We start from the raw sequence: 72,089 nt of genomic DNA, 5'->3' as shown, positions 1-72,089 counted from the left end.
TATTCATATCAATAAAAGGGGTCTCAGAACACTTCTATTTTCAATTTTTATTCCAAGCACTCATAGCTCGACCGTGATATGTTACGAGTTCTCCCTTTCTGTTAATAAGTTATTTATATCATACTTCCACATTATTAAACATATGTGTAAATCCATTCTCAACATAACATTGTGGATTAATCTTTATTACCATGTAGTTTTACATGCCTCTTATGCATCAAATGTTTTGTGTCTACCACTAGCAATTATTACACACATTTTTTCTTTGAGCTTGAACATGCATGTATCTACATTTTCCACTCACACACACACAGATATATATATCTATATATATATATATATATATATATATATATATATATATATATATATATATATATATATATATATATATATATATATATATATATATATATATATATATATATATATATATATATATATATATATATATATATATATATATATATATATATATATATATATAACAGATTCCCACAGAGATGTTCCACATATACAAGCATAATCAACATAATGCAGTTATGAAATCCATAACCATTACCTATAACATATAAACATGATTCAATAGAAGATAAAAAACATAAACATATACTTATCTTTGAACTTGCAAGGAAAATGAGTCTAGGAAAAGGACTCTCCACCTAACTCTAGACAATTGCAGCCACACTTACTTGTAGTTGGCACCCCCAAGCTAGATTCCATATTTTACGGAGATTTCTTGCTTCTCGTACTAGCATACCACATGCCACTGATTCAGGGACTCCATAGGACTTCCTTCCTCAATCTCACTAGATGGAAGCTTATTTCTTGACCAACATAGGGATTCCAGAGGCTCCCAACCTCATCCTTCAGTGTGCACAATGATTCAACCCATTTTAGGAAGTCCAGAATCCGTAGCACCATTCAGGATGTAACCACAAGTATTCATTCTAGTCTTCCTCTACTATTGCTCTAGGATGGTCTCTTACCAAGTTATTATAGGGATCCAAAGTCTGCTACCTCAACCCACAGCTTCCATGGGACCTAAGTTGTTACAAGGCTCCATAGATTCTATCCAAACCCACAGCCTCCAGGAACCTAAGCTATTAGAGGGCTCCTGAGACCTTTGTCTCAACCCATAGCCTCCATGGATCCAAGTTGTTACAGGGCTCCAGAGATTCTATCTCAACCGACAACCTCACGGGATCCCAAGTTGTTAGAGGGCTCTAGAGACTGGCAACTCAACGCATAGCCTCCATGGATCTACAACCAATCACCTTCTCCTATCCCTAACACTGCCTATTGGAAGCTCATTTTGAATCCTCCTCCTATTACCACCCTTCGTCTATCTCTATATATTCTTCTCTCCTCTCCCTCGGTGTATCCTCTCATTCTGAATCCCCCTTTGATCCTCTGTCTCTTTATTTTTCTTGGCCACCATTAATGTTGCATACTTTCTGGCCTATAACACACAATCCCTCCATAAATTTCTTGTTCCTTTTTTGTGGCTACTTCTCCAACAACATGGGACTGCATACCTCCTTTTGCATATTGTTTAATTTCAAGAGTTGTTTCCTCAATTCATGCACTATTCAGCCTTTAATGAATGTATTTCATTTCAGGTTTCATATTTGCACAAGAAACCATAATGTCCCAAAGAAGCGACCTCCTCCCCAGCTCTGGAATCTGTCCCTTGACTCAGTCCCCTTTTTTATTTCAAATTTTGCAAAATATTTACCATACATTTACAATTCATCTTGTATGAGGACTTTGGGTGAGGTTGTCATGCTTCCTTCCCCCTTGATGGAATGTTTCCCCCAGTGTTCAATTTCCAATATGTAACATAGAATCTAAATACAACACATTATTTTACGAAGATTTATATACAAGACTCTATATATTATTTACAATTATACATGCTTTCTTTAACCTTCAAACAAGAAGGATAAACAACTTTCATGGCATCAACCATTCCCCATGTGTCCTCCTCTAGTCCAAAATGCTTTTGTTGTACCTTGACTTGCTCTACGTCTCGATTTCAAAGCATGAGACTCCTTTGGTCCGTAAGGAACATTGGCTCTAGTTGGAACTGTACTTCTAGTTCCATTTACATCACAAACTAATCAGTTACATGATTAGAACCTTATACGTACTTTTTTCAGTAAAGAAACATGGAAAACATCATGAATTCTAACTAATGCAGGTAAATTTAGTCTATATGCTACTAGCCATATCATTTCAAGTATTTCAAATGGCCCATAATATCGTGCTGCCAACTTGGCACACACCCGCATCCTTAGGTAACTCTTCTTGGGCTTGATTTTCAAGTAAACGTGTTATCCAAATTGGAATTATTTTTGAACTCTATGCTTGTCTGCATATCTTTTTTGTCTACCCTATTCCATTTTCAAATTTTACCTTATAATTTGAACTTTATGTTCCATCTCTTTAAGAATGTCAGGTCCTACATGGACCCTATTAACTGGATCACTCCAGCTAATAGGAGTATTACATATCTTTCCATATAATGCTTCAAAGGGGCTCATATTTATGGATTCTCGATGCCCATTGTTGTATGAAAATTTCACAAGTGGATGATATTCTTCCCATTTCTTGGAATGATGCATCACATATATCCTCAAAATGTCCTCAAGGATCTAGTTGGTCCTCTCTGTTTTCCTGTCTTTTTTTGGATGATATGCAGTGTTGAATGCTAATTATGTTCCCGAACCTTCAAACAGTTCCTTCCAAAATATGGAATTAAATCTAGCATCTCTATTTGACACAATTTTCTTGGGGATGCCATGTAGCTTCAAAATCTCTTTATGAAAATTAATGCTATATCAGTAGAAAAATTGGTGGATTTAACTCCCACAAAGTGAGCTACCTTGATAAGATTATCCACCACTACCATGATTGCATCACGTTACTTAACTATTTTGGGCAATCCGGTAATGAAATCCATGGAGATTACTTCCCACTTCCATTCTGGAATAGTGATATGTTGTAACAATCCTTCCAAGAGCTTTCATTCAACCTTTACTTCTTGGTATTCCATGCATTTATCCATGAATTATGCTACTTCCTTCTTAATATTTAGCCAGTGGTAGTATCTTTTAATGGCCGTAAGGGTCTTTTGATACCCCAGATGTCCTAAATAAGGATTAGCATGGAAATCTCTCATTATCAGTATTTTCACATCATCACTGTTAGGAATATAGATTCTTCCATTGTATCTAACTAAGTCGTCATCAACAAGGTGGTATTATCCATCCTCAATGCCTTACTGCAACCTTTCCTTTACTTGCTGGTATGTTTCATCCTATTATCCTGAACTTTTGATTCTTTCTGTGAAATTGTTGTATATCAACTTACGCTTGCCAACTGATTAACTTGGATTCTCTTGCTCAAGGCATCGAAAATATTGTTTTCCTTACCCTTTATATACTTAATCTCAAAGTCAAATTCATTGAGTGTGGCTAGCCACTTAGCTTGTCTAGAATTCAACTTTAGTTGTTGAAACAAATATTTGAGCCCATTATGGTCTGACATGAGTGTGAAATTCTGACTAAGGAGGTAGTTCGTCCATATTTTTAAAGCATGAATGATAGAAACCAATTGTAAATCATTTGTCACATAATTTTCCTCATGTTTATTTAATTTTTTGGACTCGTAGCACACAACTTTCCCTTCCTGCATTAAGACACCACCAAGTCCCTCCTTGTAGGAATAAGTTCACATTATGAAATCCTTGCCAGGATTTGTGATTCTCGACACTGGTGCACTAGTGAGCAATTTCTTCAACTGCTTAAAGATTTCTACACATTTTGTGGTTCATTCAAATCTTTTCCCTTTTCTCTATAAGGTTGTAACGGGATGTCCTATTTTGGAGAAATTTAAAATAAACCTCTTGTAATATCCTTCCAATCCCATGAATGATTTTATTTCATCCATGTTCTTTGGAGTTGGCCATTCCCTTATGGATTTGATCTTATCAGGATCAACCAATAAACCTTCCTTGGAGATGATGTGACATAAGTAGTGTACCTATGACTGGAAGAAGTCAGACTTACAAAGATTTCCATATAGATTATGTTCTCTCAACATTTTTAACACAACCGCCATGTATACTCTGGGCTACTTCACCCACCATGATTTCCTCCTAAGCGTTGTAGATCATAGGTCCAACCTTAGCTGATGTGGGAAATCCCTTCTCCTATGGTTCCCACCATAGGTCCAACACTTGAGTAGTTAATGGCCTTTAATATTGAGTTGTGCTTATGCCAGTTGTTGTACATTTCCTTTAACGACAACATTAGTCTTCTACTGAGACTGTCTTGTTTGGGTTGGGTGGTTTCCCTATTTTCTTTCTAGATTTTTCTTGGACCAATTCCTGTTCCACCTGATGGTTCTTTTGGTTGTCTAGTTTCTTTTAATCTCAGGGCTATACCTTTATTTCTCATAGCAACCTTCTAACTTCTTTATCACATCCTTTAGGTTTTAGGGTTCCAGCAATTCAATTTTGTCTCTAAATACGATAGGAAGCCCATTGATGAACCTCTGAATTTTACCCTTCTTGTCCTTGAGATATGGTACATACCTCAATAGTCCTAAAAACATGGTGACATATTCATTGTTGGTCATATGACCCATTTTTATTTTATAGAATTCATTTTCCTTATTGACATAGTAGAATTCAGAAAGGTATTGTTCTCTAAAGAGCTTCTCAAATTTCTACCATGTCAATTTCTTCTCAGTAATGGCTCTAGTATTCTTTAGGTCCTCCCATCAGATTTCATATTTTCCTTTTAAGTTGTAAGAGGTGACTTTGGCTTTCATATTCTTAGAATAATCATGTATTCTAAAGAAATTCTTCATCCCTAGCAGCCATGCTTCAACATCCTTTGTCATTTTCACATCCCCATTGAATCCGGGCATCTTTTCCTTTAAAATTATTCAATAAAATGCTCCCTTTCCCTTCTCTCTGAGTGATGGTGATGGTGAGAGTGATGGTGTCTCCTGGTAGCAAAACTACATGGTTTTTTTGAGTGAGGCACCTGCGTTCTATCACTTATGCTTGGAGTACTCAAAGGTTCTCCCCCTGACATAGTGTCCTCACTTTCCTGCTTGGGCCTCTTTCTAGATCCACCACCATCTGATTTGTTGGTGTTTTCTTCTGACTCGCAGAGGCTTTTCCTTTCTCTATGACTGGTCCTCATTTCAGATTGTCTTTTTCTTTGCTAGTCTGAGAGACTTTGCCAGATGACTACATTGATCTCAGCCTACCTTTCTTGGGCTCTTACGAGCCTATCATTATCAGCCTTAAAGCTCCTCACCTCATCTCGAAGGCTTCTCACAGTGTCAAACCAATCCGGGGAGTGATTCCCTTCCCCTTGCCTAACTAAACTCTCTTCTTCATTGGTTCTCATTCCATCGATTTCATGATAGGATTGATGAAAAATACATTCAACCATTCTGGACCTAATCATTGTATCTCTTCTATGTAATGGTTCTTGTGATGTGTTGTCACTCACACATGTTGTCAGACATTTTAAAATAGAAATAAAACACAAAATCAGGATCAAGAGCTTGCATTCATGGATTTTTCATGGGAGTTCTTGTGGTGACAAGCAACCATGTTGACATACAAGAATTTACAAATCATATGCAGAAGTCATCCAATTGTGTAATTGATACGTTATTAATGATAAGAACATATTCACATCCATAATACTTCTCCCATCAAGTTGTTATTCATCGCTAACTTACCTTGGTACAATTTCATTAACTAACCGCAACCACAGTCCACACTCACTGAGTACTTTATAATTAATCAATAAAATTTCCACACTTTCCCATGACGAAACCCATCCAATCCAAGTATTGAACTCTTATGCTCTGATACCACTGTATAACCTACCCAAACCTTGCTTTCTCAATTGAGGAATTGGGTAATAGAAATAATTACACACACACACACACACACACACATATATATTTTCTAACTAGATTATTGTGACTTTGGGACTTCCTTTTCACTTCCTTTCTCAACTGTCTATTTTCTAATTTTAGAGCTTGAATGGTTGTGTTATATAGGAGTGGAAAACCTCTATATATAGAGGATTGTCCCTTCATTTAGGCCAACTTATAGGCTGACTTGTGGAGTGGACTTCAGATGGCTATTTGGTGGAGTTGTATGCTTGAATGAGCTTCTTGATGGTGCCATTTCTTGGAGGTATTCTCTTGACCATGATACATATACATACAAGGTATAACATGCCCTTATGGTATTCAAATTATTCTTTTGACTATTTGACTCACCTATAGCACTTTAAATAGTGCTAGACCTATTTGAATGTGAAAGAAACTCATTGACATATATAATAAAAATAATATTTCTTTTCTTGAATAAATACAAATATCAAAAGTACACTTATGAAGACCAAACCTAGTTACATTTCCTTAACACTCCCTCTTAACTAGGGAGGTATTCATACAACATTACAAGGTGTTTGGCTATTATCAATCTTAAAGAATTCACATAAGAGAAACTGGATTAGCAATCCATCTGTTATAGCATCATATCCTTCAACATTGTCGTAGTGCAAGGCCTTGACTAACAACTCCATATCTTTACAAGACCATAAGCTACAATGTTGGAAAGACCAATGATTTATAAACACCTTCATCATTGTCTCTCAAGGTACATACCCACCCGGGAGTTCTCCAATTATGACCTTCTAGGACTATAATTATCTTGGGTTCCCAGACCTCAAAGAATATCGGTCCTCTTGCCTACTCTTGTATTGGATGCCCTACACATCCTCAAAGAGTATCGGATGCTGATTATTACCTAATCTTCCCATTCTTTCTTCCCAATTGAAGACAACAATGTAGTGTGTATCTTGTGTCTACATTTCCATTCACAGCCTTCATCTAGACTTAAGGCTGTTAGTCATGGTCTAGTGCATGACCCATGAAATGGAAAACATAATTGTCACTCCTTTGAAATCAGGGGTGATCCAAAACTCCCTCTTGATTAGGGACCTGACAGAGCTCCCTCTTAACTGGGCACTCTTCCCTTCATTAACAACTTCTTCTTTCGGTGTCCTTCAGTTGCTTGATCTTCTTCCTTTCTTTGATTTGATGAAGTCTTTGTTCGGACTTCTTCTAGGTAGGGAACCATCCATCGATCACTTTCCTCCCTGGTTTGTCATGTAATTTCTTCCTTCGACGAAAGTGGTTACATTAGGTTTTCTTGTCATCTTGGCTACTTCCTTTTCATCTTATACATGCTTCGGAATATTCTTCTCATGGTTGCTTCATTGTACTTTCCTGTTTACATGCTTCGACCTAGCAGCGCATCATGACTTCATCCTAATATTGCTTCAACATTGATTTTTTTTTATGGTCTCTACATCACGACATCTTCGTATAGTAGAATCAACTATCCACATATTTTATATCTACAAGGCATTCATAGGTTTCAAGGGTCCTTTCTTCCTTTATCAGATTTGTCTTGGTTTATTTCGGGAGATATCTTCAAAGTATCTTGTCAGGTAGCGATTCTTAGTGATCATGGTGTTCTTCCACATGCTTGATCTTTTTTTTAATTTTATTCTTATTATATAGATAGGTCAACCATCTAATGCTTCTTGTGAGAGCAGTCCTTCATTGCTTGCTTTCTGGACTTGTCAGCATTTCTTCTTACATCTTAGTCAGCAATCTTATACTCCTTATGTGAGCATATTCTTTTTTTTACCTTGATTGCATTGTGGTACATTCCTTCAAGCATGTTCTTGGTAAAAGAGATTCTTTCATGCTTGATCATGTTATATAACTATCCCATGAATCAACAATATACAAATGATAACATGAAGAAACTTTAATGCATACATACCTCATATTGATTCTCCTTGATCATCCTTTGGTGTGACCCTTCTTGGTTCATCTTAGCTTCCCTGCATATCATTGTTTTCTTGAATCCCTTGAATGGGATTCCCAATAAGACATTTGCTTTCGTCCATGAACCTTATTTTGAAGATTCCATCACAGGATCTTAAATATCCTTTCCTTGCAAAATTTTCCTTTCTTTTGATGATGGAGGTCTTCTAAGATGCTTAATCATGATCAATTTTTCTTTCATCATGGATGAGGTTTTATACTAGGTATGCCTCTTCTACAAGAATATATAGAGCTATATCTACCATGCTCCTATATTCTAGAAGATATTTCTATGCATTTTTGTTCTTATCATAAATGCTACATCTTCATGAGTATCTAGAACTTCTATGTACATCATGTTTCTATATTCTAGAGGATGTTTCTAGCCATGCAATTTTATTCTATTCCTACATGCTACTATACTACTAAAAACTTTAAAAGAAGTCTAGAAGTAAAGAGTTTGACCTAGTCATAGTCTTCTTCATTTTTCTTCTTTCCATCTTCTTTCACTTGTTGAGCTATGTGCGTTTCTTCCCTCTTCCTTTTGTTGTTGTTGTCCTTCTTAATCTTAGGACAATTCCTTTTGTAGTGTCCATATTCTTGGCATCCAAAACATTGGATTTTGGACTTATATTGTTGCTTGTTCTTCACAGACCAAACATGCCAAATTTACGCTTTCTCTTGACCATGGTAGCAAATGCTTGTTCCTTTGATCCTACATCTTCCTTTTCCTTAAGTCTAGTTTCCTCTATTCTGCATACAGACCACATTTCACTGAGAGTGGTTGCTTCCTTCTTGGCATATATGCTTGATGTGAAGTTTCCCCACTCCTCAGGTAGAGCATTGAGTACTAAAGTTGTCATCTCTCTGTCAGACATGACTTCCCCAAGATCTTGAAGTTGATCTCTCATTTCAGATATTTTCATGAAGTAGGGAGTTATTCCTTCCTTTGTTATCTTCATCTTGTATAATTCATTCCTAAGAGATATTACTTCATCAGTTGTGGATACCGAGAATAGCTCTACTAGCTTATCATAAATTTCTTTTGATGTCTCAAACTTGGAGAAATAAGGAATGAGAGATTCTTTGATTGATTCTATCAAAATCCTTTGAGTTCTTGTCTCATCCTTATTGTACTTGGCTAAGGCTTGAGTCTGTCCCTTAGCAGGGATAGCGATATTCCCTTTGAGATGCTCTAGGAGTTCATTCTCCTTTAGTAGTAGATCAATCCTCTTCTTCCATGCAAGAAATTTATTGCTACCTACCAATCTATTTCTTTCCTTGCAAAAATGCATTGATGTATATTCAAAAGGGGATATGTAATTACTTGATAGATTTTGAGATGTAATGGATTTTCTTCCTCCTTGGAGGCTGATGGCGTGTCTTCCATGGATCTTGATGTTCTTCAAGTTTCCTTCTCCAAGTGGACTTGCTTGGTGATGAGGTTTTCTTGAAGACTTGTAGCTTGGTGTAGGTCCCACTTCAACCTGCTCTTCTTTGTAGGTGCCTTTATGTAAGGCTTTTCCTCTAGCTTTGTAAACCTCCTTGATGAATGATGGATTGTATATCCTTTTTGACCTTGAAGTGATGGAGACTTCTACATTTGATGCTTCAACTTTTTATATTCTTCTCCTTGATGAGTGTTCTTGAGTTGACCTTTCCTTGACGTGTTACCTTAGCTCTAATACCATGTTGAAGAATCTAGGGCGAAGCAGTGTAGTGTGATTCTTCATTACTTGATAAAAATTTGTGTAGTATTTTTACTTTTCCTTATTATCTTATTATTCTTCTTATTATTATTATAGCATATGTGTGTACATCATCAAACTGCTACCAAAACATAAAATAAGAACACAAGATGTTGGCTCTTTGCTAGGGCCAAAACCTCTCTACTCTTGAGAGGAAAACCCTTTCGTGAATTTCTCTTATTGAAGCTTATATTGATCAATGCCAAACCCTAGACACCTAACAAAGAGTATCCTCCAAGAAAAAGTCAAGTCTTCACTCCATTTTGCACCATATACCCCAGCACTTCTTCAGGCACTTTGTTTTTCAGCACTTCGTCCTCCTTCTTCCGGCAGTTCATTCTTCTTACAACTTGTTAGTAAACTTTTTTGAACTTCTAGAGAAGAGAACTTTGATGAGACCCTATTCCTATGATGGTTCCTTTCTCTTCTTCACCAATCAAATAACTTGGATGATTGTAATGTAGGTTTGTTTTGATAGCAGAGGCATCCTCCTTTTTCCCCACACGTGTGACTATAATGGGCGTTAGAAAAACCCTCTTATCTTCGCTTTTCCTCCTTGATCCTTCACTTGAGAGAGGCTTGGATTGAGCCCTAAACAATGAGATATGGTGAGCTGTTAGTGACTGTTGTCATAACCATAGGAAGCCTTCCTTAACCTTGCACGTGTATCTGTAGCTACTCCAGAAATGATCTCCTTAACTTCGGTTTTGTAACCTTATTTCTCGCTATCCTTGAAGACCTTATATACTTCGCTTTCACTTCCTTTCTTAGTTGTCTCTTCACTAATTTCAAATATTGAATGATTGTGTTATAGAGGAGTGGAAAACCTCTATATATAGAGGATTGTCCCTCCATTTAGGCTAACTTGTGGGACGACTTGGTTGATTTCTTGTAGGCCGACTTGTAGAGTGGACTTTGGATGGTTCTTTGCTGGAGTTGTATGCTTGAATGAGCTTCTTGATGGTGCCATTGCTTTAAGGATACTTGTGAATTTTCTTGGAGGTATTCTCTTGACCATAATACATATACATACAAGGCATATCATGCCCTTAAGGTCTTCAACTTATTATTTTTTATGTTTGACTCACCTATAACACTTTAAATAGTGATAGGTCTATTTCAATGAGGAAGAAACTCATTGAAATATATTATAAAAATAATATTTCTTTTCTTGAATAAATAAAAATATCAAAAGTACAGTTATGAAGACCCAACCTAGTTACATTTCCTTCAATAGGTATCCCCATAAGACCTTGAAATTACAATGTGGAACTGCCCCTCTGGAAGTCATATCATTCAGCTGATGCACCACAATTCCCTCACCCTCATTATGCCTCAACTCTCAAATTGAGAAACCCCCTGGAATCTGACCATCTAGCTAATGTGTCATGACTTTGGGGCCCTCAGAATGTCTTGCAATTTCAAGTGAGGCGTCCCCCTAGAACTAACCTTCTAATAGTTCTTTCCATAATAGTTATGGGCTTCTAGTACTCCAAGATGTCACATGACCATCCTCGCACCATCCATCGATGTTATCGTGGGACCCACAACCTGGGCGCATGTATCTGACTGCTTCCAAGTTAATGACCAAGTGATAGAGAATTTCTTCGTCAACCTATGCGTCTTAAATTGAAAATCCTTAGTGCCTAAGATTCCCCAAGACATTTAATCATTCATGTTTATGGGGTTTCCAACCTCTAGGGTCTATGCATCTTCTGGGTGACATTAGCTGACATCATCCACACCACATGTCGACCTGTGAGAGGTCCACATGTCACTCATATGTTGCTCCTCTAGGTACCCTGAGACTCTAAACTTACTTTCCAGGTGTCCCCCAAGAGGTCATGTTGATGTCATCTCCACTTGACGATAAGTCGCCATCTATCTAATTGAAGGAGAGTGAGGGATTCCTCAGCAATTAGGTTCATGTTTGGTTTCACTTGGTAAACAAGAACCCTAAAATTCGGAACCCTTTAAGAATCATTAACACAATTCTCCAGGGTTTTTACCTTTTGGGCTTCCAGGGTTGCTACCTCTGATAGTTTCCCCACCTGAAGGATCTTGGTAATAGAAGAAGTTCCCGTTGTCATCTCTTGATAGAACCCTAATGCCCTTCCCACTAATTCACTGACTCAAATTCAAATTAACCTTTGGGATCCAGGCTCTATGGCATGTTTTCCCTCTCATTCTGACCAATCACATGAAGGGAACCTAGTTCCACCAATTAGAATCCTTCCTTGACTAGGGTTTTTATAGGCCATTTTGTCACATACGATCAGTGAGCTTCCTAATGGGATCAATCAACATCATATTCCCCCTTGTCACCATATCGCACAAATCCCTAAGCATGTTCCATTCATCCCCTAGAAGTTCATCCCTAAATTACATCATATGAGCCATTTTTAGGACCAATGCTCCCTGTATGCCTACTGGGGTCTGATCACCTATAGTTTTCTCCACTGTGGCCTGCATTGGTCACCAACAGGTTACTCCCCTTTGCACCTGTGTTGGTTCTAGAAATATGGGAGAATGATTGGAATTCTGGAAGCTTCCCCTTCTAGGAGTTTCCAGAAGTTGTTTCAAATACTTACCTTAGATAAAACATTGGATCCTATCCTTCCCTACATTGGAGTTTTCACCATTTATCATTTGATCATATACCTCCATCAAAGGTGGATCTCTTACCCTAGATTGGTAATTGGATAAGAACTCCCAACTTACCATACTTATCTATATATTTCCAGCCTTATATGTGGTTGGGAGTTGGATTTTGGAGAGTAATTATTCCCTTATGATACTACAGTGAGTGGTCATCATTCCATGCATTTAGGGTGATTGGAATTTCATATTGAGATAAGGAAAGGACAAGTCAACAACTTGGAGGAGCTCTTCTACAAGATCAACTACTACTTATGGTCGTAATCTCCTTCCATTTATAGTAATGAAAATAATTCATTTTTTTCTTATATGTGAGGATGTTTCACCTATTTCAATACCATATTTATCTATTTAATAAATTACATAGATGATATGGCATAGATCTCGTAGTTTCTTGGCTTGTATTACCTAACTGTGAAGGTTCTAATTTTGGCATTCGGAGTTGGGATTGGAGCTTCCAAAGGAAAGGAGTGAAGTGTGTGAAAGATTCCAGGTAGGTCTCACTCTGTCATCTATTTACCTTAAGGAAACAAATTGTGTTCCTTGTCTCTCTATTGTTCTAGGTTAGCCACCGACCTAGGAGAGATACTTTTTTCTGCAATCGTAAATCTCGTATAACAAGGGTTTTTGATCATTCAAAGGATAAGGTTACCAAAATTTTTCCTATAAGTTCCAGTCCTCGCTCCTTTACATTGCATAAAGGGCCTTCCTCCTCATTCCCACCATGGATTGGTTAAAGGACCCTGACTCTACATTACAAAATGTTTTAGATGAAAATTTCTACAACCTCCCCAACTATAAGCTCTACCACCACACATGCTCCTTCGAGCTAGTCTTGAAAACTATGGCTCTTTCTGGAATTTGGTATACTTCCATATGTGCTTCATGGTTTCATAATGATTCCCTCATTTTCTTAAGATGACCTATGGAATCATTCCTCTTGAGCTTGAGTGATAAATTCTCTAATGATTTCTTGGCTTGCAAGTCTTCCCTTCCCACGGGAAAGAATGCCACCTAAGGAGGCATAGGTTATCTTGCTTGGTTTACCTACCACAGGCTTGGTGAAAACTCCTAAGGGGTTCCTACCTTTTTTGCCATATGATGACAATAGAATACCTCATTTCGAGCCTTTTAGGAGCTTCACGATGCTACACGAAGCCTTCAGGTGTCTCAGGAACCACCCTAAGACACCAACAACAAGTATCCATCCTACTAAGAATGCAAGGTTGGAGAACATTCAGGAAAAGTTGGAGGCTCTACTGGTTCTAAGGGAAAACCTCCCTTGACATTAAAATATTTTTGGTCATGCAACATAACAACTTGTAACTTGACAATAAATGACATATAGGTGAACGCGGACCCTACTATGTCGAGGGTCATCCATGTAATCTTGATATCAATGAAAGGGGTCTCAAAACCTTCTTATTTTCAAGTGTTATTCCAAGCTCTCGTAGCTAGATCATGATATGTGACGAGTTCAGCCTTTTTCCTAATAAGTTATCTATGTGCTACTTCCGCACTATTAAACATATGTATAAATCCATGCTCATCATAGAATTGTGGCTTAATATTTATTACCATGCAGCTTGACATGCCTCTTATGCTTCAGGTGTTTTGTGTCTACCACTAGCAATTATTACACATTTTTTCTTTTAGTTTGCACACACATGTATCTACATTTTCCACACAGACACACACAGACACACAGACACACACATATATATATATATATATATATATATATATATATATATATATATAACATATTCCCACATATATGTGCCACATATGAAAGCATAATCAACACAATGTAGTTCTAGAATCTGAAACCATTATCTACAACACAATGACATGATTCAATAGAAGATAAACACCATAAATAGATACTTAACTTTGAACTTGCAGGGAAGTTGATTCTGAGACAAGGACTCTCCACCCAACCATAGATATTTGTAGCCACACTTACTTGTAGTTGTCACCCCCTAGCGAAATTCCATAGTCTTCAGAGATTGCTTGCTTCTAGGACTAGCATTACACTTTCCCCTGATTCAGGGACTCCAGAGGACTTCATTCCTTAATCTCCTTAGCTGGAAGCTCCTTTCTTGCCTAACACCAGGAGTCTAGAGGTGCCCAACCTCACCTCTAAGTGCAGACACAGTGATTCACCCCCTTCTAGGAAGTCCATAATCCATTGCACCATCTAGGCGGTAACCACAAGTATTCATTCTATTTTTCCTATGTTGTTGCTTTGGGATGGTCTCTTCCCAAACTGTTACAGGGCTCTAGAGTCTTCTAGCTCAGTACAAAACCTTTAGGGGATCCAATATGTTATAGGGCTCCATAGATTCCATCCTAACCCACAACCACTATGGACCTAGCTTGTTACAGGGCTTCAGAGACCTTTGTCTCAACCCACAACCTTTAGCAACACAAGTTGTTATAGGGCTTTCGATACTAGAAACTCAACCCACATCCTCTAAGGATTGAGAACCAATCCCCTTCTTTTCTCTTCAATGTCGCTTGTTGGAAGCTTGAGTTGAATCCTCCTCTCGTTACCACTCTCCATTTGTCTCTATATCTTATTCTCTCCTCTCCCTCTATGTCTCCTCTCCTTCTGAATCCTCCTTTGAACCTTTGTCTCTTGCTTTTTCTTGGCCTCTTCCTTGGACACCATTACTATTGTGCCCTTCCTGGCTTGCAACGTGCAGTCCCTTCATAAATTTCTTGTCCCTTTTTTTTTTCTTCTCCAGCAACATGGGCTTGCATACTTTATTTTGCAACTCATTTAATTTCAAGAGCTACTTTCACAATTCATGCACCATCCAACCTTTAATGGTTTTCCTACATTTCAGGTTTCTTCTCTGCATAAGAAACCACAACATCCCAATAAAACGACCTCCTCCCCAACTATGGAATGTGTGTCCCTTGAATGAGTCCCCTTTTTTATTTGAAATGTTGAAAATATTTACCATACATTTACAATGCAACTTGTACAAGGACTTTGGGCTCTAAAGATTCCAATCCAACCCACAATCCACAGGGACCAAGCTCTTATAGGTTTCCAAAGACCTTTGTCTCAACGCACAACCTTTAGGTACCGAAGTTGTTAGAGGGATCCATGAATTCTATCTCAAACGATAGCCTCCAGGGACCCCAAGTTGTTACAGGGATCCAAAGACTAGAACATCAACCCATAGCCTTGAGGGATCGAGAACCAATCCCCTTCTCTTCTCTTCGACGATTCCTGCTAGAATCTTGTGATAAATCCTCCTCCCATTAAAACTCTTCATCTCGTGTATCTTCTTCTTTCCTCTCCCTTTGTGTTTCCTCTCTTTCGGAATCCCCCTTTGATCCTGTGTCTCTCGCTTTTTCTTGGCCTCTTCCCTAACCATAATTACTATTGCGTCCTTCCTAGCTTGCAACATACAGTCCCTTCATACATTTATTATTCCTTTTTTTTGTGGTTGCTTCTACATCAACATGGGCCTCCATAATTCCTTTTGCAAAATCATTTAATTTCAAGAGTTGCTTCCTCAATTCGTGAAATGGCCAAGCTTTAATGGTTGTCCTACATTTTAGGTTTCTTCTCTGCACAAAAAACCACAACGTTCCAAGCAAGAAACCTCCTTCGCAGTGTTAGAATCTGTGTCCCTTGACTCAGTGCCATTTTTTATTTCAAATGTTGAAAAATATTTACCATACATTTACAGTGCATCTTGTACGAGGAATTTGGGTGGGGCTGTCACATTCCCATTTTAATCTCTGCCCTCACATGTTGATTTAATAATTTCTTTTTGATCTCCATCGCCTCTTCTTGTAATTGAGTAGTTAACACATTTTTCCTGTCATTAATACTGACAAAGCCAACCAACCATTTTCCAATTTCTTTTGGAGTAAAATTAGTTATAACATCAAATTGTTCTACCATTCACTACGTTTTCTTATCCAATTCAAATGTTACCATATGTTTTGTAATCAATTCAGAATTTTGTATAATGCATGGGCCATCTAGATCTTGAAAAATTTGCATCACCTTTATAAATGTGTCACTTATATTCTGTATGATCTAGAATTCAGAAATAATATTTTCTAGTGTGCTGATTCTTCTTGACCATGTAGCTTTGATTTTCCTCATTCGATTAGCATTTGGAAGTTCTCAATTTTTCCTTTTTCAAATCATACAACAATTCAATCCTTTAACTAAAATCAAGTAAGTCATTGTTTTTTTTTTTTTTTGGTCTAGTAAGAATGGAGCCTTCTATTAACTGTACAAGTACATTACATATGTTACACATCTTTGCAAGTGAAAAGACCCAAACAAGCACCAGCTTGTTGTGGGATTGCCAACAATAGGAAAAACAAAGCCAGGATCAAACCAATACTCATGGATTTCCAAAAACTTGTAAACAGGAAGGAGTGTTAAACTAACAAGGGCTCTTTGTCATCCACTGAAAACTTTAGAGCTTCCGCTAAGCTAACACACCCCTCCAAAAGTCATAGAGTTCCGCTAAACTTCCACTAATCCAAACCCGATGGTAACACAAGCCACCGTTTAAAAAATTGAAATCCACCCCTCTAAAGAAAAGATGGCACTTCTACACTGTTGATCTATCCAAGATCCAATGGTCACAACATTTCCCAACTTCAAAATATGCTCCTCATCTATCAACCATTGATCTCGCTCCACCAGATCTAATGGCTCACACGTATTTTGGCCAGTTAACTTGCGCACTTCAAATCTGCTAGAAAAGTGGTTTCCCTCTCTCACCTCGTTGATACGTGTCATTGAGTGAATGGAATTAGAGCCAACCGAGAAATACCATTTATGGATTTTCCTCCACTCGAAATCCACTTGTGGGTTTCCTAACCCATTTCTACTACTCTGGACTCGACGGTAGCTCAAACCAAAATTTTTAAAAGTTTGAAATTTTCCCTTCTAAAGAATCGTCGACCATTCTGCACCGTTGATCTATTCAAGATCCAATGGTCAAAACACTTTCCGAATTCAAAACAAGCTCCTCGTCTGTCAACCATGCATCTCTCTCCACCAGATCTAATGGCTCACACCTATTTCGACCGGTTAACTTGCGCACTCCAAATCTACCCGAAAAGTGGTTTCCCTCTCTCACCTTGCTGTTATGTGTCACTATGGAATCGGAGCCAATGGGGAATTACCGCTTACAGCCTTTCCTCCGCCCGCAATCCACTTGTGGGTTTCTCCAACCCACTTCTTCTTGTTAACTTTTGGGTAACTCCCTCGCCCAAACACCAAATATTAGACTCAACTGAGATCTGTTGGTCCAAAAATCAAGCTCGATGCCACTATGTCCTTGGTCTTCCTCTTCTGATCTCAACCAACCGCTCAAATCTGTTGGAATACTGATGCCAATACTATCTGTGAACTGTTGCCACTCAACAAGAAAATAGTATAAGAATCCATGCATTCTCACCTGTCTCTTGAGCCTCATCGATCCAACCTGTCAATCCAAAAATCCCCGTCTTTGGCAGCCTGGTAGAGGCAATCCTCTAATAGTTTGCTTGGGGGTATCAGCTCCAAAATGTTCCAAGTGTCCCTTTCCTTATAGATCACTCCTTCATTCACCAGATGATTAGCTAACATATTAGCGTTTCTTTTCACATGGACAAAGTGTACAGTTTTTAAGGTTTGTAGGTGAGTATAAATATGGAGAAAGACCTGTGATAGCCTCCAATGTTTCGACACTTTATCCAATGCCGTCCCATTGCATATTTTCTTGGTTGCTCTAATAATCAATTTTGAATCTACTTCAAAGATGACATTGTGTGAATTTGAGTCCACCAAGGTTTCCAGGCATTGCTCTAAGGCCATGAGTTCTGCCATGTTATTCATGGCCTTCCCCAAGTGGCCATGAAATATCACCTTTATTCATCCCTGTTCATCTCTTATAACACCCCCAAAACCAGCTAACCCTGGGTTTCCCTTAGACACTCCATCTATATTGTCTTTTAGGAAAACATGTGGAGGAGGCTTCCAAATATTTATATCTGCATTTATTTGGCTCACACCCTTAATTATGCCTTGTGGGCCTATGGAATGGAGACCCAAATGCAGTAGTATACACGCATCTTGGGGCAGAGGAAGGTCCTTGGGAAGTTTCCACAACAAGCTTCTGACTGTGTCTTTGAGCTGCCTTAAAATTTGATCAATTATATGTTGGGGCTTGCTTGCTTTGTTCTTGAAGATTCTACTATTTCTTTCCAAACATCCCAAATAATAAATCCTGGAACCAGAGTCCAGGCTTTATTGATGATTTCATTCCCTAAGAAGTTTTTCCTCCAATTCTTCAAAGTGTTGGAGATGTTGATTCTATCCCTATCAGTGTGCTTAAAGATTGAAGCCACCCATTCCCACACGGTAGAGGTGAAAGGGCAAAGATTGAGAAGGTGTTCCACCATTTCCTCTTGAAAGCCACATAGGTAACATTTGGATGGGCCAGTGAAGCCTTTTCTCTAGAGATTCTCCCAAGTTAAAATTTTCCTTTGATGAGATAGCCAAATGAATAACTTTATTTTCATCCAGTGGGGGCTGTGCCAAAGAGTCTTCCATACTTGATCAGGGTTTTGGTAGTTAAACCCTATTATTACTTGTTTAGCTTCTTTGAGGTTGAAGTTTCCTTCGGTGTTCCTTCCCCATCTTAGTTGGTCAGGCAAGGAGGATACCAAAATCCTCCTATGTTCTAGCTCCTGAGCAAGAGAGTTTGCCTGGGCCTTCAGAGTGCTCTCTTCATTGTGGCCTAGATCCTTCCAAATTCTCCATTTTCCATTGTTCCTTACATGGTCCCAGAAGTCATTTACCATGAGTAGACCTTTGTTATTGGTATCATGCTTGAGAGCTGCTAATTCATCCTTATACACGTTGGGTTCCTGTTGCCAGTTATCCTCCCAAAATCGAGCCAGGTTCCCATTTTGGATCTCCCAGAAACTGTGTTGCTGAACAATACCTTTATTTTCCTAGGCAAGGTTCCAAATGTGGAAGCCCTTAATATGCCCTGACATTCGAATGTGATCCTTCTCCTACCAATTCTTGGCATATTTTGTTTCCAAATCTTGACCCAGGGGGTTGTCGATTCCTTAATTCACCCCCACTAGAGTTTAGCTCCCAAAGCTCTACTTGGGGTTTCAGGGACATGAAGCCCCAAACCACCATGTCTCTTGGGTTTGCAGTTATTTTCCCATGCCACTAGAGCCCATTTGTTTTTCTCTTCTCTTCTGCCTCATAGAAAATCCCTTTTTATGCTCCTAATCTGCTGCTGAACCCCTTTAGGAGTAGGAAGAGCCGAGAAAATGAAAATGGGAATTGCTTGCAAGACAGCCTCTGTGAGCACAAGGCGTCTCGCCAAATTTAAAGACCTGCATGTGCATCTTCTGATCTTGTCCTGAAGTTTATTTATTATTGGCTCCCAAAATCCCTTGCTTAGAGGCTTGTCTGTGAGAGTTATGCCTAGATAATTGGAAGGTAACCGGTCCCTTTGAAATCTAAGAATCCTGGTGATGTTTCTCTAAATAGCAATGTCAGTGTTAAAGAAAAAAAACTTTTGATTTGTTGAGGCTTACCTCTATGCCAGCTGCCAAAGCAAAGTCATTTAAGATTCATTTGATCGCTCTAGCTTCCCTAACTGTGGGTATGCCTTTCAACATTGTGTCATCCACAAATTGTTGATGTGTATTTGCCTCTCCATCCGAGCTAAGTTTGATACCTTGGATTCTTCCTTCAGCATTTTCCATTTTAATCGCTCTACATAGCCCTTCCATCATGAGGACAAAGATGAAGGGTGAGAGCAGATCCCCTTGTTTGAGACCTTTGCAGTGTGTGAAGGTTCTTGAAGGAGCGCCATTGAGCAGGATGGAAAAACTGGTCATGGTAACTAGTGCCATAACCCATCTTATCCAGTTTTGTTCTAAGCCATATGCTCTTAGAACTACCCTTATATAAGACCAACTTAGCTTGTCGTAAGCTTTCGCTAGGTCTAGCTGAATGATCATACTAGCTTGTTTGTTGCTTTTGAGAGACTGTACCACCTTGTGAGCTTGGATGATGTTATTAAGGATTTGTCTTCCTTCCACATAGCCCGTTTGCCCCTATGAGATGAGAGATGGTAAGAGGGGCTTGAGTCTATTGACGATCACCTTGGAAATAATTTTGTACACCACATTACATAAAGCTATGGATCTGAAGCCATCCAAAGTCATGGCTTTTTCCTGTTTTGGGATCATAGCTATGAAGGAAACATTAAGAGCCTTCAGAACCTTTTTGGATCTTTTTGAGTCTTCCACAACCTCAAGGATATCCTATTTAACTGTTTCCCAGTAGGCTTTGAAGAAGTCTAAATTGAACCCATCTGGGCCTAAAGCTTTTCCATTTTGCATTTCATTAATCACTTCACTAACCTCCTCTTCTGACACTGGCTTGTTAATATTGTGGTTGTGTTCTCTGGTAACCAGTTGAGGGATGCACTGAGTGAAGTTGTTGATGAACCTGGATCTATCCACTAGAGGCTCCTCTGCTATACTAAGGAAGTGTTGAGCAAGGACAGATTCCATATCTTTGTGAGAGACAAGTTCTATCCCTTGGGAATCTTTGAGCTTTGTGATTCTGTTGTGTGCCCTGTGATCCATGGTGTATTTATGAAAGAAATTCGTGTTTCTTTCTCCATATGTAATCCATTGCACCCTCAATTTTTGTCTCCAGAAACTTTCCTCTTGCCTGCACCAATCTTCCCATTCTTCCTGTAGAGAGTTAGCTAGCTTTTTCTGCTTCTTGGTAAAGCCATCTGTGATGCTAATCTGATTGATCTCTTGGAGTTTCTGCTCAGCTTCTCTTTTGGCTTTGAATATATTTCCAAATTCCTTTTTGTTCCAATCTTTAAGCCTAGATTTGATATGTTTAAGTTTCTGTTGGAGCAAGAACATTCTAGTGCCCTGAATGTTCATATCCTCTCTCCACCATTTGTTAATATTGCTGGTGAATTCAGGGTGAGAGAGCCATGCATTTTCAAATATAAAGGTTCTATTCTTGGTGTACCCATAAAAGTGGCTTCTAGTTGTATAGGCCGATGGTCTAAACCTCCAAAGGGAAGAATAGAATCTGACATGGCAGGGCTTGAAAGAAAGAGGTCCTCTAAAATAATAAATCTATCGAGTTTAGAGGTGACTTGTGAAGCCCCTCCCCTCTTATTTTTCTAGGTGAAGGTCCCATTGATTTCAATGTGCACTAACCCCATGTTCCTTAAGAAGTTCTGGAAGGCCATGGAGTCTCTACCTAGCTGTCTGATCCTGTCTAGTTTCTCTGTAAGAGATCCTATCATATTGAAATCTCTTGCAACGATCTAGGGAATATTAGGGTGTCTTGCTCTTAGTTCCTCAAGGGAGGTGAGAAGCCTAAGTTTATCTTCTAGCTTTTGAGGTCCATAGACATTTGTGATCATGTATATCTTCTGATCACCTAACCGTTGACATACCAAAGAAAGATAGTTCCTGAACGCTTCAACATCCAGGATTCCAAATTTCTAGGGATCCTAGAGCGTAAGAATCCCCCCTGCTGAGTTATTTGCTTTCACCTCTAGATACTCATACTTGATTAGCCATTTATTATGAATTTCTCTAATCTTATCCATTGAACATTTTGTCTCCTGAATAAAAACCATATCTGGTTTTTCTTCTTTTATTCTATTACTGAGATTTCTTTCCTTCCTTCTATTTCTTATGCCTCTAATATTCCAGGTTGTGAGCTTCATTAAGAAATGTTGGTAAAGGAATAACTGGTGAGATCTTTCATCTTACCTGAGTTGATCAAGAGTTTCCCACATTCGTTCAACAACTCCTTCTATATTTTTCTTCCTCTTTTCCTACCTGGGTTCTTTGGAGATTGGGCCTATATCTCCTCCATCATTTCGACCCCTCTATGCTCCTGGCTTTCATAATTTCTTTTGACTCCAGAGGCCTTCAATTCTGATCTCCATAGGAAAAGTTGTTGAACCCTATCATATTCCACTTTTGGTAAGGAGTCCACTCCTTTGGTCATCCCCTGTTCCAGAAATTTCTCTAGATCTAGATTTTCCCTTTACAGAATCTCCTGTAGTTCATCGTCCTCTGTTCCCGCCTCACTTGGAGTCATCTCATGGTCCCTAATTATCTCCATATTTCTTGGCAAATCCTCCTTTTGATAGTTGTTTTCTATGATATCTTCCATGCTAGCATCTCTTTCCTTCTCAGTGATAATGTTCTCCGCTTCCTAGTTTGTTTCTTTATTTCCATCTTCTTCTTCTAGGATCTTAAATCCATTGTGGCTCAACTGTCTTTCCTCATTGATATTTTTTTCTGGCCACTTCCCACCTTTCCCTTTGCCCCCAACCTTAGTGAAACCCTCATGATTTTTATCCACCATTGTTTTCACATTTATCTCCATATTGTTTGTTCAGGAGTCTCTGTATAGATGCCCATGTTCATGGCATTTGCTTCACCTAAATGGGAGTTCTCATAGTCCACCGCCTGCACCCATTATTCATCATATACCTCTAAAATTATTGCATCTGGAAGTTCTCTAGATAAGTCCATTTCCATACATATCCGGGCGAAGGAGGTATATTTTCCTTTCAGAGTCACATCTAAGATCTTTAGGAACTGCCCCAGTTTGTTTCCCATTGTTTTCAAAGATTCCGGTAGCTAATAATCTAGAGGAAGGTAATATAGTCTGATCCATACCGGTACCTGTTGGGAAACAGATCCCCCCATAGCATGTTTTTGGGGCTTAAAGCCCAAGTTTGGTCAATGTAAAGAAAAGACCCTGCAAAATACGGACACGGAGCATGAGAGTCTAGGGTTTTCCACCATAAAATAATGTAATTTAATATAGAATGTGTCGGCCTACCCATGGTCCGTGGACCATGGGAATGTATAAATAGAGCGAGAATCTAAGGGTAAAAGAAAGTATTAGTCTTAGCTTTGGGAAGTATTATGGGTTTTTAAATAAGGAATTCACTTTGAGTCCGTAAGTCCGAGTCTTGGGTCATAGGGGTAGTAAGAGGCTCTGCAGCTGAGTGCGCAGAGGCCTGGTAGAGTCTGCAACTGTGTGCGCAGACCCATGTAGCTGAGTGTGCAGGCCAGAGTTGGGATTGTACTGGAACAGAATATTAATAGAAGATAAGTTTATTTTGGAATACTATGTGTTGTTGTTTCTGTGATATTTATGCTTCTCTTTACAGTTTATGATTGCGCGCACTAGTTATAAATATTGAATGATTAATAAGAATATTGGGCCCACATGATTAAGTAAGATCTATAATAAAGGCACGGTAAGGATAAAGTATCTAGATAGCATAGCTTCGTGCCCTTTACCAAGCTACGTAGAATAGTTGCATAAGGCGCGAGGGATAGACGACTGCATGGATCAGTGCAAGCGCGTATATTGGTTCACAAACTTCCTAGACTTCATCCAAACATCCCTAGGGTGCAGAAACCTGGTTCTAGCACCCTCCCATACTACCTTGGGTGAGACCTCATTCTGCACACCGCGAACTGTTTCCGAAAGGGCCGGTAGTACTGGGATTTGCTTGGCTAAACTCACTGTTGAACCTAGGTCAGGCCCCAAGTAGCCAAAAAATGGTTCCATTGCTGGGACCAGGATCTACCTAAGGGATGTCTGATGTCATGCTATTAGAACCCTACTGTTAATGTCAGTTTTTGCAGCCTTCCTCCAATGATCAAACATGCTCTTACAAAGTGATTTTAAGGTGTCAAGGTCAAATTTTGTCATTTTAGTGAGTCTTCAAGCAAAATTTGATCACTAGGAATTAGGTCTAGGGTTTTCTTTTACTCCTTTCAAAGTCATCCAAATGTCGGTCCATGTCACCATTCAGCTGAGTGCACCATCATTTAGAGGGTTGTCATCATCATGTCAAGGTCCAATGGGTCATTTTACACCTTGTTCATGCTTCAGTCGCGCCTAGGTAAAGTTCATTTCCCTCTCCTAGGGTTTTGAAGGTAATTTCTCTTGGATGATCAAATCATTAGAAAAATTGTATCCAGATGTTCATACACCTTCCCCTATCCTTAATGTACCTTATTAAACACTTCCCATCACTGAGCGCATAGAGCTGGAAGCCTGATTTCACTCACAAACTCTTCCAAATTGAAAAATTTGTTCAATATTCTTGTGTTCAAGTAAGTTAACTCCTCCATATTTCTAATGTATGAGTTTCCATCAGTGTTTCTGGTGTTTCAATCAGTTAAAAACAAAACCCTAGTTCCTTGCAAAGTTGTGTTGAGAAAATTGCCTAGGGTTTGCAAAATCGCAGTTTTGCCGTTGTATCCCCATTTTCATTTTTCTTTCACTACACTTCACTCATATTACTTTCCCTCTCCCCTTTCATTCACACTCACCTATCCCCTTATCCCTAAAACTAAAAACCCTAATACCTAATCCCACTATTCTCCAAAACCCTACTGCTAGCCTCAAATCCTTCCCTCATCAGTCCCACTCATCCATGGAGCTCAAAAACATGCAAGCAACTGGCAAGTTGCTAAGAGAAGGAAAACCAAGTCGACAACACTTGAAAGGGAAATTCAAGCTGAGCATGAATGTTGGATTGAGAGGAAAAGCTTGCACTTGGGAAAGGATGATAGAGAAGGCCAACAAAGAGAAGACATTGTTGAGGCACATGGCCTACCATTACTTGGCAAAAAATAAAAGTTGCAAGGCAAGAATCAGGAGCTTGAAAGCAAAGTTGAAAAGGGCATCGAGGCGGCGAAAGGAGCATGATAGACTTTAGATATTGGGTGAGGCTTCCTTGGCCCAACACAATGCATGATGGAGGAGACTCAGCCCAAATTTCAAAAAAATTGGGGCACTTTTTTCATTTTTGGAAATTTTGGCACTAAAACGCATAAATTTCTGCTCTATGCACTGTGCCAGCCGGCGCTCGCTTTTGATGGAGGCATCATTTTGAGAAAAATCAACGTATTTGGATTTTTCATGAAAAAATATGCATGCTCACAAATGGAAAAGAAATTTTGACAGGTTTTGAGCCCCCAGAAAGGTCAAAAACACCCTAAAAATGGTCTTTCTGCCCCTATTTTGACACACAGGAAGCAGTGTTGGGAGAACTGTGTTTTGGAGGGGAAAATGGAGGCCAAATTGAAAAATTAAACTTGGGATGGAAATTAGACAGGAGAAAATTTCCAACAAACACACTTGAAGTGAATTTTAACATTAGGAAGGCCTCCAAAAGTGGGTCCAAACAGGAACTACGCATAGAGAACTAGGCGCAGTGCATAGAGGAAAAATTGCCAGTTTGACCAAGTATTGCTCTGTTTTTTGCCCAGCTTTGGCCAGTTTGACGTTTTCACTTTCTTAATGGAAATTTTGTGATGTAATTTAAGGTACATTTATGGATCATGATGTAAATATGTCAAATTTTCACTTATGGAGGTAGATTCATTGGTTAAATGTTGTTTTAAACTGAATGAATCAGTTCCCTAGTTTCTAGAGGCGAGCTGTTCCACTGCCTGATTTCTAGTTCTCAGTTTAGAATTAGTTGGAATAGCTCCTAAACTTGTGAGCTCGACCCCTAGAGGCTAGGATGAGATATGCTTTGTCTATATCTTGTGATCTTTCAGTCATTAGCATGGTTGGACATTTGAGAAAGCCTTGAGCTTCATTGTACATTCATATCAACATTTTGGCTAAGGAATTGAGACCAGGATTTGTAGCACTCTTTGGTATCCATGTGGCAATTTTTCTTGGTACAGTTCTTTCTTTTGTAATTGTGAATTTTCTTATGCGTTATGTATGCCATTCTCTATCTTGTTTCTTCTTAACTAAAAAAACAAGAGTGTAAGTAGAATCCATTGAAATTGCAGTGCTCTACTTGAGGCTTGCTTTAGTTTCTTGATGTTTTCGGCTGTTTGGAGAGGATCCATGGCTTTCCTTTCCCTTTTCAGCTCCTCACCTATCTAATCCTTCCATCTCACTCAAATTAAAGTGCCAAAAGCAATTTCCTACCTTGCCCCATTGAGATCTCTGCAAGACTGAACCTCAATCCCCGCACCCAAAATCTACCTTTCTGTTTGAGCCAACAAAACACTATTTTATCCAATAAAACTTTCTTGCACTTATACCTAGCCTAAGATCAGTAGATATTTCAGTCATCTCAAGCCCTCATCGATCATAGTTTGTTGATATTGACCCAGAGAGAGCCCTCTCCTAACCTGGTAGGGCTAGCTACCAAGCTGAGCGTGGTTTGATGTTTGCCCTGGATCCTACTTTTTCAGACTAAGGTAAATCTAGGCACTAACATAGTGGCGACCATATTGGGGAAGAAAAGTTTATTTGTTTGTTAGTGTTTTTGCTTTATAAACTATAGACGGAGCCTGAAGTTAGCCAGGTAGCCTTTGAAACGCTCTTGCTTTGCATTAGCGGAAGTAGATAAAAGCTGCTTCAGTCAATCTCCGGTCTAGTCTTATAAGCTGAACATCTGACTTGCAAATTGCCCCAATAGCATGTATCAAGTTCAGATTTGATTATTGATGGTGGATAACGATCAGACACAGCAAGGCTAAAATCATTCACTTAGCGATTCCAAATCATTTTTGAGATCATATCCAAAGACTCCACTGGAGGATGAACCCGACCAGTAAAAACATGAAAGGACAATATGGACAGATCAGGTATTCAAGTTAGAATTTCATCCAAGACATTTTGTTCTTTATTATAAATTATTTCTTATCTTTTCCTGAGAATGTCAAGAAGGCTTTGCAAAGCATACTATGTTTGAGAAGAGATCCTCAGCTTGCATTTGATTCCTTCCCTTTGAAGATTGTAAATACCAAAGATTTGTATGCCTTTGATCTTGATCAAGACCCTTTTTCTGAAGCTTTTGATGACCATCTTCAAAATGATGAACTTAAAGAAACCAAGACTGATTCTATACCTTCTGTACATACCCCTATACCTTGTAAAATTCTAGATCGATACAAGCCTCTGATTTTACCTCCTATATCCCATACTTTCCCTAGAAATCATGACCTATATCTACCAATATTTGATGGTGAATGTGAAAACGTCACTACTGAGAGACATGTTCTAAATTTTGAGGCTTTTCTTGACCTTTTTGAAGTTGATGAAGAGGATGTTAGTATTAGGCTTTTTGCTCTTTCTTTGCAAGGCAAAGTCAAGAGTTGGTTCAAAACCATGCCTAATGCGAGCATCTCAGATTTCCAGCAGTCTGTCAAAGTTTTCCTCGATAGGTGGGTGGTCAGACAGAACCCTTTCTTGATTATAGAATAGTATAACCAGCTGAAAAGACGGCCAGGGGAGACAATACAACAATTCTCTGCTAGATTTAAACAAGTTTATTATTCAATGCCTATTAATATATGACCTCCTCCTGGATCCACTCTCTTGCACTACCCGGGTGCCTTTGATCCGGAAATGGAGTTCCAGCTAAGAGAAAGGAATCTTGCAACACTTGAAGAGATGTAGAATAGTGTAGTAGATGTAGAGGCTCATTTGTTGATCCGAAGGGCAAAGTTGAAGGAAAAAGAGATGAAAAACATAGATCCGGAGGAATCGACATCTCTAGAGGTAAAGCTCGACATTTTGTTAAGTGCAGTGGAAGAGATGATGCAAAAGATCACCGCAAGGAATGATTATGATGTTCAAGACCATGGCTTGCTGACTGAAGAAGAACAAGTTGCTGACCCAAAACATCTTATTTCTTATCCCAGCTGTCATAGATATAATAATGATTGTTTTATAGATCATCTTGTTGAAGAGAGATATGTTGATATGACATGCATGCTTGATGATGTCTTTTATGATGATGATTTGCCTCAGTTTGACCAGTATGATGACGATTATGTTCTCTAGATAGAAGCTAATCTTGCAGACAAATCAGTAGCTAGTTTGTGGGAGGAAGAATTTCACTTTCAACAGCTCAAATACAATGTTCAGGCATCACATATCAGCTATGGAAATGATGAGGAAAGTGCAGCAAATTTTGAAGTAAGTAAAGGATCTTTGCCTTTTTGTTTTTCTTCATTTCAGTTCATCAGATAAAACATTCATGCAATTAGAAATCAACTGTTGACAAATCTTGATCTGAACCTTTTTGAGAACAATGAAAACCTTGTTCAAGACTTCTCATATCCAGATTTGTAGTCCTTGAATGCCATTGATTGTCAAGTTGCAGATGAAGACATGGAAGCTGGCACATAGGATCAAATGATGCAAGATGATTCCATACCTTTCTGTTTCGAATCATTTTAGTTTTTGAAGGAAAATTTGCATAGTATATCTTCAAATGAACAGCCTGTAGGAAATCATGGAATCTCATCAGAACCAATAGACAATGGGTTGCAGCAGTCTTTTTGAGTTTTTCATGATCCAGTAGTTGATGTGTTGGATGATGTCTATAGTCAAAGTCCTTCTCCATTGACTACATGTGAGCTTGAAATGTGTGCTGATATAAACTTGATCCGGCAGCTAGTTTCTTTGTCATTTTCAGCAGGAGTCTCGTCACAAAGCTCAAATCAAAGTTTGCATTCATGGTATGAAGAGAAGAAAAGTAATCCATTGGATGAGCTAAGTCCCAGTGTGCATGAATTTCGACATCCTTATGCAGTGTTTTTGGAGGCAGATAGAGAATCCATAGTATTCAACAGATTTCACAATTTTTCATGGGAGTTGCCTTTTAGTAGATCTCTCTTATTGTTCATAAGCAAGCACATGCGGAGAATTCAAACAGACAAAATACTTACTTGGTTGCATTGGTTGTTTCATTTCACTTGATCAGGTGATGAATGAAACTGTTAGAGTAGGTTTTGATGAATAATCTCTACTTTGAACATCATTTCCAGTTTGTCAGTTGTGTTTAAGTATCAAGTCAGTTGAGTGAGAGTCAGTTTGTGCCGTCAAGTCATTAGTTTTCAGTCATGCATTTCAGCTTGAGTTTTTGACTCCATTGCCCAATGGACAAAGGCACTGTCTGATTTCCAAAGATCTGTAGTTCTTGGCACCTCCAAGGAGCTACCATCCCCATTGGAGCCAATGTTAGTGTCAGTTTTTGCAGCCTTCCTCCAGTGATAAAACATGCTCTTACAAAGTGATTTTAAGGTGTCAAGGTCAAATTTTGTCATTTCAGTGAGTCTTCAAGAAAAATTTGGTCACTAGGCATTAGGTCTAGGGTTTGATTTTACTCCTTTCAAAGTTGTCCAAATGTCAGTCCATGTCACCATTCAGCTGAGTGCACCATCATTTAGAGGGTTGTCATCATCATGTCAGGGTCCAATGGGTCATTTTACACCTTGTTCATGCTTTAGTTGCCCCTAGGTAAAGTTCATTTCCCTCTCCTAGGGTTTTGAAGGTAATTTCTCTTGGATGATAAAATCATTAGCAAAAATTGTATCCGGATGTTCATACGCCTTCTCCTATCTTTAATGTGCCTTATTAAACACTTTCCATCACTGGGATCCCCCAAATTCCTCATTTTTGCACAAACCCTAGTTTCTTGCTACAACTTGACAATTTTCTAGCCTAGGCCTATGTTTTTCCCTTTTGGACCCCTTCCCCTCACTCAATTTTTGAAATTCCACTTTACCCTACTTCCTAACATCCCTCCCTACTTCCCAAAATTTTCTCAAGAATTTAGAAGCCACTTATCCCCTTCATTTCACTTCATTTCAAGAAATCCCCTGTTCCACAAATCGAGATAGGTTTTACTCCAATGATGTTTTTGAGCAATAAAAGATGAATTTGGAAAAACTGAGAGAGGTTTTTGTCCATAATAGGCGAGGGAAGAAAAAACTCCTTCACTTTTTACACGGGTGTCATGGTTTAAGAGAAATGTCAAAAATACAGTTGCCTTGGGAGAATTGATGCACCTCTGTAGTGACCTTGGAAAAAACACGTTTTCTCCTAGCTTTGTTGGCCCAATGACTTGCTTGATGAGTCAAATGATAACTAGACACAAAGATATTTCCAATGAGCTATTATGAGCTCAATTTTTAGTTGCGAAAGACCTTCAAAAGTTGATTGTAACAGCACTGTGCCTTTCGGCAGCCTCATTCTGCACATTTTGACCAGTGTTGGGAGATTTTATTTTTAATAGGGAAAATGAACTCCAAAATGAAAAATTCTAGTTGGGTTATAAATTAGGCTCAACAACCTTTCCAACGAGCTATTCTGCATCCAATTTGGATGCCAGGAAGGACTCCAAAAGTCTCCTGCAAAAAGTACTACGCATAGGGTTTGGTGGCGCGGCGCATTGGGTTTGTGGCACGACGCATAGAGATGGAAGCCTGATTTCACTCACAAACTCTCCCAAATTGCAAAATTTGTTCAATTTTCTTGTGTTCAAGTAAGTTAACACCTCCATATTGCCAATTTATTAGTTTCCATCAGTGTTTATGGTGTTTCAATCGGTTAAGAACAAAACCCTAGTTCCTTGCAAAGTTGTGTTGAGAAAATTGCCTAGGGTTTGCAAAATTGCAGTTTTTTCGTTGTATCCCCATTTTCATTTTGCTTTCACTACACTTCACTCATATTACTTTCCCTCTCCCCTTTCATTCACACTCACCTATCCCCTTATCCCTAAAACTAAAAACCCTAATACCTAATCCAACTATTCCCCAAAACCCTATAGCTAGCCTCAAATCCTCCCCTCATCAATCCCACTCATCCATGGAGCTAAAAAACATGCAATCAACCACAAGTTGCTAAGAGAAGGAAACCAAGTCGACAACACTTGAAAGGGAAATTCAAGCTGAGCATGAATCTTGGCTTGAGAGGACAAACTTGCACTTGGGAAAGGATGCTAGAGAAGGCCAACAAAGAGAAGACATTGTTGAGGCACATGGCCTACCATTTCTTGGCGAAAAATAAAAGTTGCAAGGCAAGAATCAGGAGCGTGAAAGCAAAGTTGAAAAGGGCATCGAGGAGGCGAAAGGAGCATGATAGACTTCAGATATTGGCTGAGGCTTCCTTGGCCCAACAAAATGCTTGATGGATGAGAGTCAGCCCAAATTTCAAAAAATTTGGGGCACTTTTTGCATTTTTGGAATTTTTGGCACTAAAACAAAGAAATTTCTGCTTTATGCGCAGCGCCACCTGGCACTCGCTTTTGATGGAGGCATAATTTTGAGAAAAACTCAATATATTTGGATTTTTCATGAAAAAATATGCATGCTCACAAATGGCCAAGAATTGTTGACAGGTTTTGAGCCCCCAAAAAGGTCAAAAACACCCTAAAAATGGTCTTTCTGCCTCTATTTTGACACATAGGAAGTAGTTTTGGGAGAATTCAGTTTTGGAGGGGAAAATGGAGGCCAAATTGAAAACTTCAACTTGGGTTGGAAAGTAGACAGGTATACCTTTCCAAAAATCACAATTGGAGCAAATTTGGACATCAGAAATGCCTCCAAAAGTGGGTCCAAACAGGGACTATGCATAGAGAATCAGGCGCGGCGCATAGAGGAAAAATTGCCAGTTTGACTAAGTATTTTTCTGTTTTTCGCCCAGCTTTGGCCAGTTTGACCTTTTCACTTTCTTAATGGAAAATTTTTGATGTAACTTAAGGTAAATTGATGGATCATGATGTAAATATGTCAAATTTTCACTTATGGAGGTAGATTCATTGGTTAAATGTTGTTTGAAACTAAATGAATCAGTTCCATAGTTTCTAGAGGCAAGCTGTTCCACTGACTGATTTCTAGTTCTCAGTTTAGAATTAGTTGGAACAGCTCCTAAACTTGTGATCTTGACCCCTAGAGGCTAGGATGAGTTATGCTTTGTCTATATCTTGTGATTTTTCAGTCATTAGCATATTTGGACTTTTGAGAAAGCCTTGAGCTTCATTGTACATTCATATTAGCATTTTGGCTAAGGAATTGAGACCAGGATTTGCAGCACTCTTTGGGATCCATGTGGAAATTTTTCTTGGTACAGTGCTCTCTTTTGTAATTGTGAATTTGATTATGTGTGATGTATGCCATTCTCTATCTTGTTTTTTCTTAACTAAACAAACAAGAGTGTAAGTAGAATCCATTGAGATTGCAGTGCTCTACTTGAGGTTTGCTTTAGTTTCTTGATGTTTTCAGCTGTTTGGAGAGGATCCATGGATTTCCTTGCCCTCTTCAGCTCCTCACCTGTCTAATACTTCCATCTCACTCAAATTGAAGTGCCAAAAGAAATTGCCTACCTTGCCCCATTGAGATCTCTGGAAGACTGAACCTCAATCCCCGCACCCAAAATCTACCTTTCCATCTAAGCCAACAAAACATTATTTTATCCAATCAAACTCTCTTGCGCTTATACCTAGCCTAAGATTAGTAGATATTTTAGTCATATCAAGCCCTCATCGATCATAATTTGCTGAGATTGACCCAGAGAGAGCCCTCTCCTGACCTGGTAGGGCTAGCTACCAGGCTGAGCGTGGTTTGATGTTGGTCCTAGATCCTACCTTTTCAGCCTAAGGTAAATCTAGGCACTAACATAGTGGCGACCATACTGGGGAAGAAAAGTTTATTTGTTTGTTAGTGTTTTTGCTTTGTAAACTACAAACAGAGCCTGAAGTTAGCTAGGTAGCCTTTGAAACGCTCTTGCTTTACATTAGCAAAAGTAGATAAAAGCTCCTTCAGTCAATCTCTGGTTTAGTCTTATAAGCTGAACATTTGACTTGCAAATTGCCCCAGTAACATGTATCAAGTTTAGATCTGATTGTTTATGTTGGACAATGATCAGACATAGCAAGGTTGAAGTCATTCACCTGGCGATTCCAAATCATTTTCGAGATCAGATCCAAAGACTCCACTGGAGGATGAACCCGACCAGTAAAAACATGAAAGGACAATATGGACAGATCAGGTATTCAAGTTGGAATTCCATCCAAGGCATTTTGTTCTTTGTTATAAATTATTTCTTCTCTTTTCCTGAGAATGTCAAGAAGGCTTTGCAAAGTATACTATGTTTGAGAAGAGATCCTCGGCCTGCATTTGATTCCTTCCCTTTGAAGATTGTAATTACCAAAGATTTGCATGCCTTTGATTTTGATGAAGACCCTTTTTCTGAAGCTTTCGATGACCATCTTCAAAATGATGAACCTAAAGAGACCAAGACTTATTCTATACCTTTTGTACATACCCCTATACCTTGTAAAATTCCAGATCGATAAAATCCTCTGATTTTACCTCCTATATCCCATACTTTCCCTAAAAAGCATGACCTGTATCTACCAAGATTTGATGGTGAACGCAAAAACATCACTGCTGAGAGACATGTTCTAAATTTTGAGGCTTTTTTTGACCTTTTTGAAGTTGATGAAGAGGATTTTAGTATTACGCTTTTTTCTCTTTCTTTGCAAGGCAGAGTCAAGAGTTAGTTCAAAACCCTGCCTAATGCGAGCATCTTAGATTTCCCACAGTTCGTCAAAGTTTTCCTCGACAGGTGGGTGGTCAGACAGAACCCTTTCTTGATTATAGAATAGTATAACTAGTTGAAAAGACTACCAGGGGAGATAGTACAACAATTCTCTGCCAGATTTAACCAAGTTTATTATTCAATGCCTATTAATATAAGACCTCCTCCTGGATCCGCTCTCTTGCACTGCCCGGGTGCCTTTGATCCAGAAATGGAGTTCCAGCTGAGAGAAAGGAATCTTGCAACAATTGAAGAGATGCAGAACAGTGCAGTAGATATAGAGGCTCATTTTTTGATCCGAAGGGAAAAGTTGAAGGAAGAAGAGATGAAAAACATAGATCCGGAGGAATCGACATCTCTAGAGGTAAAGCTCAACATTTTGGTAAGTGCAGTGGAAGAGATGATGCAAAGGATCACCGCAAGGAATGATTATGATGTTCAAGACCATGGCTTGCTGACAGAAGAAGAACAAGTTGTTGATCCAAAACATCTTATTTCCTATCCCAGTTGTCATAGATATAATAATGATTGTTTTATAGATCATCTTGGAGAAGAGAGATATGTTGATATGACATGTATGCTTGATGGTGTCTTTTATACTGATGATTTGCCTCAGTTTGACCAGTATTATGACGATTATGTTCTCCAGAGAGAAGCTAATCTTGCAGACAAATCAATAGCTAGTTTGTGGGAGGAAGAAGTTCACTTTCAACAGCTCAAATGCAATGTTCAGCCATCACATATCAGCTATGGAAATGATGAGGAAAGTGCAGAAAATTTTGAAGTAAGTAAAGGATCTTTGCCTTTTTGTTTTGCTTCATTTTAGTTCATCAGATAAAACATTCATGCAATTAGAAATCAACTGTTGACAAATCTTGATCTGAACCTTTTTGAGAACAATGAAAACCTTGTTCAAGACTTCTCATATCCAAATTTGCAGCCCTCGAATGCCATTGATTGTCAAGTTGCAGATGAAGACATGGAAGCTGGCACATATGATCAAATGATGCAAGATGATTCCATACCTTTCTGTTTCGAATCATTTCAGTTTTTGAAGGAAAATTTGCATAGTATATCTTCAAATGAACAACCTGTAGGAAATCATGGAATCTCATCGGAACCAATAGAAAATGGGTTGCAGCAGTCTTTTCCAGTTTTTCATTATCCAATAGTTGATGTGTTGGATGATGTCTATAGTCAAAGTCCTTCTCCATTGACTACATGTGAGATTGAAATGTGTGATGATATAAACTTGATCCGGCAGCTAGTTTCTTTGTCATTTTCAGCAGGGGTCTCGTCACAAAGCTCAAATCAAAGTTTGCATTCATGGTTTGAAGAGAAGAAATGTAATCCATTGGATGAGCTAAGTCCCAGTGTGCATGAATTTCGAGATCGTTATGCAGTGTTTTTGGAGGCGGATAAGAATCCATAGTATTCAATGGATTTCACAAGTTTTCATTGGAGTTGCCTTTCAGTAGTTCTCTCTTATTGTTCATAAGCAAGCACTTGTGGAGAATTCAAACAGCAGCCGGAATACTTACTTGGTTGCATTGGTTGTTTCATTTCACTTGATCAGGTGATGAATGAAACAGTTAGAGTAGGTTTTGATGAATAAGCTCTACTTTGAACATCATTTCCAGTTTGTCAGTTGTGTTTAAGTATCGAGTCAGTTCAGTGAGAGTTAGTTTGTGTCATCAAGTCATCAGTTTTCAATCATGCATTTCAGCTTGAGTTTTTGACTCCATTGCCCAATGGACGAAGGCATTGTCTGCTTTCCAAAGATTTGTAGTTCTTGGCACCTCCAAGGAGCTACCATCCCCATTGGAGCCAATGTCAGTGTCAGTTTTTGCAGCCTTCCTCCAGTGATCAAACATGCTCTTACAAAGTGATTTTAAGGTGTCAATGTCAAATTTTGTCATTTTAGTGAGTCTTCAAGCAAAATTTGGTCACTAGGCATTAGGTCTAGGGTTTTCTTTTACTCCTTTCAAAGTTGTCCAAATGTCGGTCCATGTCACCATTCAGCTTATTACACCATCATTCAGAGGGTTTTCATCATCATGTCAAGGTCCAATGGGTCATTTTACACCTTGTTCATGCTTTAGTTGTGCCTAGGTAAAGTTCATTTACCTCTACTAAGGTTTTGAAGGTAATTTCTCTTGGATGATAAAATCATTAGAAAAACTTTTATCCGGATGTTCATAGACCTTCCCTTGTCCTTAATGTACCTTATTAAACACTTCCCATCACTGATATCCACTGAACTCCTCATTTTTGTACAAACCCTAGTTTCTTGCTACAACTTGACAATTTTCTAGACTAGGCTTGTGTTTTGCCCTTTTGGACCCCTTCCCCTCACTCAATTTTTGAAATTCCACTTTACCCTACTTCCTAACATCCCTCCCTACTTCCCAAAATTTTATCAAGAATTTAGAAGCCGCTTATCCCCTTAGTTTCACTTCATTTTGACAAATCCCCTGTTCCACACATCGGGATAGGTTTTACTCCAATGATGTTTCTGAGCAGTAAAAGATGAATTTGGGAAAACTGAGAGAGGTTTTCGTCCATAATAGGCCAAGTAAGAAACTTATCTTTCAATTTTTACACAGGTGTCATGTTTCATAGAAATGACAAAAATACAGTTGCCTAGGGAGAATTGATGCACCTCTATAGTGACCTTGGAAAATCAAGTTTTCTCCTAGTTTGGTTGGCCAAATGACTTTCTTGATAAGTAAAATGATAACTAGACACAAAGAGATTTCCAATGAGATATCATGAGCTCAATTTTGAGTTGCAGAAGACCTTCAAAAGTTGACTACAACAGCACTCTGCCTTTAGGCAGCCTCATTTTGCATATTTTCACCAGTCTTGGGAGATTTGACTTTTGACAGGGAAAATGAACCTTAAATTACAAAATTATAGCTGGGCTGGAAATTAGACTCAATAACCTTTCCAATGAGCTATCCTGTGTCCAATTTGGACATAGATAAGGCCTCCAAAGGTATCCTGCAAAACGTATTATGCATAGGGTTTGGTGGCGCGGCGCATAGAGCTGGAAGCCTGATTTCACTCACAAACTCTCTCAAATTGCAAAATTTGTTCAATTTTCTTCTTTTCAAGTAAGTTAACACCTCCATATTTCCAATGTATGAGTTTCCATCAGTTTTTATGGTGTTTCAATCGATTAAAAACAAAACCCTAGTTCCTTGCAAAGTTGTGTTGAGAAAATTGCCTAGGGTTTGCAAAATTGCAGTTTTGTCGTTGTATCTCCATTTTCATTTTGCTTTCACTACACTTCACTCATATTACTTTCCCTCTCCCCTTTCATTTACACTCACCTATCCCCTTATCCCTAGAACTAAAAACCCTAATAACTAATCCCACTATTCCCAAAAACCCTACAGCTAGCCTCAAATCCTCCCCTCATCAATCCCACTCATCCATGGAGCTCAAAAACATGCAAGCAACTGGGAAGTTGCTAAGAGAAGGAAAACCAAGTCGAAAACACTTGGAAGGGAAATTCATGTTGAGCGTGAATCTTAGCTTGAGAGGACAAACTTGCACTTGGGAAAGGATGCTAGAGAAGGCCAAGAAAGAGAAGACATTGTTGAGGCACATGGCCTAGCATTACTTGGCAAAAAATAAAAGTTGCAAGGCAAGAATCAGGAGCTTGAAAGTAAAGTTGAAAAGGGCATCGAGGAAGGGAAAGGAGCATGATAGACTTCAGATATTGGGTGAGGTTTCCTTGGCCCAACACAATGCTTGATGGAGGAGACTCAGCAAAAATTTCAAAAAATTTGGGGCACCCTTTGCATTTTTGGAATTTTTGGCACTAAAACACAGAAATTTCTTCTCTATGCGCCGCGCCACCCGGCGCTCGCTTTTTATGGAGGCATCATTTTGAGAAAAACTCAACATATTTGGAACTTTCATGAAAATATATGCATTCTCACAAATGGGCAAGAAATTTTGATAGGTTTTGAGCCCCCAGAAAGGTCAGAAACACCCTAAAAATGGTCTTTCTGCCCCTATTTTGACACACAGGAAGCAATGTTGGGAGAATTGAGTTTTATAGGGGCAAATGGAGGAAAAATTGAAAAATTCCACTTGGGTTGGAAAGTAGACAGGCAGAACTTTCCAAAAAGCACAATTGGAGTGAATTTGGACATAGGGAAGGCCTCCAAAATTGGGTCCAAACAGGCGCTATGCATAGAGAATCAGGCATGACGCATAGAGGAAAAATTGCTAGTTTGACCAAGTATTGCTCTATTTTTCGCCCAGCTTTGGCTAGTTTGACTTTTTCACTTTCTTAATGGAAAGTTTGTGATGTAATGTAAGTTACATTGATGGATCATGATGTAAATATGTCAAATTTTCACTTATGGAGGTAGATTCATTGGTTAAATGTTGTTTTAAACTGAATGAATCAGTTCCCTAGTTTCTAAAGGCAAGCTGTTCCACTGCCTGATTTCTAGTTCTCAGTTTAGAATTAGTTGGAATAGATCCTAAACTTGTGAGCTAGACCCCTATAGGCTAGGATGAGTTATGCTTTGTCTATATCTTGTGATCTTTCATTCATTAGCATGGTTGGACTTTTGAGAAAGCCTTGAGCTTCATTGTACATTCATATCAGCATTTTGGCTAAGGAATTGAGACCAAGATTTGCAGCACTCTTTGGGATCCATGTGGTAATTTGTCTTGGTACAGTGCTTTGTTTTGTAATTGTGAATTTTCTTATGTGTTATGTATGCCATTGTCTATCTTGTTTCTTCTTAACTAAACAAACAAGAGTGTAAGTAGAATCCATTGAAATTGCAGTGCTCTACTTGAGGTTTGCTTTAGTTTCTCGATGTTTTCAGTTGTTTGGAGAGGATCCATTGCTTTCCTTGCCCTCTTTAGCTCCTCACCTATCTAATCTTCCATCTCACTCAAATTGAAGTTGCAAAAGCAACTTCCTACCTTGCCCCATTGAGATCTCCGTAAGACTGAACCTCAATCCCCGCACCCAAAATCTACCTTTCCATTTGAACCAACAAAAAACTATTTTATCCAATCAAACTCTCTTGCACTTATACCTAGCCTAAGATCAGTAGATATTTTAGTCATATCAAGCCCTCATCAATCATAGTTTGCTAAGATTGACCCAGAGAGAGCCCTCTCCTAACCTGGTAGGGCTAGCTACCAGGCTAAGCATGGTTTGATGTTGTCCCTGGATCCTACCTTTTCAGCTTGAGGTAAATCTAGGCACTAACACCTACAAAGGAGGAAATTGAAGAGTGGTTGGACAAGAAGCTTCACGAGTTCGTGACACAGGAAAACAAAACTCCGTAGATATCTGAGAAGAGGTGGTTGGATTGCTACGTATATCCAGAAATCCAAGAAATCTTCTTCGTGTCTTTCTCTTCTGAACTATATGAGTGGATCATAAAGTAGCCGACATCTAGGGAAGGTACAAGCTTGATCAACTGATAGTGTGGAATCTGGAGTTAGTGCACAGAATAGAAACGTCAGAAGATAAGATCATGCGAGCTGTGGACCATTGGCTCGACCGAATAATAGGGGGATTTATCACAGAATTTGCAATAGACACGACTGTGAGCTACAACAAAGAAGAGCGACGTTTTCTCAAGGGACCGTGAGGTAGGTTCATTAAATCCCTAAATACTTGAATTAAGATGTTGTTATGTGAAAAACAGGTTATGTGAATACATTAATGTTTTGAATGATGTAGAGTGGAAATATCTACAAAGGTACCGAAGGATTAGGAAATAGTCCCTTAATTTCACCTTCGCGAGAGAGTGAGGAAGAGCATGCTCGAGTTTCTCCGAGAAGTGCGGTCAACGTGATAAGGTAGTGCATTTTGCAGTTATCACCTCCACTTATGCCATCGTCTGATGCACCTGTTTCACCTCCATCTTCACCCACCCCACCTCCACCAAACCTGCAATTCAACATGGTGAGCGCAATCAAGCTACCCATATTCAAAGGAGTAGGGAATGAGGATCTGGACCAGTTCTGGTTCATGGTAAAAGTAGCGTGGGAAGCACAAGGGGTAATGGACGACGACATTAAGAAGGCCACATTAATGAGTGTGCTGCAAGATCGTGTGCTGACATGGTATATCAATCACTCTAATGATCACCCAAATGAAAGAATAGCGGAGATCCAGAATGCGCTGAATAGAGAATTTAGCTGGCCGAAATCAGAGACCCAGTCAATCATCGAATTTAAAGAGATCGTGATGCTTCCAGGTAAGACCCCATGGGATTTGGATCAGCGACTGAAGAGTACAATCTGTGAGGCTAATCTGACGCTAACGGATGTGCAACACCCCACGTGGTTTGTGTTTTCTTTGACACCACATCTGAGGACAACACTGTCACAGCAGAAGTTTTCAACCTAGGAAGAAGCATTGGAAATGGCAATGAGGTTGCATAAAACACCAATATAGGATCTGGGGTTGGGAGTCCAACAAATCCACGTGCATCTATAGAATCTATGCTTGGAGATGAAGAGTTTGAAGCATGATAGGGCACCGCGGCTGGAGGCGTGGGAGGAAGTGTGGTGCATAAAATGCAAAGGCCACAGCCATAACAAAGACCACTATCCAATATTCGTGAACTATTTGGCAGGAGGATGACCAATTCCATTGAGACCAGAGGCACAAGTAGGGCCAAGTGCAACACCCATGCTATGGTGCGTGATCTATCAAATAGGTGGAAAGCACATGACGGATAACTGTCATTTGTTGCAGAAGTATACCCAGGCTCCCTAGCAACTGTTTTGTAATTTTTGTAGGTCGGTGGGCCATGACAAGCATACTTGTCGCAGCTATGAGTTGATGATGGAGCGAACCCCAGCCTATATAATGTAGATAGAAAATCCAGGCCTCGACCCAGCCATAGGGATGGCGGGTGCTAGATTTTAGGGTCGAGGTCGAGGACGAGGAGGGATGGGGCTTGGAAGGGGTTGTGGACAGTTGATTTGCTACAACTGCAAAGGACCAGGACACCACGCCCGTGATTGTACTAATCCAATGAGAATTTCTTGTTCATATTACGATCAGTTTGATCATGAAATGATAGATTGTCATACATTAATCGTACAGATGCGCGAAAAAGGGGTACTACAACCTACTCCGAATCAGAATATCCAAATGATGAGGTCTAAACCACGTAAATAAGACTCCAACGTGAACATGATGCTTAGAAGTGGTGCGACCATAGGAAAAGATAAGGGGAAGCAGCCCAAGGAAGATACATGGGTTCGCAAGTCTCCTGCAAAGGAATCTGAGTTTGACTTGGACTAGGCAAAGGAGACGTTTATGGAAGCTAAGAAGAGCTTCGTGGAGGCCTCTACTTTAGGTAGTAAGGATCAACCAGAGCTAAGAATGGATCCTTCTATGCTTACTACCTTTTTAGAGACATGCATGAAGCTGCTGCATGATAATAGGGCAATTAAAGGACTAGAAGAATTGATTACTAGGTGCGCAGGGTTGGGTGAACCACGCATAGTCTGGAAACTAGGAAAGCATACATTGTGCATTGGAAGGGAGATGAGATTGATGGTGCAGATTGGTGAATACGAAATGGATCAAGTAATCTTGGACCTGGGGTCCGACGCAAATGTGTTACCTAAGTAGACATGGGAACACATGGGCAGGCCCACATTACAGTGGTCCCCTATTCAATTATGAATGGCGAACCAACAGAAGCTTTTTCCCATGGGAGGTTGCAAGGGTTGACAGTTGATATTGAAGGTGCGAGCACGCAGACGGACTTTGAAGTAATAGAGATTGTTGATGACAACAATCCTTATCCTACATTGCTAGGAATAGACTGGGCCACTGATATGAATGGAGTCATCAACCTGAAGAAGCAGATGATGATATTTGAGAAAAAGTCCCTATGCGTAGTAGTTCTGCTCAATCCAGCTAAAGGAGCATGCTACACTGAACCTATGCATGATGATGACAATAACGATGAGCTAGATTTCATTTACCAGATAATGACGCAAGACCAAGATCGGGTGAACCCGACTACAGATGGGAGAATCTCATGCGAATGCGACAATTCCTATACTTTGGATTCCGATGAAGAAGTAGAACGCTGGCAGAACCAATTGCATGAGGTGACAACACTAAATTGCAACATGATGATTAGATCATTCCATCACATAACTACAGAAGCAAGGGAACCACCAACATATGATGATGTGATAGTGGCAGAGGAATTCCTGGACAAGGTTGAAGGCGCAGTACCGAAACAACAACAATATGCTACACTAGAAGGGATATTATGCGCAACCCCTGTATGGGGATGGAGTAAACGAAAAGAGACCATGGTAGGCTGGCGCAAAGGTAAAAGGTGGATGCGGGTGAGAGTTTGAAGCCCCCGTCACCGTACAAGAATCGGGCAGCCAGGACAGAGAAATTTGCGCACCAACCTGTGTCGATGGGTGCAAACGTGTGCTGTGCAAGCACATCTTAGACTAAGGATCGATACTCGGAACCAGCTTCTGTAGCCGAAAAAGTGTTGTGCGCCACAAAAGTTCCACATAGAAACATTCAAGAGGGTACGTGGGCTCTTGAGTAAGGTTCACCACGCCAGACAGACTGATTGGGACTAGTGCGTACTAGTGGTTCGATGGGCCTCTAGGGCCATGTACATGAATCTAGCCATGGAAAGGATCCTAATGATGATGGGCAGAGTCGAGGTCATAGGTTTGGAAGGAAGAAACCCTCACATAATTGGAAGGAGTCATAACGACCAGGACAAAGGAATTATGCTGCCGCGGGGGGCCAAACATATGCAGATTCAGAAAGCCATTCGGCAAGGGCACTTGAAAATCCACGAACTTGAAGAAGATTGACTACGGCTGAGGAAGAAAAGTAAGATCTTGGATGAAGAAATAAACAAACTGGAAACTGAAATTGCACAGGCAGCCCGCACTGAGAAACTAAGCTCGACAGAACAAAAGGTAGGTAGCCACACTACCGCATTGGAAGGATTTGTGGCTCTACTAAAATGGCTATGGTCGCACCTCATTAGACAAAGGAATAAGGGAAGCGCACCGTATAAGGAAGAACGTGAAGCGTTGACTGGTGCGAGGGTAACTAAGGGAGGCCCGCGGACTGGGTTGGAAGGTGACTGGAAGCCTCGCACTAGTAATGCGACCACCTGACTATTTGTAGGAAGCATAGTCCCAGTGCTGCACATAGTTGAAAGAGAGTGCGAGACTATAAACAAGTCTATAGGAGAGCTACATGGGAAGGAGGTTACGCGTAGGGTCATTATTTCCTAGGGGTTGTGGTCACTCATAAGGGGCAACGCTACTGTGCGAGGAGGATGGGAGGTGACCGTTGATGTCACTGTTCATGAGAAGAGGTCCAATTTAAGGTAGAAAGGAGCAAGTGGTGGGTAATTAGGACTGGAATTAAGAGCTAGATTCAGGACGATCTACTGCCAAGAAGGTATTAATGACTTAGAAGTAGAGGGAATGGTCGAATTAAAATTCTAAAGATACTATAAAATCCCTTGGGCTAGCCTCGAGGCAACACTTGGTTGTTTAAGATTTGAGCCAGTACATAGCATTGAGTACCAAGCACTCTTGCCACCCTTGAGTATGCGACTGAATGGATCCAGTGTAGACACGATGACGGCTGCGAGAACCAGGGTGTGATTCGCGGAAGTTACCCCAAAGCCCCGTATGACTCAGGAGGAGCCTGGAGGGGTAGAAGCTGCACCAGAGGTCTCAAAGTCACCTCGCACGCTGCGACCATAGAAGGACAAGCAAACAATGGGGCCAGTCTGGGTATCACCATGGAACCCACGGTCTAGTAAATTGTCAATGAAAGAGAAGGGCAAAGTCGTCACCGCTGAAACTGAGGAAGAGGAGGAGGATTTGCAAGCTCTGATCATCCAAATTGAAGCATAGGACGATGAGGCAGAGACTGGCTCCCAAGTGCCATCGGTGATAAAGTTACCCCCCTACATCCCCCTGTGGAAGGGGAAAGCCAAGATACCGAAGGACCTGGAGGCCACGAAGAGTGTGCTCCAGACCCCGCTCCTTCCAGATGACATAAGTTTTGAAGGTCCGCTGATGGGATGGGTACCTAATATGAAGTTCAAAGACTGGAACCTCACAGACAGTGAGAAGTTCCCACAGTTGGCTGCAGAGAACTTACTGCAGCAGAAATGGTTACGCGGTGTAGAGAAGGCTGGGCTACTCCATCTATGATGGATACCCCACTAACACCACATGCCCATCACTATTTTTGTCATCCGGCAGCTACTGTGCCTAGTACATGATGGGTATCTCTGGCTGGAGGAGCCAATTCCCATCATGGCCGATCTAATCCACTGGATTTCTCGGCTGCCCATCAAGGGAAACGACCCTGCAGCCATAGCAGGAAAGAGAAACGACTAGAGAAGAGGAAGCAAGGGTATGCAATCGCCAGCATCAAGGACCAAGGGGTATGCTTAGGCACCCAACTATTGGCTGAAAAACTGATGAGGAAATGTCGCGCAGACGAAGTGCCAACGGCTGTAATTGCGTTGGCAGAGCAATGCGCAGAGGGGGTGCAGTTCAACTGGGTGTAGTTCCTCTGTAACAAGTTCTTGACAAATTACAGGGAGGCCTAGGAGTAGGGTAAGACTTTCCACTATGCGTGCTTGCTCTTATCCATCCCATTGGTTGCAGGAGAATTGCCAAAGGACAACCAGTTTCCCATGGTTGAGGGTGACCTACCTGAAGTCCCGTGGTACACCTCGTTCTGGGCAACGAAAGACAAGACAAGGATTCACAAGCTAAAGGTGTTTTGGGTGTTTTTAGAGGCAAGCATATGAACATGGATCAATTGCAGGCCACACTTGTCCCCTATAGTCCATAACAGCTTACAGGGCGTGACAGAGTTTAAGGTGGATATGCATAACCTGTATATTTGGGAACGTAAAGATCCCACACAAACATGGGCAAAGCTCCTGTTCATCGCAACGGATGATGTGATATTTTAGGTAATGGAGTCCTAGCCTCTGGAGTGGTGTGCCTTGGACTTGGTAGAAATGGAAAATATTGCAGCACAACAGCGAAAGAAGGATACCAAGCTGTGCATTATGCAGCTGGAGGAGAGAAGGCGCCATGAGTAAGAAGCAACCATCCAGTAGAAGGCGATTGAGGTAGCAGTGGCAACACAGATGATAGAGACTACAACTGAACCAGTCAGAGAGGTCAAGGGAAGCCAGGAATTGTCCATGGAGCAGGACATACAAGGGGAGGATCAGACAGAGGAACACACAAACTATGCACTGACATCGACTCAACTCAAGAGGTCACAGGTCTAGGAGGAGTTAGTCCCGTGGAAAAAGCCAAAGGTCTCAAAGACAAAGGATGATTTGGAAGAATTAATGTCGGAGAAAAAAATGGTGTTGGGGGCACTCAGAGCGTAGTTGCAGGCATTAAAAGTGCGACCCCCAGGAATGATGACACCACATGTTGCGGAAGGTACCTTTGAAGCCAAGTAGATGTTGTGCACCAGCATAGCAAAAACTTTGGTGTTACCAGAAGACATAGTCTTGGCCGTAGCCAAGTGCCACTGGGCCATAGAAAATCAAGTGAAGGGCTAGGGGTGGAATTTGGCCGCCCTTCCTAGAGAAATCTTATACCAACTATAGAATGGGGTAACTGCTGAGCTTCGCACTAGGGAGGGCTGTGCCCTCCAAGTCTTCAGTGAGCAGAAGGTAAATTTAGAATAGCTCAGCCTGCAACACGACAACCTAATCGCACAAACCCAAGGATTGGAACAAGCCATGGAGGAGGCCTGTAGCGGCATACCAGAGTTGGCAGTTCCGACGGTTCTCCCAACAGCAAAAAAGATTCACCGACTAGCGACTAGAGTCCACAAGGCCCAAGAAGAGGCTACGAAGGTTCAGTTGGAGTTGAACTTGTAGATCGTTGAGCTGCATCTGAAGGCACAACCCTCTACACCCCCAAAATTTAGAGAGCAGCATCACCGAGCCATTCAATTAGGGTTGGAAATGATAGAGAACATTGTACAAGAATGCACGGGATTGTTGGATCAGTCCCTCTTTACGCTCACCTCATTGTAGGAGGATCCAACCATATAGCATCTAGACACAGAAGCATGGAAGTTATTGACAATATGAGGGGGACCGCTCAGACGGTCTCACTTTCTCAGTGACTTTCCAAGATGAAGGAGGCCCTAGGATCTAAAGGAACAAGTGGATGCCGCGTGCCAGAAAGAAGCAGTGCTTAAAGCACACATCTAGCCTTGGCTCGAGGAAGCATCCATGGTCACCGCCATGATCGAGGAAAAGATGGCACAGATGCAGAGTACATATGCGCTAAGACAAGAAGGTGCCCTGACAATGATGCATAATAAATTCGCGCACAACTGATACAACAGACAATGGAAGAGTGTGTTGCCGATGTAAGCGAAGCACAAAAGTTGCTGGATGAACTCCGCACAAAGATCAATGCACCAGCTGAGTGACTTGGGATGAGTCACGATGATTGTGCTGGGGGCTTGTTGGGCAGCGGATCCACCCATAACATTTTTTTTGGGCTTAAAGGCCGAGTTTGGTCAATGTAATGTAAAGACCCCGCAAAATGCAAGCGCGGAGCACGAGAGTCTATGGTTGTCCACCCTAAAATAATGTAATTTAATATAGAATGTGTTGGCCTACCCATGGTTCACAAACCATGGAAATGTATAAATAGAGTGAGGCTCTAAGGGTAAAAGGAAGTCTTAGTCTTAGCTTTGAGAAGTATTATTGGTTTTTGAATAAGGAATTCACTCTGAGTCTATAAGTTTGAGTCTTGGGTCATAGGGGTAGTAAGAGACTCTGTAGCTGAGTGCATAGAGGCCTGGTAGAGTTCACATCTATGTGCGCAGACCCCTGTAGTTGAGTGCGCAAGGCAGAGTTGGGATTGTACTGGAATAGAAGATTAATAAAAGATAAGTTGATTCTGGAATACTATGTGTTGTTGTTTCTCTGATATTTATGCATCTCTTTATAGTTTATTATTGCGTGCATTGGTTATAAATATTGAATGATTAATAATAATATTGGGCCCACATGATTAAGTAAGATTTATAATAAAGGCATAATAAGGATAAAGGATCTAGAAAACATCTCTTCGTGCCCTTTACCGAGCTATGCAGAATAGTTGCATAAGGCATGAGGGACAGAAGGTTGTGCAGAGCAACACAAGCGCATAGATCAGTTCGCGAGCTTCCTAGACTTCATCCAGACATCCCTAGGATGCAGAAACCTAATTCCAGCACCCTCCCATACTACCTTGTGTGAGACCTAAGTCCGTGCACCATGGACTATTGCCAAAAGGGCCAGTAGTACTAGGATTTGCTTGGCTAAACTCACTGCTGAACTTGGGTCAGGCCCCAAGTAGCCAATAGTACCGATGTGAATGTTTTGCATTATGGGACAAAGTTCATCATCCATGGCCACATGTAGAGGCCTACAACCGTGTAGAAGTATGGTCCTCCTTTGAGCACTCCATCTTTATCCTCTAGGCTTGTGAATATTACTGTGAAGAAGCCCTTAGATCCGAAATGAAGGTTTATTTCTCCCTTTGGTTTCCAGTGGCTCCTTATCCATACATGTAGTGCCCTCTCCTTCGGCCATAACCCCATGAATTTGCATATAACTGCATATTCCTCCATATGATCCCTATGCGCTTGTAGCATTGGGTCGCTTAAGATGACCCAGGGTATGATGTTCGACTTGGGTTTGCATACCCCATTTGTCCTTGTGGAAGTTGTTTTTTGACTACTACCCCCTTTCTCCTTCTCCTTATTAGCTTCTTGTTGATCCCCTTCCTGTTCATGAGTTCTGTTTCCTCCCAATATTTTTGTGTTACTTGCCTCTGTTGTCTTCTCCAGAGGTTTCTCGAAACGCTGCTTTCCAGCGTCCTTGCTTCTATCCGTGGCTGCTTGACTTTAGGAGGGAGTATCACTCCCCCCTATGCCTCTCGCCATGGTCATGTCAAACCCTAATGCCAACCATGGATCAAGTTGCAGAACCTCTCTTGAAGTTGATCACTTCCAGTACATGTTTCTAATTCTAGGCTTGATGATCTACAAAGTCATTGTTAATGAAATGCTTGTCTTCATTAATATTTCTCCTCACCAAATTGACAAATGAGTTGATTTCCTATGCTAACCGTAGGATAACAGAAATTATCTGTCATGTGTGTTCAATGATTTATAATCTCTGGATATATTACCAACAACATGACATTTGACTACATTAACTAGATGTAGAGCTCTAATAGATCCAAGAGATGTACTAATAGTGGGAATTGCAGATTGCTGAGTTTGTATTGTGACTAGAGTCAATAACAAAGGACACATATTTAAAGCATTTTCCAACATTTCTATTGTTGCTTTAAGTACTAGGTTCTCTGCTTTTATTTCCTCAATGGACACTGCAAGCGCATTCTCGGTAGCTTCATACAATGTCAAAACATCTGTGGTTGCAATTTCAGACATATGAAGATTTGTCTTTGCTGCACCAATAAATTTTGTACCATGCATCCTTACTTTTTAAATTTTCAATATTTTACTCTCCCTCTTATAGTTTGTATCTTGAAAATTTTCAAACTGATCATCGAAAATAGAAAATTGTTTGGCAATTTATTCCATTTTTTTATTATTTTCATTCAAAGCACTGCTGAACCAATCAGGGAGTGAGTTTCAATCTCTTCATTGATAGCTTCTTGACTGCTTCTTTTTTGTAGGGGACTTTTTCATTTTTCTAATTGGGGCTCCTTGTAATCTCCGACAGCGGATAGCTGACCATGAATCACCTATGCAACTTCAGTATCTTTTCATTTTCTTTCACTTGAAGATGAAGAAAAAGAATTCTCAGATATGAAAATATAAGATTGTGCAAGTTTTCTGCTTCTAGGTGTACACTTTGTTTAAGTTATAGTACTTTCTTCTTCAATAATTTCTCTAATAGTCATTACTCCTTGTTATTTACTGTGACATTGTGACTCTTTTCCCTTTCACTTGGATCTTTTGTCAAAAAGCTCTTGCATTTGATGACACCTAGATGTGTGATAAATATTCCTTCTGGACCAATGTCTCATCATCGTTCAACTTCTTTTAAATTAAAACAATGCAAATACTTCGCAAACTTTGCATGATGGATTCCATTCTTCATGGTTACTCACCCAATGGCCCAAATGGAAAAGAAATAAATTGTTTCTTCATTTTCTATTCAAATTTAACTTGTCAATCGTAATATTGTCTGAAGACTTCATCAACAAAATACATATCCATAACAATTATTGGAAGAAATAGTGGTTTACCTCGAAACCCATATACTTGAATAATTGTATTATTTCCTCTTTCTTCATGTATCCCTTTCCCCCCAGAGGAAAACTTGTGCTTCACCACATATTTGATGGGTTTCTCATCCAAATATCATGCAAAAACTTACTTTACAAAAATATCTTGAATTGGACAAAAAATTGAAATAGCGTCTTGCTTCCATAGTATGGGATAACGAGACTACATCGATTCTTTTTCAAAATTGAAATTAGTGTTATGTGGAAACTCATCAAAAGTGTGACTCAACACAAGAGTTTATCATATACACCATCATGAAGGACCTACCACTCTTGAAAAATGTACTAATTGAAAATGTAGTTCATTTGAAATAAGTTCAGGCCAGCCAAACACATAACTTTTATATGAATAATGGAGAACATAGGGGATAGAACTCTCTAAACGATTCTCTAAACAAAGTAATATCTAGAGAGGAAAGATCAGAAGGAAACTCAGAAACTGGTGAAACAAACTCTTATATGATTTTCAAGCCACCTGCCTGTGATTCTAAAAAACTATCTATTTTTGAAAAATCTATGTGCATATCCAAAATCGGTAGCTTTAATACCTGCTTGAATGTCTCTGAAGTCAAATAAATACCAATATATTTGGTTTATAGCCTAATTATTTTTGTTATTAAATCAAATTTCTCTGCACATACTAGTAAACAATTTCTTTGAAATCAAATACCTCTGGAATGTAGGTAGCATTCACTAATCTAGTAGAACAAATCTTACTGCGACTCTTCTCCTCCATAGTCATATTCACATATCACTGATACACAGTAGGCCACTAAAATCTCTTGTCAATGAGCGAAAGTGAGATAATAATACTAATGCAAATAACTTCTTTCCTTCCCCTCGAAGCGATTTTTTCTCTAAACTTTTAAAATTTTCTTTCAACCAACAACATTTTCAATGTGTTATAGATACAGATCATCAATATGATAAAAAAATACCACTTGTTACCACTTTTCCTCTAAAATCCCTTCTAAAAGACACTTCCAATATGTAGCAATTCAATATAGAAAAAATTGTATTTACAAGAAATAGTAGAAATAATTTGCATAATCTAAATGCACCACAATTCTGGCCAAAAAATAGTATAAATTCCAACATGATTTTTAGAAAACTAGGCACATCTTTTTTGAATATTAGATTACAGTTGTCAAACTTCAGGATTTTCAATATTAGAGTAAATGTTGATAATGCAATTTCTTTTGCTTTTTCTGTTTCCAGTACATGTTACTATTGAACATGTGAAATGTGTTTGATAGAACATTTTAGTTAAATAGAAATTAAAAATAGGAAAGAAGACGTTTCCGAGAAATAGAAGAAATAGTTTAAAAACAAATCTTGAAATTCAAAAACCAGTTACTCCATGGACGAAAAAAATTAAATGCGAATGTTTTCTAATAATGACATCTAGCTTACAAGTTGTCAACAAATGCATCCACTACTATATCAATGTCATTTTAGAGGTAATAGAATTAACGTTTTTGATTACGTGTAGATATTTCCATTTGCCAAAAGGGAACCAAACTATTAAGGTCATTATCCCATGTACGAAAATGAGGAAACTACACTCCACAAAATGAAAGTGTTTTAGTTTTTCTTCCTTCTTTTTCTTCTTTCTTCCATTCCTACATAACGTAACTTTTTAATTCCACTTCTTTTCCATATGTAATTTATGCCTCATGCATTGGCTATAATCACAAGTAAAACTTCAACCACAACATTATTATTAATTATTTTTTACAATTGGTAAAATTTATTATTAAATAATGTTATTTAATTCAGTTTTATGATTTTTAGGTTTATTGTTGTTTAATAAAATCTTTCATTATGCAGGAATAAAGCTTTATTATAGGCTTGATGTAAGAAAATCTCTGCATAGTGAAACGGGTTTCTATATATAGCACAAATATATAAATACTTAATTCCACATATACATTTGTTCCTTGCGTAGCCTATGCACACACACAACCACTTTGGTACAACTACTTCCATACTCAGTGATACTTTGCAAATACTCATTTACAATTCACTACTATAACTTTTATGACTTTCAATATAAGCTTTAATATGGATTTCACACAAGAAAAATCTCCCCATTGTAAGACAAGTTTCTATCTTTAGTAGGAATTATTTAAATACTTATTTTCTTTAAGTAAACAAACAATATATCTCTATAAGAAAATTACTTACAAAAATTGTTTACAAATTACTATTGCAAAACAAAATATGGAGTTTTTTCATAATGCTTAAAAAAAACAGATCCCATCGTTCAATGTATAGTTATTATTATTTATTATTATCAACATATGTTCGTGTGTGGAGCTTTTACTCCAGATGCCTTCCTCTGCATAGTGAAAACTCTCATCCTAATCACTTAATGAAAATTGTGCACAATGAAACAATGATATGGTAAATTCTTGTTTTTGTACTTGCATTCATAAATAAATATAGTTGAATACAATAGTCATGCTTTCTAGTTGAGAAACCTTCAATTTCTTTCAACATTGTCTTGTATTCAGATTCAAATTCTAGTCACAAGAAATGCAATAAATGCAACTTCACAAGTAAAACATTGTCTAATAATCATTGATATAACTGACAAAAAGTTTCAGGTTAGAATAAAGTAAACACAAATCCATTTTAATTATCATTCACTACAGAAAATTAGCTAATATATAAAATATCAAAGAAAATACTGGAAAAAAATTGTTTAATTATTGTTTTTTGTACAATGTTTGAGAACCTGTTGAAGCCTCGAAAATCGCTGCAACAACATCGGGGATAACCACCCGGTCTGGACCTTAGTACAGCTCCTTTTCCGTTTGGAATAGTGGCTCCGACTGGGGGTAATGGGACCAGTTTCCCAGAAATAGATAAACGGGATGGATGGATGATTATAAACTACGCTAGCGATGAGTGGATAACTAAAACTATTGACGAGAATATAATAACTATGATCTATCCCGGGGAATTATTGAGCTTTAAAGTGTGGCGTTAGATGGTCTGTGTCTAAAGACAGGCATATAGATGACTCCATTTTTAAGGCATAGATGTTAATTCATTCAAGATTGCTGCACCTAAATAGTTAAACAAAGCGATTAAAACAAAATTACCACACTCTATTATTTATATCATTGTCACATGCATGATTAAAAGAAAAGGCACATCGTAAAACATCCAATAGTGAAATGAATAAAGATCTGCTGTTACAACGCATGCATATAATCAACAATAGCAAGAATAATCATATAACAATTCATATAAAAGGAATGAATTCAGACATAGATAGAAATACCATATGAGCTGCTTGACACTCCCAAATATCAATCGCTATTTGTAGTTCTTCCTTCAACGCAAAAACATCCTCCACAAAGACAATAGTGCACAATTGTGTAAATAAATCTTCCTTGTTAAATTAAGAACAATTGGCCTAGTTTCATAAAACAATATTGACTGAAGCACAATAGTGCAAACTTCAGTCTTTTAAGTCTGTTACAAAACTTTACGACCCTTTCCAAAACAATGAAAGGGTCTATAAATACTAAACTAATCTAAATATCTAATAAACAGAAATCCTACTTAATTGGCATCAATAAATATTGATCCTATTTCCCGGAGCGATCTGGCAATCGGCGGCATGATTCATCAGGTAGGCTGCTTGCCTTTAAACCTGAGCTGGCTTATCGCAAGCATTGGCTCTACTTCAGGCGGTTTGTTGAGACGCGAACTGAGCTGGGCAGCATAGGTGGCATCCTGAATGTCGGGAATTATACACCCGATTGCATCTGTTAAACACTTAAGGGCGGCTCTCTGTGTGTGCGGCTTAATCAGGAAAAGCCAATATGCATCGAAGGTCAAACTGTTAACCCCAGCGATTAATCTCCCCTTTTCCTCCAAGTCAGGATAACACGTTTGCTCCAACATGTTTGTTGTTGTTATCTTTCCTGGCGTACATTGGGAGATCATATTCGCTAAGTAGAGAGTGTTGTTAACCAGATCAACTAGGTTGCTGGAGGTTGATTTACACCTTGAAGCTGCCCTTTCTGCTTTCATCACCTGAGTGTGCCATTCCGTGAAAAGTATGTCTTTATATGTTTCTGAAATCTTGGGCAAATTTGCTTCTTTCCCTTGATCAGAATCTTGCCAGTCAAGATATCCACTTATGATCTCTTCGGCCTGGTCTAACTCATTCCTGGCCTTCTCTACCTACTGATTAATGGATGTAGTTAATTCACACAATGGCTCTGCCTCAGTGAGTTGTTGACAAAGGAGCCTAATTTGTGATATCAATGCATTGTTTATTAGTGATGCTTCCTTTCTGAACTCATCCACCTGTGGAGCGCCCTTTATTATTTCGAGCTGCGATGACAATTGAGCGATTTGCTCATCTTTCGTTTTCATCATTTGCTCATTTTCTACTCTCAATTGTGCCAATGCTTCCGTCAATTCCTTCTGTTTCTGGATCGCGCTTTGGTCGATCCTTTGCTTTTCTGCTTGCAATTGCTGATTTAATTGACTGTTCAATTGTTGTTGTGCCGACAACTGCTGCTCTGCCTACTCTGCCTTCTGCTTTGTCTCGACCAATTCTGCCTGTAGTGCAAAAATTTCTTGGTCCTTAGTCTTCAGTAGAAGACTTACCTCCGATGCCTTGTCGATTGTTGCTGCGGAATAGGCTCCTGCATACTGTGACAGCTTTGTTAGGTCATCGAAGGGGTCCAATTCCTCCTTCCATACTACATTACCCGTGACTGGTTGCTCTGGAAAGATAGAAGGTTGATCAGTCCTTCATCTTTTCCTTGATCGCTTTACAACTGCTCTATGCATCGGGCTGTAGAAAACATCCAGGGGAGGAATATCTTCTACCTGAAGAATGATTTGGTCGGAGGGGTCCTTTGGTATTACTTCAACATCCTTAGAAATGGGTGGGCCGCCGGTTCCACTTAGAACCTGAGGTGAAGTGATGTCCTGTGTGTCATTTGTCTTGGAAGTGTCCCCATCTTTTGAACATTCCAATCCACTGATGATGGAATGAAACTGCTGCCATTTCTGGAATAGTTTGGGGTCTATGGTAGTGTCCACATTGATATCGGTGGTGGTCTGTTTCTCCTTTTCGGCTTGGGACTCCTTCCGCATTGTTTCCTGCTCTCTTTTCAGTTGTTCCTCTTGTTCTTTCTTTTGCCTTTCCTCTTGCTCTTTCCTCTGTTCTTCCTCTTTATCTTTCCTCTGTTTCTCCTCGTGTGCTCTCTTCTGCCGTTCTTCTTTTTCTTTTATCTACCTTTCCTCCTGTTCTTTTTTATGATTCTTTGTTACCACCAGAGGTTCCTTTGATTGTTGCCGAACAGGCCCGCTTGATGATGTCGTCGGGGTTGTTGCTAGTAAATCTAGAGGCAGAGTTTGCAACCTCTGTTCTCTAAGCTTATTAAACTCAGTCAGCCCTTCATCCTTATATTTCATTCGAGCGAGTTCTTTAGCCTGACCTATTGTTTCAGCTGCAACGAATAGGTCGTCAAACAAATCTTCTTTGTGCTCAAATTTTGTCAATTTGGCCTGTTCTAGTGCATTGTAGGCAACTTTGCTTGGATCATATGGCCTGTTTGGGATAGTCGCCAGAGTTAAAGATTGAAGCTTTGTGGCTTCCTTTTCTGCATGTTTGAGATCATGCAGAGTATAGACACCACACCTGAAGGGAAAAGAGGGCCAGCCCCTCTTTTTTTCTTTCTTGAGAGTTTGTGTAACACTCTCAGCCATAATCTGATAGGCGATTTCTCTTGCTAGCAGCTTATCTGGTATATAGAGAGGGAGAACATGTGGGTCGGCTTGGCTGCCGAACACTCTTATGTAGGTAAATTTCTCCTCTCCAAACCAACTCGCTACCGCTGTTATATCAAAGGAAGCTTGATAGGAAATCTTGGGAATGGGTTTGTCAAAGATAGAATAATGAATAGGCACCATAAAGCCATTGCAGATTTGGTATAGATGGTGCTTGTAAGAGGACTTCCATAGTTTCTGGTGGTATATGTGGATGGCCGTGGGATCTTGTGGCGTCCACCTCCAGCCGAGCACGGGGAATTCAGAATTGAAACATAGTGTATCTAAGATATATGCACTGTAGTAAAATGGGGGAATTTTCCTTTCTGTGACGATAGTCTGATGTCTAAAGTCACGCACAGCTTGTGCTAATTTGTCAGAAAGGATGGTGGCCCAATCCATAATTATACCGTTTACAGCTGCCTCCATTAAAGGAACCATCTCTATAGTAAAATTAGCAGAGTCATGCAATCCCCATAATCTACACATCATTATTCCCGCATAGCAATAAGGAGAAGCAAGAGAATCAACCGAGTACTTACCGGAAGATTCGTGTTTGTGTTTGGCTGGATTTTGTCTCCAATCCCAGATGGGTTCGGATTCAACTTCATTTTCGCTTGCAAACTTCTCCAGGAATGCTTTATTATATATCTTTTTTGGTTCGGGCAAATGATACATTAGCCTTAGATCATCCGACCTGAACGATCCGAAGATTCTCCCATCTCTAGTGTTGAAAGTTCTGTCCAAGATTGGGATTTCTTGAATTGCCCACCGCACTACGTCTGTGTATGGGAGAATTTGCTCCCTGGCCGCTATTCTGTGAAGGAAAGAGTCGGCTAAATCTTTGAGAGTACAATCAGACTTCCACGTAGGATCCGCAGTAGCTTCTATTACTGTCTTTTCTAGTTGTTCGGCTTCAATCAAATTGTAAGTGCCTTGCCAAGTGACTCTGGTGAGACCCGTGCATGTAGTATCAGAAATTAATCCCTTCTTCTTGTCTACGACAGCTTGTCCTGCAACTGGTGTAGCGGAAGCGCCTGCGGTCTTTTTGGATTTCTTCCCCATTTTGTTTGAGTTTTCTCTTTCGGATGGATTCTGCACAGAGAGGCAAATGTGCGTAATACAGAGATAGCAATGAAAACTTGCAAGTGAAGAGAACATATGCATAGGTGCGTAATAAGGGATTAGCCTTTAAAAATGGGCGCGGACACAATCCATGGAAAGATTTTAAGAATTATGATCTCATTGATTGGCCGTTTAAAACCTGTCATCCCTTAAATGCCCATTATATCGTTATTCGGCTGAATGATTCACTTGAGCGTGCAGTGGGCGTTTTGGCGGTTGAGTGCAGGTAAATGACTGCTTAACCGATCAAGCTTTAAATATGAAAGAATTATGATATCCCATCACTTAACGGCTTTTTATTGAAAACTGCGCTTTATCGCATCGCGTCGGGAGAATGAGGATTATAAAGTGCACATATAATGTATCGCCGATCGCCGATAGCGATATCGGATCGCATCGGGGGTATGACCTATGCGCCTTAATGATGTGCATGGGATATTGCCGATTGCCGATTGTGATATCGCATCGGGGAAAAAGCTTTGAGCACTTTAAGACTTAAGTAAAGATTACCGCCGATATCCGATCGCCGATTTCGTATCGCATCGGGGCTAATGGCAGGGTGTGCTTTAAAATGTGCATGAAGTATTGTCGATCGCCGATTGCGATATCGCATCGGTGGAAACCAATGTGTCGTTTAGTTATATTTCTTATGTCATTGCGATATGCGATCTTGCGATCGCTTTATCGCAATGACAAAGATTTGCCTTATTTCTTTAAACGGGTTTTTCAAAAGGGTGTTATAAAATGAGTTCATTTGATTATTGGACCTTTTTGAACAATAAAAGTATTGATACCGATTAATCTTTAAAGGGACCCATTTCATATGTTAATATTTATAAATAAAAATGATATGAAATGGGGGTTGTTGTAGCGCACAACAATTGGCGATTTGCTGGAAGAACCAGTTATCTCTGGAAATGATAGAAATACTTAAGCTTTTTCAAAAATAGAGTTTCAATCAAAAGGGGAAAATTCTAATATAACCAGATATATATGTATTCTGAATAAAATGAAACTATTTTGTTAACTTCCTCCCCTTTCTAAGAGAACAAAAACATTCTAAGCTTTAAAATAGGCCTTTATTAGTTTATAATGATAAAACAGAAAACCTTTCCAAATCAGCTTTTAAAATGAACTCCTCTATCATAGGTAGAGCCTCTGCTGCCAGCAAACATTTATAGTTTCGACAGGGATACCTTTTAACCATGTGATTGTCCATTGTCCCATCCAATTAAGAGTGTGATTAACAGAATGAATTCAAAATATGTTTTTATATTTTGTATTTCATTTCCTTTTCTGTTGTTGATAAGATAAAAAGCCATTGTCCTGGTTTGGTGGCCAGCTATTGACAATGCCATTCACTGGTAGTAGTCTAACTGAACAAGCTGGCTCGTGATGAGACCCCTTGTCTTGTAATTTCAAGCCATTACCCTGTTTTGGTTTGCAGTCTTGGTAATGTCAGATAAACTATTTCCCTATGAACATGGTAAGCAGGCTTGTAATAAGACCTCTTATCTTTAATATCTCATATTTTAGAATTACACTCTGAATAATCATTAACTTTAGTGAATGGGATGAACAATCTTCTCCTTAAGAGTAAATGGATGACAGGGTAAGAGTTGAAGATGCTGAAATTGGATTGACTTCTATCTTGATATTGATAACCTTTTGAGACCAATTTGAAAACAGAAAATGATTTACAATACTTCTATGCTTTGAGAGGAGTTGACAAAACTTGAACTGTGATTTCAGAATAGAATGATATCTAATTTCCTAGAAATTATCCTTTTTGGTTAAAAGTTCTATTATTTAAAAGCAAATGTTCATACTAGTTCTGTGGGACAACTTTTCAAACACAGCAAAATATCAATGGAAGATATCTCACAACCTTATTTTCTAAAAATCCTACAAACTATAAAATTCTACTGAAATGAAAGGAGAAGGGGTTACGTCCTCAGTTAAAGAATTTCTTCAAGATAAGGCCATTAACAGGGAGAGAATCTCTCAAACCTGATAAATCTTGCAATATAAAGGTTGAATGGCCTATCTTTTCACAGATCTGAAATGGTCCAAGCCACAACTTCTGGAACTTGGAGTGTTTACCCTTGTCCTCATGGGCTTTGTCCCATTTCAGAACTAAATCACCGACTTGGAATTGTTTTGAACCGGATGAGACTGAATCAAAAGCTGCTTTGATGACTTGCTGATGTTTGGCGTGAATAACCCTGGCTTTTTCTCTTTCCTCTTCTAATTTTAGAATTTGGTCATGTCTAAGCTGAATAGAAGAGGAAGGACTTTCCTCAATGAACTGAACTAGGGCTAGTGAAGGAATAACAAGATTCGTGGGTAGTATTGCTTCTTTTCCATATACAAGATTAAACGGAGAAGTTCCAATAGAATCTTTCTGTGTTATCCTATCAGCCCATAATGCAAACACTAAGGATTTGTGCCAATTTCTCTGATTTTGTTCGATAGTTCGCTTAATGATTTTAATCAGATTCTTATTAGTGGATTCCGCTAAGCCATTACCTTGGGGATAGTAATTAGCAGAATATTTTAACTTAAATCCTCTTTTAATAGCGAAATCAAACATAGCATTGCCTAAAAAGTAAGATGCATTATCAAAAACAAGAGCATTTGGGACACCAAACCTGGTAATAATGAATTGATCTATGAATTCAATGATTGCTTCAGAATTTGCTGTCTTTAAAGGGATTGCCTCAACCCACTTAGTAAAATAGTCGGTAGCAGTAAGGATATACTTATGCTGTTTGGAAGATGGTGGAGTAATCTCCCCAATGATGTCCAATCCCCATTGCTCAAATGGTTGTTCAATGTTGACTGGTTGCAGAGGGAAAGCTGGTTTACGTTGTCCTCCACTAGCAGTTTGACAATTGAGACATTTCCTTACATACTCGTGGGCATCTTTAAACAGAGTAGGCCAATAGTAACCAGCATGAATAATTTTGTGAGCTGTTGTGTCAGCTCCGAAATGTCCTCCTGCTGGTCCATCATGTAACTCCTGCAAAACCTTTTGGGCTTCAGGTTTTTCAAGGCATCTTAACAAGATAGAATCATAATTCTGCCTAAAAAGCACGTCATCAATAATTGTAAAATTCTTCGCTTTTAACCTAATGGCCCTTTTGTTTTTGTAAGACAAATTTGGAGGTGCATAACCATTCTTTAAATAAAATATTAAATCTGCATATTGAGATCCAGAATCAGTAACACTTATCTGATTGATTTCTTGAGTTTGATCTGTATCGCTTGATTCTGGAACATTTGATGCTCCTTCCAATATCCTGCAAAAACCTTGGCCCCTAACAATCTTTGCTGGTTTAATTTCTAAGTCATATTCTTGAAGCGTTGTGACCCAATTTGCCCTTTTTTCACCTAGCTCTTTTTGGATTAATAGTTGCCTAACTGCCGGGAAAGGAACTATCACTTTTATATGGGTTTTCAAAAGGAAGGGTCTATAATGCTTGACTGCTTTAAATACAGCAAAGGCTTGTTTTTCTACATCAGAGTAATTCAATTCAGCACCCTGAAGATTTGAGCTGAAGAACGAAATGGGTGCTTCCAAATTGTGTTCATTTAGTTGTGTGAGTACTGCAGCATAAGACACGTCGGATGCAATGGTATACAATGTAAAATGATTAGAAAAATTTGGAGTATTCAAGGCTGGGGCATTGATTATTGATTGCTTGATTATATCAAAAGCTTACTTTTCTGCTGATCCCCACTTAAAGACTGAATTCTTCTTGATCATTGTTTGGAGGGGCAAAATAATTTGAGAAAAATCTGGAACAAATCTTTTAACAAAATTGATCTGGCCTAAAAATGACTGCATCGACTTTTTATTGTGTGGGAAAGGGATTTCAGAGATTTCTTTGATCCGATCAGGATCGATATAAATTCCATCTTTGGATACAATAAAACCTAAGAGTTTTCCTTGATCAAGAGCAAAGAAAGACTTTTTAGGGTTCAAAGAAATACCATATCTTTTGCAGCGCTGAAAGATTTGATTTAGATCATGCAAATGATTATACCTCTTCTTAGAAAATACAGTAATATCGTCTAGATAGACGACTACTGTTCTATTAATCAACCCTCTAAAAGCTATATCCATAGCTCTTTGAAATGTCGCCCCTGCATTTATAAGTCTGAAAGGCATTTTCTGATACGCATATGTTCCCCATTTTGTTCTGAATGTGGTTTTAAGTTGGTCATCAGGATGAACCAGAACTTGGTTATATCCTGAGAATCCATCAAGAAAAGACATCAATTCAGAGCCTGCTACTGATTGGAGTATTTTCTCCATAGTAGGTAATAGGAAATTGTCTTTCAAGCTCGCTTTGTTTAAATTTCTGAAATCAATACAAATTCGAATGTCGCCATTTTTCTTTTTGACTGGCACCATATTAGAGACCCAGTTTGAGTGTCGGACAGGAAAAATTATCTTGGCTTTCAAGAGTTTGTTAAGTTCCGACTTTATCTGGCTCTCTAAATGTGGATGTATTTTTCTTAACTTCTGCTGAATCGGTTTCTGATCAGGAAGCATAGGAATGGTATGCTAGATAATGGATGTATCATATGTCTTCAAATCATCATACTTCCAAGCAAAGACCTGTTTGTTTTTTCTTAACAGTTTAATGAATGCCTCCTTCTCTTCCAAGGAAAGTCCTAATCCTAAATTAATGTTTCAAGGAGCATGGTCAGTACCTAGATTTATCAATTCAAACCTAAGGGTAGAACTTTGGAGCTTTGTATTAATTACAGGTTTAAACCTGTCTTTGATATCATAAAGATCTTCGAGTTTTACCACTGGTTTAGGAATTGAATTTTCCTGAGGTGTTTCTTTCATTTGTAGATCATGGTCATTTTCCTCAACAATTTGATCGTCATAGGACTTTTCAGAAGTTAGAAATTGTAAAATATCTTCATCATGGTTAAATACTCTCCAATTAGTGACATTGTCGGGAATTGAAGGCCTAAAAAGTAATTCTACAAAAAATCTATCAGGGCTGTAGTCTTCAGAAGGTAGAAGCTTGGAAGCTACATTGGCTAGTAGGTCGGCTGCCGAGTTTTGCGACCTAGGAATGGAGGAAATGTTAAATGCTGAAAAGTGTGAGGTAAGATCCTGTACTAGCGATTGATAATGCTTGAGGTGATTTGAAAGACAATGAATTGCATTCCTCACCTGTTTAACAATAATTTCAGAATCGCTGAATACTTTTAGATATTGCACTTTAAGGCCGATTGCTTTATATAATCCCTGGACTAAAGCTTCATATTCGGCTGTGTTGTTAGTGCATTCAAATTCTAACCTACAAGACAACATTGTCTTTTCTCCTTGTGGACTAACCAAAATGCAACCTGCTCCTAAGCCCTCGCTGGACTTAGAGCCATCAAAATATAAAGACCAAAATAAAGAGGTATTAACAAAAGTATTTACATTTTTCTCAGCATCATTGAAACATCTAGACTTATCAGTTTGTGAAAAATTTTCAATCTGAGATGTAAAATGATTGACTGAAAAAGGAGATGGTTGGGCAACAAAGTTGCCAAAGAATGACTCTGACGAATAATTCCCCAAAATGTTGTTGTTGAACGCTACAGGTTGGTTTTCTTGCTCAAATTCAGTAACTGTGTGGGTCATGTGTTTCTCTCGATCGATCCTTATTTGATTTGGCTTGCCCTTGTAGGGAAGCCACATATGTGACCAATCTGTGGAAATATACCCATGCAATTTTTCGGACCAATCCCTACTCAGAATTAAACCGTAAAATTCAGGTATATCGGCTATTAGGATGTCAATCCTCTGTACAACTCTGGGATCAGCAGACAACCTGATAGTTACGAAATTAATTTCTCCCACAACCTGCACTTTGGTCCTGTCCAACTGTACAATATGAATAACAGACTTCTGGGGTTCAATGTTCAGTTTAGAGCAAACTGAAGCTGGCATTATGTTAGATGATGCCCCTGAGTCAATTAAACAGTTGTGCAGGTTTCTGTTATAAATCTCATAGGTCAGCAGGAAGGGTGGAGTATGAGAATTCGATCTATCTCCAATTAGAACTGAATCGGTAGCTTCAACCATACCTGGAGGAGGTTGGCCTGAATCATTGGCAGCTTTTGCACTGGGAAGGGGTGTAGAGGGAACAACATTCAATTCTTTAAGAAGTAATTTTTGCTGATGCTTTAATTTACTAAGTTCAAACATAGTTATGTTTGCTTTAGTTTTCTTCATGTCATCAACAATTTTATATTCCATTGAATCGGATACCACTAATGTTCTAGATGTTGAAGGAGAATTAGAAGTTGAAGGCTGGTTTTGGGGAACTACTACAGGTGATTTCTTTGGAGGAACTTTTTCCTTTGTTGTGGTAGCACCTGCACTCCTTTTCTTTGAAGTTGCCTGGGCAGGTTCAGAAGTACTTTTACTTCTTGTAGTAACCGGAAAGGCTTCTTCTTCATTGTCGGTATCAGAGTTGGGGAGTATAAAATCCCACATTCCGTGGCATTCAGCTACTTCTTCTTCATCATCAGTTTGTGAGGTTGTTTCCTCTTCCTCTTCTTCTTGCTTTGAATCTGCGTTAGATATGACATTCGGTGGCTTTGGTTCAGTTTTCTTATAAGTCCTAAATGGTCTTTTGTTTGAGGTTTCGACCACCTGCTTCTTTATTTCAACCATTTCGTTAGACAAAGTTTTCAGGACCTTTTGCAAACCCTCCATGTCATATGGGTCTTTTGGGGTTTTCTTCTTGGAATCCTCTTTAAATGAGACTTTTTTGGCTTTTCTGTCTTCCAAAGCAGCTTTCTTCTCTAGAGCATTGATGCGCTTTTCCACAGCAAGTGCTTCTCTCATGTTTTTCAGCTAAGGTAGGTTTCCCAGCCCTGTCTACAAAAATGGCTATATTGGCAGGTAGGGCGGTAATATACCATTCGCTTCGAATTTGTTCACTTGGTTTGGAAGCTGTAGGGATTTTATTCAGGAGTTTATTAAATCTAGCATTAAATTCCTTTATTGGTTCCCTATGCTCTATTCTCATATTGGAGAGGTCATTTATTAAAGTAGCTAAGGACCTATCATCTCCATATTTGGTAAGAAACTGCTCTTGGCAAGTGTTCCAACTGGTAATGGAACCAGAGGGTAAAGAAAAATACCAGGATCCTGCTGATCCTTTCAAGGTGTAAGGGAAGAGTCTAACAACAACGTCTTGTTCTGTTACTCCTTTCAAGTTGACTGCTAACATAAAATTATTAATGTGTTCTTCAGCCTGGGTCCCGTCATCTGGGTTAAATTTAGGTAGCCATTTTTCAGGAGTATCTGGTAAAGGATGCAATGGTGCAGGCGTGTTGACTGCACCTGGCCTGGTCCATGGGTCTGCCATTATAATAGCAACAGTGGTTGATACTATTGTTGGAATTCCAGATGTATGGGAAGGAATTAATGCTGAGGAGTGAGCAGGTTGGGATGTTGAGGGATCCCTAGTGAACAACAATATGTAATGGGGAAGTGGATGGTTGACTTTGCAGAGGGGAAGATGCAATGGAGGATGTGGATGAAAGCTCTTCACTATCAGATCCTTCAGTAATTTTCTTCGCCTTTTTCCTTTTGGGTAAAGGGAACTCAGTGGGTTCAATACCGAGTTTTTCGCTCTGAAGTCTGGTGAGAGGATGAGTTAAATTGAACTGCGAAGTCGCACTGCTTTGTGATACCTCCGATTTCTGTGGTGAAATCGAGAAGCTCTGAAGTTTGTGGATAAGAGACTGGACTTCAGGTGATTCAAGACTTAATTTTTCAGGAGTATGATGGGTTTGAGCAGTGGTAGTTGATTCCCCTTCTTCTTGTTTGGATACCGGTGAACCAGTATGCAAATGGGAAGATCGAGGGGATTCGGAGGGAGAATTACTCTTAGAATGGCTTATAGGTTTTGACTTATGTGCCATTCACAGTTGATGCCCTCCTTCTAGCGCCAAAAATGTTGAAGCCTCGAAAATCGCTGCAACAACATCGGGGATAACCACCCGGTCTGGACCTTAGTACAACTCCTTTTCCGTTTGGAATAGTGGCTCCGACTGGGGGTAATGGGACCAGTTTCCCAGAAATAGATAAACGGGATGGATGGATGATTATAAACTACGCTAGCAATGAGTGGATAACTAAAACTATTGACGAGAATATAATAACTATGATCTATCCTGGGGAATTATTGAGCTTTAAAACGTGGCGTTAGATGGTCTGTGTCTAAAGAAAGGCATATAGATGACTCCATTTTTAAGGCATAGATGTTAATTCATTCAAGATTGTTGTGCCTAAATAGTTAAACAAAGCGATTAAAACAAAATTACCACACTCTATTATTTATATCATTGTCACATGCATGATTAAAAGAAAAGGCACATCGTAAAACATCCAATAGTGGAATGAATAAAGATTTGCTGTTACAGCGCATGCATATAATCAATAATAGCAAGAATAATCATATAACAATTCATATAAAATGAATGAATTCAGACATAGATAGAAATACCATATGAGCTGCTTGACACTCCCAAATATCAATCGCTATTTGTAGTTCTTCCTTCAACGCAAAAACATCCTCCACAAAGACAATAGTGCACAATTGCGTAAAGAAAGCTTCCTTGTTAAATTAAGAACAATTGGCCCAGTTTCATAAAAGAATATTGACTGAAGCACAATAGTGCAAACTTTAGTCTTTTAAGTCTGTTACAAAACTTTACGACCCTTTCCAAAACAATGAAAGGGTCTATAAATACTAAACTAATCTAAATATCTAATAAACAGAAATCCTACTTAATTGGCATCAATAAATATTGATCCTATTTCCCGGAGCGATCTGGCAATCGGCGGCATGATTCATCAGGTAGGCTGCTTGCCTTTAAACCTGAGCTGGCTTATCGCAAGAATTGGCTATACTTCAGGCGGTTTGTTGAGACGCGAACTGAGCTGGGAAGCATAGGTGGCATCCTGAATGTCGGGAATTATACACCCGATTGCATCTGTTAAACACTTAAGGGCGGCTCTCTGTGTATGCGGCTTAATCAGGAAAAGCCAATATGCATCGAAGGTCAAACTGTTAACCCCAGCGATTAATCTCCCCTTTTCCTCCAAGTCAGGATAACACGTTTGCTCCAACATGTTTGTTGTTGTTATCTTTCCTGGCGTACATTGGGAGATCATATTCGCTAAGTAGAGAGTGTTGTTAACCAGATCAACTAGGTTGCTGGAGGTTGATTTACACCTTGAAGCTGCCCTTTCTGCTTTCATCACCTGAGTGTGCCATTCCGTGAAAAGTATGTCTTTATATGTTTCTGAAATCTTGGGCAAATTTGCTTCTTTCCCTTGATCAGAATCTTGCCAGTCAAGATATCCACTTATGATCTTTTCGGCCTGGTCTAACTCATTCCTGGCCTTCTCTACCTGCTGATTAATGGATGTAGTTAACTCACACAATGGCTCTGCCTCAGTGAGTTATTGACAAAGGAGCCTAATTTGTGATATCAATGCATTGTTTATTAGTGATGCTTCCTTTCTAAACTCATCCACCTGTGGAGCGCCCTTTATTATTTCGAGCTGCGATGACAATTAAGCGATTTTCTCATCTTTCGTTTTCATCATTTGCTCATTTGCTGCTCTCAATTGTGCCAATGCTTCCGTCAATTCCTTCTGTTTCTGGATCGCGCTTTGGTCGATCCTTTGCTTTTCTGCTTGCAATTGCTGATTTAATTGACTATTCAATTGTTGTTGTGTCGACAACTGCTGCTCCGCCTGCTCTGCCTTCTGCTTTGTCTCAGCCAATTCTGCCTGTAGTGCAAAAATTTCTTGGTCCATAGTCTTCAGTAGAAGACTTACATCCGATGCCTTGTCGATTGTTGATGCAGAATAGGCTCTTGCATACTGTGATAGCTTTGTTAGGTCATCGGAGGGGTCCAATTCCTCCTTCCATACTACATTACCCGTGACTGTTTGCTCTGGAAAGATAGAAGGTTGATCAGTCCTTCGCCTTTTCCTTGATCGCTTTACAACTGCTCTATGCCTCGGGCTGTAGAAAACATCCAGGGGAGGAATATCTTCTACCTGAAGAATGATTTGGTCGGAGGGGTCCTTTGGTATTACTTCAACATCCTTAGAAATGGGTGGGCCGCTGGTTCCACTTAGAACCTGAGGTGAAGTGATGTCCTGTGTGTCATTGGTCTTGGAAGTGTCCCCATCTTTTGAACATTCCAATCCACTGATGATGGAATGAAACTGTTGCCATTCCTGGAATAGTTTGGGGTCTATGGTAGTGTCCACATTGATATCGGTGGTGGTCTGTTTCTCCTTTTCGGCTTGGGACTCCTTCCGCATTGTTTCCTGCTCTCTTTTCAGCTGTTCCTCTTGTTCTTTCTTTTGCCTTTCCTCTTGCTCTTTCCTCTGTTGTTCCTCTTTATCTTTCCTCTGTTTCTCCTCGTGTGCTCTCTTCTGCCATTCTTCTTTTTCTTTTCTCTGCCTTTCCTCCTGTTCTTTTTTATGATTCTTTGTTACCACCGGAGGTTCCTTTGATTGTTGCTGAACAGGCCCGCTTGATGATGTCGTCGGGGTTGTTGCTAGTAAATCTAGAGGCAGAGTTTGCAACCTCTGTTCTCTGAGCTTATTAAACTCAGTCAGCCCTTCATCCTTATATATCATTCGAGCGAGTTCTTTAGCCTGACCTATTGTTTCAGCTGCAACGAATAGGTCGTCAAACAAATCTTCTTTGTGCTCAAATTTTGTCAATTTGGCCTGTTCTAGTGCATTGTAGGCAACTTTGCTTGGATCATATGGCCTATTTGGGATAGTCGCCAGAGTTAAAGATTGAAGCTTTGTGGCTTCCTTTTCTGCATGTTTTAGATCATGCAGAGTATAGACACCACACCTGAAGGGAAAAGAGGGCCAGCCCCTCTTTTTTTCTTTCTTGAGAGTTTGTGTAACACTCTCAGCCATAATCTGATAGGCGATTTCTCTTGCTAGCAGCTTATCTGGTATATACAGAGGGAGAACATGTGGGTCGGCTTGGCTGCCGAACACTCTTATGTAGGTAAATTTCTCCTCTCCAAACCAACTCGCTACCGCTGTTATATCAAAGGAAGCTTGATAGGAAATCTTGGGAATGGGTTTGTCAAAGATAGAATAATGAATAGGCACCATAAAGCCATTGCAGATTTGGTATAGATGGTGCTTGTAAGAGGACTTCCATAGTTTCTGGTGGTATATGTGGATGGCCGTGGGATCTTGTGGCGTCCACCTCCAGCCGAGCACGGGGAATTCAGAATTGAAACATAGTGTATCTAAGATATATGCACTGTAGTAAAATGGGGGAATTTTCCTTCCTGTGACGATAGTCTGATGTCTAAAGTCACGCACAGCTTGTGCTAATTTGTCAGAAAGGATGGTGGCCCAATCCATAATTATACCGTTTACAGCTGCCTCCATTAGAGGAACCATCTCTATAGTAAAATTAGCAGAGTCATGCAATCCCCATAATCTACACATCATTATTCCCCCATAGCAATAAGGAGAAGCAAGAGAATCAACCGAGTACTTACCGGAAGATTCGTGTTTGTGTTTGGCTGGATTTTGTCTCCAATCCCAGATGGGTTCGGATTCAACTTCATTTTCGCTTGCAAACTTCTCCAGGAATGCTTTATTATATATCTTTTTTGGTTCGGGCAAATGATACATTAGCCTTAGATCATCCGGCCTGAACGATCCGAAGATTCTCCCATCTCTAGTGTTGAAAGTTCTGTCCAAGATTGGGATTTCTTGAATCGCCCACCGCACTACGTCTGTGTATGGGAGAATTTGCTCCCTGGCCGCTATTCTGTGAAGGAAAGAGTCGGCTAAATCTTTGAGAGTACAATCAGACTTCCGCGTAGGATCCGCAGTAGCTTCTATTACTGTCTTTTCTGGTTGTTCGGCTTCAATCAAATTGTAAGTGCCTTGCCAAGTGACTCTGGTGAGACCCGTGCATGTAGTATCAGAAATTAAGCCCTTCTTCTTGTCTACGGCAGCTTGTCCTACAACTGGTGTAGCGGAAGCACCTGCGGTCTTTTTGGATTTCTTCCCCATTTTGTTTGAGTTTTCTCTTTCGGATGGATTCTGCACAGAGAGGCAAATGTGCGTAATACAGAGATAGCAATGAAAACTTGCAAGTGAAGAGAACATATGCATAGGTGCGTAATAAGGGATTAGCCTTTAAAAATGGGCGCGGACACAATCCATGGAAAGATTTTAAGAATTATGATCTCATTGATTGGCCGTTTAAAACCTGTCATCCCTTAAATGCCCATTATATCATTATTCGGCTGAATGATTCACTTGAGCGTGCAGTGGGCGTTTTGGCGGTTGAGTGCAGGTAAATGACTGCTTAACTGATCAAGCTTTAAATATGAAAGAATTATGATATCCCATCACTTAACAGCTTTTTATTGAAAACTGCGCTTTATCGCATCGCGTCGGGAGAATGAGGATTATAAAGTGCACATATAATGTATCGCCGATCGCCGATAGCGATATCGGATCGCATCGGGGGTATGACCTGTGTGCCTTAATGATGTGCATGGGATATTGCCAATTGCCGATTGCGATATCGCATCGGGGAAAAAGCTTTGAGCACTTTAAGACTTAAGTAAAGATTACCGCCGATATTCGATCGCCGATTTCGTATCGCATCGGGGCTAATGGCAGGGTGCGCTTTAAAATGTGCATGAAGTATTACTGATCACCGATTGCGATATCGCATCGGTGGAAACCAATGTGTCGTTTAGTTATATTTCTTATGTCATTGCGATATGCGATCTTGCGATCGCTTTATCGCAATGACAAAGATTTGCCTTATTTCTTTAAACGGGTTTTTCAAAAGGGTGTTATAAAATGAGTTCATTTGATTATTGGACCTTTTTGAACAATAAAAGTATTGATACCGATTAATCTTTAAAGGGACCCATTTCATATGTTAATATTTATAAATAAAAATGATATGAAATGGGGGGTTGTTGTAGAGCACAACAGAACCCAAGTCCATACAACATCCCAAGTAAAAAATTATCTCACAATTGTTTACGTAATTAGTAAACATATCAAGAGGTAGAAAAAAAAATTAAAAAATCAAATAATTTATGATTACATAGCCATGGTCTAGGATATAGCCTCCATTGCATAAAGAATTTATGAGAATACTAATACTTCAATTGAAAAGCTAATGCATTTGTCCCAATGAGAGTTGTGATTTCAATCCCATAGACTATAATCCCCACAAGTCATCTGCAATAGGTAACAACGATTGCATTCAGAAATTAAACTATTTCATCACAATGCACATATAAGATATAAATAATAAAATTATTTGATGACAAAAAAATGTTCCAATGTATTAAAACACTTACAATATGCAAAAGAAAAGTCTGATATTCTTCATCCCTCAGCTATCTTTCATAATCAGGCTTCCTGCAACGAATTCCTTCAGTTTAGATTTAATGAATTATTTCATCGAACCAATGGTAATGTCCTACTTAACGAATTCATTGAATATCTCCTCCTCAATTTATTTTGTTTCTTCTTGCAATTTCAAAATCAAGGTAGAGTACTCTTCATTGACACCAACAAAAGTAATTAGCCATTTTCTAATTTCGTCTGCACTAAAATCATTTAGCATTGTTTCTTGTGATTGTTTCATCTTCTCCAAATAATCCATCATGTTTTCCTTTGCGATTAATCCAGATTCATATGTAATACATAGACCGTTTAAATACTAAAAAATATCCACCACCTTGAGATACCATTCCTTTTCAATTTTCTATGTCTTCACACTCATAAATAATGTATTCCAATGTTCCGATTTTCCCAAACCATGAAGCCTTGATCTGTCTCATCCGATTAACATCAGGCAACCCTTGTTTATCTCTTTCTAGTTTAGACAATGAATCAAGCTTCTGACTAAAATTTAATAGGTCATTGTCTATGGATTCCTTGTCTCCCTCCAACTCACTTTTGACCAATTTGACATATGAATGAGTTCTCTTCTTTAAATGTCATAGATCAAAAGAAACTTTCCATATATATTCAATAATCTGCAATATTTCAGATATATTACTAATGATATATGATTTCATTGCACTCAAAAGATTGGCTGGTCTCTCAAATCTATTAAATCTTCCAGGACTAGAAATCACCAATGGAGGTCCACCTATCGTCAGTGGAGTCTTTAATAAATGACCCAAGTTCAAGGTATCTTCTAGCTCTTTTACTTTTTCCTTCAACTTCATATTTTTTTCCTATCATCGACCAAGAGAATTCACAAGTGCTTCACCACCAGTTAGATGCAATTTCATCTACCCTGCCATTGCAACTGAAGACAAATAAGAATTCAATTCTACCTAATCAACAACCGTTAAGTCTGAAAGTTGTGTCCTTTCAATCTTCAATCTCTTACTACCCCTGTCATAATTTTCATCCTACAATGTGACAAAACAGTCATTGAAATTAATGTACTCTTCAGTAATTTCCTCCATTATTCTCTGATTTTCTTACAAAACAAGAACTAACCCAATCAAGTACTACAATGCAATCAAAGTCCATGTATACCTCTTCTTCAATGCTCTCTGTTTAGGGTGTACTATTGGATATAAATGATTTAATTGTGTGAGCTCTTTCTGTAGTTACTCTACGAGGAGGCTCTTCATCATCCCCAACACTTGTTAACCTATCGACAACCAATTTTTTACTTCTAATAGTTATTTTTTTTCTTAAACTAATAGATTAATTCATGCCAATACTATGCATGCAAGATTGAGATTTCCATGTAGGCTTCGCGCCTCTTTGCTTAGATATTTATCATATCCCAATGATACATTTTTTAGCAATTTGTCTAACATCTACTATCATCTTTTTTTTTTTTTTATGTTTTGTTGATACATTGTGACTTTCTTCGCTCCTCTCTACTTCTCAAAAATAAGTTCCCTTACTTCATAGACTTAAATTGATCTGTGAATACTCTTCCTCTATTAAATAATTTAATATCTTCAACTTCACTTAATTTGAAAGCATCCAAAGAAATTGCAAAAGTGAGAGCGTGAGTCGTATTCTTCACAGTCAGTTTTCCAACTATAAATAGAAAAGAAATAAATTGTCTTTTCTTTTTCTATTCAAATATAGATAGCCAACACCAATATTTAATATATACTTTAGCAACAAAATACCTATCTATAACAAACATTGGAAAAACCAATGGCCTATCTTCAAAACCATAAGTTTGTATAACTGTATTGCTTTCTCTTTCCTCATATTCCCCTTTTCCTAATAGCAAAGCCTCAGCCTTTGCAGGTACTCGAGAAATGTCTTGTCCAATTACCATGCAATACACTTGCATCACAAAAACATCATGAATTAAACAAAAATTTAAAGAATCTTCTAGCTTCCACAATATAGGATACCATAACCACATTGTTTCCTCGTGAAACTTAAATATAGGATTACAGGGAAAAGCATCAACCACTCTCCTTGACACGAGAATTGTTATCAGATATGAAATCATAAATAATCCATTGTTCTTAGGTAATCTATGTAACAAAACATCCAATTCATTCGAAATGGAATAATCCCAATTGAACATACATTTATTTGTGTATGTCTCATAAAGAACATAGAAAATGCATTTCAGGACATGTGATGTACTTTCTAGCCCTCCTACATGGGAAAAGAGGCAATCAAAATCCTTAAATAGTTTCATTAACAAATAAATATCTGCAAGAGAAATTCTAGAAGGAACCTCAAAAGTTTCAAAATTGAATTCCTGCACAATGTCAATTTCGCGCCCTTATGGCTTCAGGAAACTATCCACAACGGACTATTCTAAATGCTTGTTCGGTTCTAGTAACTTTAATAAAAATATGAATACATTAGGATTCAGAAAAATTCCTATCTT

Source organism: Pinus tabuliformis, chromosome 7, assembly GCF_031772625.1.
Source record: "Pinus tabuliformis cultivar Carrire ecotype Pingquan chromosome 7, CPIR1, whole genome shotgun sequence".
In the NCBI taxonomy this organism is placed as follows: Eukaryota; Viridiplantae; Streptophyta; class Pinopsida; order Pinales; family Pinaceae; genus Pinus; species Pinus tabuliformis.
Note: the sequence above shows the minus strand (reverse complement) of the source record.